Genomic DNA, 72,089 nt, shown 5'->3' on the forward strand with positions numbered 1-72,089 from the left:
TCACCTATTTTAGTGATTGCCATTGGCTCACTTCAAATTATTGCTATAGTAAAAACAATAATTTATGATAAAATTTGGAGTCCAAAAATTTAGTGTAGCCGGATTTAAATACATTATTCAACTGCAGTAAAGAATGAGTTATGGTTAGATATACAATTCATATTAAATAAAATATTGTTCAAATGAGTAAAAGTATTTTCTAATTATATTTTTTTTTTCTAATTTTGTTGATCTTTGTTACTTGCAAAACTATAGGATATGAGAAATTATGGTTCTTTCTTAATTTAATATAAGTATTTAATTCTAAGTCTTTATATTTAGTTATTTTTGATGGAATATTGGTTCAACGTTAGTTAATCTTTAGACTATAAATTGTTACAAATAATTTTCTTACTTCCCTTTAGTTACAAGTTTTATCATCTTTTAGAAGTTATAAAAGAAAATGCAACCTATTTCGTGCTCTAACTAACCAACAGTTTCAATTCCAATTTATTTTAATTACATTTTCAATTTATTATAACTCAAACACAATTTTTAATATTAATATTTAGGCAATTTTTAAAAATAATTTACTCACTTGAGCAAAAGTATACGCGCCTAAGACTAGTTCTTAAAAAAACAAGAAAGAAAGAAACTCCGTGTAAAGGATGCGTCGGAGGCAGCTATCAACTGCCACGTGTCGCTTAGCTTTATGTAAAGTCGACTTTATATTTTCAGACTCTGTTTGGACCATATAAAAGTATTTCAACATTAAATACCACGTCCCTCATTCACTCCGTCCTCTTTTAGTTTCCATTTCAAAACAGTAGAAGTCAATTCGCCGGCGAAAAAGATGACGAATTACGGCACAATACCGACGTCCTCTTCAGGTCCGGCAAACGTGGAGTACATCTCCAGGGCAAAAGATAGGATAAAGGAAGGATTAGGTACTCGCCGGCCATGGAAGGAGATGTTCAATTTCCACTCCCTAAATCTTCCATCTGGAGTCAACGATGCAATTTCACGAATTAAAACAAATATCTCCTACTTCCAGATGAACTACGCCATCGTAGCGCTAGGAATTGTCTTCTTAAGCCTCCTCTGGCACGCGATCTCGCTTATCGTGTTCCTAGTTCTGATGGCCCTTTGGTTGTTTTTGTATTTTCTCCGTGATGAGCCGTTGGTGGTTTTTGGTCGTCTGATTTCTGATCGTGTTGTTCTGATTGTGCTCTTTGTTTTTACTATCGGTATGCTCCTGCTTACTAATGCGACTTCGAATATTTTAATTTCGCTAGCGGTGGCCGTGGTTGTGGTGTTGATTCATGCTTCGATAAGGAAGACTGATGATTTGTTCATGGATGAAGAAGATGCTGGGTTTTTGAGAGCTCCTCCGTCGTCTTAGTTTTGCTGTGTTATTTTCCCCAATTCAATTGAAGTGTGTGAGCCAATGTAGTTTCTTTTTCTGTTTTTCGTTTTTTAATTTATTTATTTCCGGTAATATCTTCGACTGATTGTTGTATTTTATCACCATAAACTTTGTTTATTCCTCGTTAAATTTGATCATAATTGAATGGTGGTTACCTTGTTGTTATTAGTGTTTTTTTTGTACTTATGCAATGCGTGTTGTGTTTAATTTATTAGTGTCGGCAGAAATAATTTTGGGGATATTGCAAAAACGTGTACTTTCGCGATCCTTCTTGTCCAAATTGGGCATTATTAATTACGTGTAGGAGTACTGTTTTAAAAGGCTTTTTTGGGACTCGCCTCGGGCGGGACACTATTAAAACGCGTTGAGAGTTATGTGTGGGGCTTAGTTCTTTGAGGCTTAGACCCCCAAGCACCCGACGGTGCGCCCTAAACACGCCTAACACCCAACGCTCGGGACTCGCCCAACAGTTCTTATGCAAATCATGTGTTGAATTCACTAATTTGCACTGTTAACTATCAAAATTCTTTAACAAATGAATGACTAAAGTTCTTTTTATCTATACAAATATGAAAATTGTGAATAATTCAAATAACGAAATATATTATTGCATAATTACTAATTGAGAACATCGTGAAGGTGAATATCATTTGAATATTTCTTCTAAAAATAGATAACCAAAATTTATATTGATCTTCATGTCTTAATATGTCTCTCAAAATTATCATAATTTTTTTATTTTAGTGTTTAAAAATAATTTTATATTTACTCATGAAGGAGTAATATTTTAAATTATAGTTGTTGAAAAATTTATTGTGTATTTACTTTTAAAGAGGTAAAATATGCAGTTTAATAATATTTTTTAAGAAATTATAATTTTTAATTGTTTGAAAGTTAAGAGGTTGGAGTTAATTTATATTTCATAGTAACTTTAACAGTATTGTATTATTTATACTTATAAAATATGCTAAATATTTTATTTTATATGAGTTTCTTTAATTCTTTTTAGTTTTCTTGAATTTTTAATGCATCTCTTTATATTTTATTGTGTTATAATGCTATATTATTTATTCATAAATTTAAAAAATTAAAGATCCGTGAGGCTTACGCCCTATGTCTCGAGGCTTTCGCATCGCCCCGTATTAAGTAAAACGCTCCGCCTCACGCCCTCGCCTTTAAAAACACTGGTAGGAGCCATAAATTACTAGTTCTGTCTCATATTATATTATTTGTCATGATTCTCTTGTACACGTTTCTTAAGAAAAATTAATTCGAATGAAATTTTGACTACTTTACCCTTATTTATGTTTTAATATTTAATCTTTTTTTGTTGATATTTGAATAAAGTTATCCATAATTGAGGTGTTTATAGACTTCAATGATAATTATTATTCCGAGTAAAAAAAAAAGATAATCAATATTTTCTTGAATTTCTAAAGTGATGAATAATTTGAAATAACTATTTTAGTAACACAACTGATAATATAAGACGGAGGGAGTACTAATACCTTCTTAAAAAAGAGTCCCATCCAAATTAAACATTCAAAAAGTGTAAAACCTCAAAAAGAAGTATGATAAAGTTTCTTTATGTTTTTCTTGAGGAAGTTTTTTCTTATTTTTCACTTTGCTAAGCATGTAAATTTTCTTGGCAATATAAGTACGTTATTAGAGATAAAATGAGAGAAAATATTACGTATTTCTTTTTTTGGTAAAAATAGGGAAATATTCATATATATTAAGTCATTACAGGGACATTGGACGTCCCATTACAGCTGCTTTGAGTAGATAGTACACATAGGTTTGTAAGACTAGCAAACTTAGTAGACATAAATATGGGGATTGTTCTAGTAGACAACACGCCTTCTTTGTCTGATTGTAAGGTTAAAAATACAGGCGTAGGCGGATAATTTATAATATATATTGTCACTTGATTGCTTCTTAGACCTTTCATTCGCCAAAGCATGCGATGTTTTGTTCCCCTCCCGGAAGCTATGCCGGATGAATCGTATTCCCCGACATCTTCAACTGAAACCTGTAAGAGTCAATTAAATTGTTAAAGATAGGGATTTTTTGATTTAGTAGTTCAATTACCTCGATAGAGTCTGTCTCAATTTTCACCAGAGTTAGTTGGTTGGCTATTACTAGATGTAACTCGTGCTCTAAGGAGCACTTAGCTCGGCATGAGTGTGGTTGAGTGCACAAATCTTTTTGGAGAATCTTATGACCCCTTCCCCATTTGCATTTCTTATAACACCTCCAATACCACCAATCTTGTCTTTAGCGTAGTGGGAACCATCCGTGTTAAGCTTAAAGGATCCTGGAGGTGGAGGGAACCACCAGACTTGGATATTTTTAGTAGGAATGGGAGTGGTGGAAGTCCCTATATAGAACATGTATTTCATATCCCTCGTACACAAAGTTTTAATATCAACAAACATGTTAGTTCCATTAAAGACATTATGGTTCCTGTTTGTCCAAATGCGCCACAGGGCGAAGGAAAAGAAGAAGTCCCAAGGTAGAGGGTAGTTAAGGATGGGAATATTTATGTCCTTAATTAATTGAAGCCAGTGAATATGGTGATGGGGGAGGACAGTGACATTTAACCCAAGGTCCAACCAGAATTTTCGTGTAGTAAGGCACTCAAGAAAAATATGGTGGATAGATTCTGAGGGATGCTTGCAAATAATACAATTAGAGGTTACATTGACACCTATATGATGTAGGTAGTTATTTGTAGGTAGTTTATTATGAGAACAAAGCCATAGAAAGAATTGGATCTTTGGCAATGTATTTAGAGTCCATATCCGTTATAATCATACTCATAGTCAGGCGTGGGATGGAGTAGATTATTAACTGACTTTGTGGAAAAAATGTCATTTGTATTTAAAGACCAGTAGGAGGTATCAACCTTATCCTGACTCAAAGAGATTGCCTTAGTTTGATTGAGAAATTCTTGTGGGATTTCTATATAGATTCTTGACCAATCCCACTGGAGGCCATCCCAAATATTGTATAAACTAAGTCTTTGGTACTTTTGGGTCAAGGGACCTTGAATAATTGAACGGAGGGGTGGTGGATGTGGAATCCATCTAGAGTTCCATAAGTCGATATTAGTTCCAGACCCTGGGTCCCATGCTATAGCTTTAGAGCATATGACATCACCCTTTAAAATACTTCTCCGAATAAAAGAATGGGAGGATGGGTTGCTTTTTGGATAGTATTTTTTAATTAGGGTTTGTGCCCAAAGGGAATTGTGTTGAGAGAAGAGTCTCCAAGCTAGACTTGTTAGAAAAGTCATGTTTTTATCATGAGCTTTTGAATGCCTAAACCACCTTGGTCCTTTGGTAGAGTGACAGTGTCCCAGTTTATATAGTGAATCTTCTTTTTTTGAGGGGTAGTGCCCAATAGAAAATTTCTCTAGATTTTATCAATATTGTGACAAGTTTTTTTAGGAAGAAGGAAGTATTGCATGGCATATGTTGGAATGGTATTGAGAGTAGATTTGATGAGAGTGAGTCGACCCGCTGGAGTTAGGAAGTTTAGTTTCCAGTTAGCGAGTTTACTTTTCATACTGTCTATGATGTATTGGAAATCATGGGGTCTGGGTTTATTATTCAAAATGGAAAAACCAAGATATTTGCCAAAAATATTGGTAGCTTTTATTTTTAAAAGATTTTGAATTAGTTCACGAGGAGTTTCTTGGCAACTCTTTGAAAATATAACCCTAGATTTGATAGGGTTGATTTTTTGCCCAGATAAGGTGCAAAAATGGCTCAGATAGTTATGGATTGACTGAATTGATTTCTGGTTAGCTTTAGCCATAAGGGTAAGATCATTTGCAAAGAACAGATGTGAAAGTTGGGGTCCATTTTTGTTAAGGGTGATGGGATCCCAGAATTGGAGATCAACTTGATGGTTAATATAGGTGGATAGAAGTTCCATGCATAGGATAAAGATATACAGGGACATAGGATCTTCTTGACGAATAACCCTGGAGGGAGAAAAATAGTTGGTTTTGGTACCATTGACGAGGATAGCAATGTTGCTCGTAGCAATGCAGTTTAAAATGAGCTTGGAGATTTTTTGGGGGAATTTAAAAAACTAAAGAGTACGGTTGACAAAGGACCAGTCAACATGGTCAAATAATTTTTTAAGGTATATTTTTATAATAAACTTGCCCTCAGTCCCTCTAGTTTTATTAATATGGTTCATGACTTCCTGGACGAGGATAGCATTATCGCAAGCCCTACGTCCTTTGAGGAAGCTAGTTTGGCAAGGGTCAATAAGGTCAGGCAAGTATAACTTGATGCGATTTGCAATGATTTTTGTAATTATCTTATAGACGGTATTGCAAAGGTCAATGGGTTAGTAATTCTTGAGGTCATTAGCATTATGGAATTTAGGGATAAGACAAAGATATGTATTAGTTATGGAGGCAGGTAATTCCTGGGTATTAAAGACATGTCTACAAAGATTTATTATGAAATTCCCAACTATATTCCAATATTTTTGAAAAAAAAAAGGGTGCAGACCATCTGGTCCCGGAGCTTTAAAAAGTTTATAGGTGAATAGAGCTTGGGTAACCTCACTGTCTAGTAAGAGGTTATCCAAAGGGGAGAGGTCGATATTATGAAAACTCGAAGGAGTAATTTTAATATTTCTCCAGTCAGTACTTAAGTGACTAGTAGTGTAGATTGCTTTAAAATATAATTGCTAGTATAATTAACTAGGCTGCCATGATCAGTGATCCAATTACCATGTTCATCCTTAAAAAAAGATACATTATTCCTTCTTATTCGATTGATAATGGGCAAATGGTAGAACCTAATGTTAGCATCACCATTATTTAACCAATTAAATTCTAGACCTAATTTTTTAAAAGTCCTCTTTCATTCGAAGAATGTTATTGTATTCAGTGGTGAGGATTTTTTCAAGGGACTGGAGAAAAATACTAGTGGTGTAAGCTTGTGAACGTTGAATACCATTTAATCTAGCCAATATTTTATTTTTTCTATGAAATATGTTTCCAAATGTGTCTCTATTCCAGGAGGTAACTTTATGGGTAAAGAATTTAGTTGCCTCAGCAAAATCCTTATGCTGCCAACTTTCTTTAATAATATTCTCAAATTCAGGATGAGAGCTCCAGTAATTTTCTAGATGGAAAGGTTTTATAATAGAATTAGGAGGTTGTCTGATGATATTATTAGTTTTAATAAGAAAGGGGTTATGGTCAGAATAGGTTTTAGGTATATAAGTGATGGATATATTAGATAGTTAACGAGCCAATCTTCATTAGCAAAACAACGGTCTAATCTTTCAAGAATTAAACCATTATTATTCCTACGATGGTTAGACCAAGTATAATGACCTCCTTTAAAACCCAAATCAATTAACTTGCAAAAATTAACGCAAGACCAAAATCTAGTGGAACCTGACCTATTGATCCTTCTACCTCTAAACTTTTCTTCTTGTCTAAGGATATCATTAAAATCCCCGGTGACTAGCCAAGGGCCATTATAACTAGTAAATATATTTTCCAAAGTTTTCTACGATTTACAGCTTTCGTACTAGCATATATGATATTAAATAACCAAGAGGGGTGATTTGGATTTACCTGAATCATGGCATGTAGTTCCTGAGTGTACTGTCTAAGTCGAGTGATAATCACCATGCTAGTAACCCAAAGGAGAACAATTCTTCCTGCTCTTCCTTGAGCAGGGACCTCCATCATGTCATCAAAGTGAAAATCGTCTCTGAGGGTTTCATGATCTTCCATTTTTGTTTCCAACAGGGCGACCATGCATGGGGTATGAGTATAGATGCGGTCCCTAAAATTCCTCCTAAAAGTATCATTGTTTGCCCCCCTTGTGTTCCAAACAATAAAGCTAGTAGTTTTATTCATGGGGATCGTTTGATTGTGGGGATGCATTGAGACTTGGTTCTCCTGCATTGAGAACTGGCTTCCCTCAGAGTTGGGGTTAACAATACCACATATTTCGCGGTAGCTCTGTTCACTGCTGGTCGCAGATCAAATGAGCACTTCATGAGTGCCGTTCGGCAATTGTAAATGAACCTTTTGTCCTCTCTCTCCGGGAACAACATAAGGGTTGTTTCTCTGAGGTTTGAGATTTCGATTAACGAGCTTGTGGGTAGTGTAATGTCCATGATCTCTTCCTCCATCTCTATTTCTTCTTGTTCTTAAGGAGGTGGGATATCCATTTGGTTCTGATTGAGGGGAGGATCCTGGGCTTGCTGGGGTTGCCAAGGAAAGATCAGTGGATTGCCAATGGTCATCTCTAGTGGGGAGAAGAATGGGAGGTTTGGGGTAATATTCATGTTGAGTGGGGGGTTGAAGTGTGGATGGAGGTTCCAATGGTGGTGCATATTGTGATAAAGCACGGGTGCTAGAGTTGGGGCTAGGGGATCTAGCACGTTGGCCATCCACATGTGGTTTAGATAGTTGTCTAGGTCTAATCTCATGCCTTCTGATATTATTTGCGCCACGAAGGTTGGATTCTGAAGAACTATCAGTACCTCCTTGCCTTCTATAATCATGGTGAAGAAGACTGCTTGGCCCTACAACCCTTGCTCGATCCATGACTGCGGTTGCTGAGCAGGGTTGGGAGGATGTGCTACATACACTAGTTGGTGATGAGCTATGTGAGGGGTCATGGGAGGAAAATTCTCCATTGGATTCATTGGAGGTTTGAAGTGGTAGAGAGTTAGATTTCTTGCTAATAGAGGAAAGAGGGGAATTATCATATGAGATGTTGGAGAGGGTATTAATGGAGCCTCATCAAAGACAATAGAATGATGATTGAGAATCTCTGTCGTGAGATTTATTAGAGGATGTATTGGTTAATTCTTGCATGGAGTAGTGTTTATTAGGGGTTAGCGTATCAACTTGCATGTCCATTTATCCATCCGCCATAGCCTGGTCTGTTGGTGAGGAGTTTAGAGGGTTTTGATTGGGTTATTTTTTTGCAACTTGGGGCCTACCTAATAGGTTATTAGAAGATTTTGAAGGACTTGAGAGTAATTCTTTTTCATTAGGTATAGTAGGTGTACACACGTTTATGACACGTGTCGAATTTGTTTGAGAAAGCTGCTTTATTTGTATCGAAGAAGATGGAAAATGCAAAAAGACTGCGTTAAACAATTGGTTTGGCTATTCACCTTCTTCATCAGGTGAGTGGAGTGGATTAAATTTATTGGAAAGAGTGATCTTCTCTTTAATGGAACTTTGTTGCATTATTTTTTTGTTATCAACGACACCCCTTGGGATGCAGATATTAAAAGAGTTTTTATTCAAAGTGTCTTGATAGTTTGTGTCCCTTTTCCCAGGCTGCTGGGTATTTGATTGGGACGAAGTGATGTAGGAATCATTATATTTAGCCTTGAAAGAAAGTTTTTCGGAGGAGAGGTACTTACCTGAATCCGCTGCATAAATTTTTACGTTTATACCTGGACTAGGATTTTCTTGTTGAGTAGCAGTCATGGCTCTATTTTTGCCTTGAACCTGTTGTTTTGCCTCTTTTTCCTGCCAAAGAGCACCGTCTGCCACTCTTCTTCTTGTACGTGATTTATGGTATTGGTTGTTGATCCCATCCTTTGCAGATTTTTCTGGATCATGGCCTTTGATCTCTTGGTATGGGCATCTTGATCTAGTATGGTCTAAACTTCCACATAGTTTGCATAGGAAGCCCTCTCCTTCGTAGATTATTGGTTGCAGATGTGAGCTAATAAGGATTCGTGTTGTGATTGGTTCCTCTAATAGAACTTGGATTCACAACCTAGCATACCGTCCTCTGAGAGTGGCACTTGTACAAGCATCAATTTTCAGCAGTGAACCTATAGAATTCCCAATTTTCCTCAGTAAGGCTTCATCATAAAACTCCGTGGGGAGTTGTGGCAATCGTATCCAAACCGCAGAGACAATTTGTTGTGCATCTGCGGCTACAAAATTTGGCTCCCAATGCTTAATTGATAGAAAATGTCCATTAACAAACCATGGCCCATTTTGGAGGACCTTCCGCATGTTTTCTTCTTGTGTGAACTTTACAATGTAATAGTTATAGCCTAGATTTTTTAGAGGAAATTGTTCCGTAGGTTTTCAAAACTCTTGTATTTTTGCTTTAGGTAGTGGTGAACTATTCTTTTTCCAAAGAGTTTAATAATCAATGAGAATTTCCAAGGATAGTGAAGTCTTTCCTTTTCTTATTCTGTGAGGGGAATTGCTTTGATTTCACCAACATATGAAGATGACTTCTCTTGTGATTGGATAGCTGTTGTAGTATTTGAATCTTGCATTTGTCCATCATCAATAGGATCAAAATCAATTTGTTCTTCATTTGCAAGCAACTTTTCCTTGAAGTTGAGTGGAGGGCTGTTTTGCAGCGTGTTTGGTAGTATTTTTGGTGAGATGTCTGGTGGTTTTGGGGGAATTTGTAATGTTTCCAAGCAATGAGTAAATGTGTTCGTACAGAGCATTTCTTTAGTAGTCAATACTAGAAGGTGATATTTCATAAACAACAAAAGAGGTAAGAGTAATTCTGCTAAAAATATTACGTATTTCAAATATATAGTAACGTAATATTTTTTTATTTGAAATGAACTAATAATAAAATAGTATCACGGGAAAAAGTATTTAAAAATTCATTAATTTTAAAAATCATGTTTTATCTATACTATCATGATCATGTACTAATTTGAATGTTATGACATGAATCATAATTACTATTGATATGTGTCAACTTTTTTATTTTTTTAATGTATATCCAATCACACATTGATACGAAGAGAGTAATTAGGGCTCGTTTGGTATGAGTGACAAGCAATAATTAATCTCGGGACTAAATTTAAGAAGAGTTTCTTTTCATATTTGGTTAGAAGAAAATTGCGGTATAATTAATCACGGGATTAATTATCTTGAGATTGTAGTATTTTTTATCCCAATAGAAAGGTCAAATAACTAATTTTGGGGCAACTAATCTTGGGATAACATCTTTCCAACCAAACGAGCCTCAGTAACTTGTTAATCTGCTATTGTAACTTTAACACCTGCATCGGTTTAATCAGATCAGAACAAGCTGAGAAAAATGGACATGTTGAAATCTAGCCCTAGCCTTATCTCCACTGGTTCTTGAGCTGAGGGTCTATCAGAAATAGTCTCTCTACCTTTATAAGGTAGGGGTAAGGTCTGTGTACACACTACCCTCCCCAAACCCTATTTATGGGAATACACTAGGTCCATTGTTATTGTTGTTGTTGAAATCTAACCCTAGGTTCCGTCATTGGTGAGCTTGAGCAAGAAAGAGTAGAAGAGACGAGAGAAAGAGGCAGAGAAATAAGAAGCAATTTTCTGTTAGCTGCCTTAAACTGAAAATGAGTTGTACATCACCCATTTATCCTAACTAACACAACCGACTTTGTGAAAGAGAAAACTAACAACTAACTTCCTAACTAACCACCTTTTAGAAGCTTACTACATAAATACAGAAATGTACAACTATTTAAAATTCTAATTTCAACACTCCCTCTCAAGTTGAGAATGAAAAAATGTCTTTCATTCCCAACTTGGAGATTAATGTTTCATGTTATTGATGTCCAAGTGCTTTGGTTAGCACATCTGCTGGTTGTTCTTGACTGGCAATATATAATTGATCAGCCCTTCTCGATTTTTTTCGGATGAAATGGCAGTCTATTTCTATGTGTTTTGTCCTCTCATGATACATACGATTTGTAGCAATTTACAATGTTGCTTTATTATCAAAGAACATCTCCATGGGCAACTTTAAATTCACATTTAGCTCTTCCAGTGGACCTTTCAACCACACAAGTTCAGTTACTGTGTGTGCCATGCTTCTGAACTCAGCTTCAGTTGAGCTTCTATATATAGTGTGGTGCTTCTTGGATTTCTAGGATATAATTGAACTTCCAAGCTTAATACAGTATCCAGTAACAGACTTTCTTGACATAGGACATGAGGCCTAGTCTGAATCACAGAATGCTTCTATTTCTTCATTGCTGTCACTTGACATTAACAGCCTCATCCCTAGTTGCTTTTTGATGTACCTTGCTACACGAAGTGCTTCTTCATAGTGGGATTTCTTAGGTACATGCATAAACTGATTTATGTTTTCACTGCATATGAGATATCAAGCCTTATTATTTTTAGATACAAAAGCTTCCCTATGTGCATGTGATAACTCCCACTGTCTTCCAACAACTCATCTCCCTTACTTGTGTTTGTGCAAGTATTAGACTCAGTGCTTGTCAGCTTCAAGTTCTGCTCCATTGGTGTCTCTATAGGTTTAGAACCTGCCAAGCCTGCATCAGATATCATCTTTAATGTATATTTTCTTTAGGTCATAAGGATGCCCTCCTTTGATCTAGCAAACTCTATACCTAAAAATATCTAACTTTTCCAAGTTCTTTCATCTTAAAATATTGATGCAGAGATTCATGTGCAAGTTTAATTTCTTGCAGATCATTTTTTGTAACAAGAAGATCATCTACATAGACCAGAATCAAAACAAACTTGTTATCCACATTTCTAGTAAATAAAGAATAGTCATGCTTGCTTTGCTTAAACTAGACAAAGACAAGGCTTGAGCAGCTTCAAATTCATTGCCTAGATTAGGGCTGTGCACGGATCGGATCGGATTTAGCACATTTCAGATTCTAGAAAATGCAATTCGAATCTGATCTGAATTATATCGGATTTTAAAGTTTGGATCGGATCGGATTTCTAATCGTATTATGCCTCAAAGTTAAACTAATATGTATATTTTCTTTGTAAAAGAGGCAATACATTAAAAAGAATCATATTTATGCAATTATGAGAGTATTATGGTGCCAATATAGTTAAATCTAGCAATTGTAAAGGTAATCACTTGGAGGTTGATGTAAAGGAAATACTGACTATCCGAAATTAAAGTGTAGTATTTATACATGCCCTAATAATTTTGGATTTCAGATCGGATCTGATTAAAATATACCAATCCGAATCCGATCCGAAATCCAAAATTTTAATAAACACAATCCGAAGTCCAATCCAATCCAATCAAAAATCCAAAATTGAATGGATTGGTTCGAATTTCGGATATCTGATCCGAATGAATAGCTCTAGCCTAGATGCCTGCTTGAGGTAGGGATTTAAGTAACCTACAAACCTTATGCTCCCCCTGACTACTAAATCCTTGAAGCAAAGTCATATAAACTACCTCTTCAAGATCTTTATTCAAAAAGGCATTCTGAACATCCATCTAAAATATAGGCTAGTGCTTGAGTCAACTTAGCAACAAGAGAGAATGTATCATGAAAATCCAATCCTTTATGTTGTGTAAAGCCTTTAGCAACCAGTCTGTCCTTGAATCTTTCTATAGTGACATCTGCATTGTACTTTATTTTATACACCTATTTGCACCCAATGGGTATTTTACCAATAGGTTAGTCAACAACAGACCAAGTGTTATTCTGTTCTAGTGCCTCAATTTCAAGTTTCATAGCTTCAACCCATCTGTCATCCTTACTAGATTGATGAAAAAATGATGGTTCAACAACAGTAGAAAAGAAGTAAGGAATGTTCTAAAAGGAGGAGAGATGTGAGTATAGGAAACAAAATATTGGATAGGATGAGATGTAGAAGAAGTGGATGGTAGGGGTGGATGAATATAGTCAGTCAACCAAATTGGTGGCTTACTAGTTCTCCCTGACTTCCTAGGTGGAGGTAAGTCAGGTGAGGCGGGAGAGCCAGGCTTAGCAGAAGTAGTAGGGTCCATAGGAGAAGAAGAGAGCAAGGTATCTGATGGAATTGACACTGCATAAGGAAATAAATTGTTAGTGAATTGAGGACTGTGAGGTTCTGAAGGTGAAGCTGGAAAGTTGGTGATTGGAGATAAAGACAATGAAGTATGTTGTGCTACTGTAGATAAAATTGGTACATGATCAAGTGTTGAAGAATGAGAAAAGACATCAAAAATAACTACATGCATGGGTATTGAGGAATCATGTTGTGATGAAAGAAATTTCTCTTTTGGACATTTGATAGGAAAGATATTTTCCATAAAGATAACACCTCGATTGACAAAGGCTTTCCCAGAGTCAAGGTCATATAGTTTATAGTCTTCTGTGTAGAAACATAACCTAGAAGAACATCTAGAATGAATTTTCGTTGAAATTTGTCACGAGAGCCAAATCTGGTAGTATAACAAAGACATCCTATTGTTCTTAGGTGATCCAGTTTAAGGGAACAACCATGAAAAAACTCATAATAAGTCTTTCCATGTAGGACAGTGCTAGGTAGTCTATTAATGATATAGGTAGCTGCTAGAATACATTCACCCCACAGTTTTAAAAGTAATGCAGCTTGAAACCTAAAGGCTCTGCCTACTTCAAGTAGGTGTCTATATTTCCTTTTTACAATTCCATTTTGTTGGAGAGTATAGACACAACTACTTTGATGGACTATTTATTTGGTTTGAAATATATTAGAACAAAGAGAATTGAAGAACTCACAGCCATTATCAGACCTGAAAATCTTGACAGTAGAAGAAAATTGATTTTCTACCAAATGAAGAAAATTTGCTAGAATCACATAGACATCGCTTTTCAGTCTTAAAAGAAAGGTCCAAGTCATTCTTGAAAAATCATCAACAAGAGTCAAGAAATATTATAACTATTGTAATTATTTACTCTATAAGGACCCCACACATTCATATGAACAAGTTCAAAAGAACATTTAGATCTTGAAATACTAGTAGGAAAAGGCAACCTAGTCTGTTTAGCTAATGGACAAACATGAAAGTTATAAGAACTAGAATTAGACAACAATGTCTTTATTGTAGGTATTTTCTTAAGAACTAAATGAGGAGCATGCCCAAGTCTTTGATGCCACAACATAGTTGAGGAGGTAATATGGTTTGTGGTCATACATGTGGAAGTGAGTGGTGCAGCAGGCTTTGAAGGATTGAGGATGTAGAGTCCATCCTTGAGGCTACCAATATTAGAACTTTTTTGAACAAATCAATCAAAGATAAAAGGGTAAATCTTAGTTGAGTATAATAATCTCTGTAAGCACGTGATTTTTGACCCTCCCCGAGGATTTTCACATTTTTTTTAGCATAAATATGTAATTGGGTCTAATATAGTCATTTTAACTATTTTGCTTTATTTCGTTGCAAAAAGAAAAATCACAAAAATATATATATAAATTTTAGTTTATGTATTTCTCATAAACTTGAAAAATACAAAAAATTGTACTTTATTTTGGTACTTTATATAAATTCGAAAATTACAAAAAAAAATATAATTCTATTAATGTTTTGTAGTCGTTTTAATTTTGGAAAAATACAAAAAATATTACTTTATATTTTGTCTTAATTAAAAAACGAAAATTACAAAAAAATAGTTTTATTAATATTTTATAGTCATTTTAACTTTGAAAAAATACAAAAATGTTACTTTATATTTTATCTTTATATTAAAAACGAAAATTAAAAATAAAATAAAAATAGTTTTATTAATATTTTGTAGCTATTTTAAATCTTGAAAAATATTTTTTTTTTTAAAAAAGATATAGTTTTGTTTAAATACTAGTCTTATTTTTGGTAGTTATTTTGCTTACATAGGACTAGTTAAGCAACGTGTTCCTATTTCTCGGGTCCGGGCAAAAGAATAATTTTCGGGTTCAAACTACCCGGTTTTAGGCCTAATTTTCGGACCTAGCCCATAATAAATCGAGTCCAGGACACATGGGGAACCCCACCACGCGTGGGGGACACAAACCTTGAACCCCACCACGCGTGGGGCTCATTTTTCTGGGCATTGTGTATCAAATACACGGACAAGGCCAAAGCATGGAGGACTTCCATTTTTTTTAAAAACCACGTACTGTAGATCATCTTCTTCCTGCGAAGAAGAAAACCAAGAACCCGAGCAAAAAAATCAACCACCCACCTCCATCTACACTACCCAAACCGTCCGCAACCCCCCCAGCTCCGTCGTCGTCGATCACTGTCCACTGTTCCTCCGTCTTCTTCCTAAAAGAAGAAGAACAAAAACAAGCAAAACCCTACTGTGAAAATCAAACCAGTCCGTCGACCACCAAACCCCCAGCTCGACCCAACACCATGTCCAAACCCTACTGCTGCCACCCTCGTCGTCACTGTCCAACAAACAACCAGCGAACACCATCACAAACGACGCCCAGCTACTCCGAACGACCACCATCGTCGTTACCACCTCCGAACTTCCCCACCACCGTGAAACCACCATAACCAAACAGAAACCAGTCGCAAACCACCCCCCAACGCACCAGCCCCGTCGTCGCTGCCCTTCGACTGCCGTTGCCCGAAAAAATAGTAGCTTCATCGTCTCCTTTCGAGCAGCAGTTGTGGCTGCGTTTGCTGCGTCGCATCACCCAAACAACCCACAGCCCGTCAAGGTCGTCGAAAGAGAGAAGGTGAGTGTCGAGGTCATTGACAATCTTGGTTCGAGTTGTCGGTTCCGTTGAGGTCGTCGTTGTTCGTCGAGGTCCGTTACGTTGAGGACAAAGTAAGGTCCGCTTCTAATCCTTCTCTTGACATCTTATTCTCCTAAAATTGATGAATGACAGTTGAATAAAGTTATTTTCTTATAAGTGTTGTTACTGTATTCAAATGCTATCTTACTTGTAGTTTGTTGTGATGGATATTCAATATGGTTTAATTCTTAATTATTAGGATAGTCAAGTGTTAAGAATTGTTGGTGCAGGCGAGAAAAATCACTCATATTATAATTATATTTTTGGCAAATAATCTGTTTAAGGCATGCATTTTGGGTATGGAATGATGATTCGAATAAATTAATTTCCGTTTCTGTTTCGTTGTGATTTGTAAAGTAACTTGTAGGGAAGAATTTTTTGGAAGATTTTTATTTACGATATGTCTTTTGGGTTTTAACAGTTAAGTCATTCATTCCCTTTTGTAAGGATTTTCCATAACTCATGGCCCTTAATTAAATTTCAACTCTTTAGAAATCGAGGTGTGCTATTGGTTGGATTTTCCGTAGCCCTCGCAAAAAATAAAAAAATGTAGTTGCCATTAGTTTTGCCTTTGTAAATAATAAATGAGACGAGCCTCGAAATAAAAATGCAAATTGCGGGGCCCTCAATAATTAGTCATAATAAATGCTTAGAATTCGGGATGAGCCGTTTAGTGAATTTCACTGCCTTCCCCAAAGATAATAACGCGTTAGCCTCTTTAGACGCGATTTAATTAAACTACTTTCTTAAATGCGGGTGCACATTTATGTGACCCAAATCCAAAGCTCAATGGAATCGAAATATGTCTCTAGTCACGGGCACATTGATTGTGGCGTGGCCCGAGATGCATTTCCATGACGTTGTAAATTCCTTTTAATAATAGAATGAGATGAGCCTCGCCAAATAAAAAATACAAAGTTGCGGGGCCCTCTAAATGTATATATATTAAAACACTTAGAATTCGGGATAGGCCAGTTAGCGAATTTTACGGCCTTCCCCAAAATAACAATACGCTAGTTGCGTTAGGCACGCCGTTAATAATTTAATTTCCTTAAACTCGGGTGCACATTGATGTGACCCAAATCCAAATCTCAACGGAGTCAAAGTGTGTCGACGACCACGGGTACATTGATTGTAACGTGGTTCGAGATACATTTTCACAACGTTGCAATTCTTGATAAAAACAGTAAATGATAAAAGCGGTTAAAAGTTAAATTTTGCACATAAGTTCACACTTGTATAAAATCAGATAATCAAGCCGAATATAACAGTTGAGCGACCGTGCTAGAACCACGGAACTCGGGAATGCCTAACACCTTCTCCCGGGTTAACAGAATTCCTTATCCGGATTTCTGGTACGCAGACTGTAATATAGAGTCATTATTTTCCTCGATTCGGGATTAAAATTGGTGACTTGGGACACCCTAAATCTCCCAAGTGGCGACTCTGAAATAAATAAATAAATCCCGTTTCGATTGTCCTTTAATTGGAAAAACTCCCCTGCGCCCCCTCGGGTGCGGAAAAAGGAGGTGTGACAGCTCTGACGACTCTGCTGGGGAAGATTTCAAGATTTCTCTCTTTCCTCTTTACTCTGAAACACCACATGATCCTGTATGTGTGATCTGGGTACTTTCTCCATTTGGTAAATGGACTAAGTAGATTTCGAATAGGGAACATGCTTAGGACATTATAACAGATCTAAGGATGAAACTATGTGATTTGAAGCACCAGTATCAATGATCCACTTAACTTGGTCAGTAATTGAATTACCTGTCATATTGGCCACATCTGCTGGTATTTTTTCTTTTGCTAGTCCTTTTTTCTTGCTCAACATTCTGAGTATTTGTTGATACTGCTCAGGTGTGAAAATTGGAGTTGTTTCATTGATCATGCCATTTATCATACCAATTTCATCAGTTCCTATGTGGTTAGTTTCTTCCATTATACTCCATTATGTGCCACAGGTGTGTAGTTGTCATTAGCACCTCTTCTTTTTTTGTTGAACTTAAAACCCGATGGATACCCTACTAACTTATAGCAAGTATCAATTGTGTGTCATTTTATCTTACAATAATCACAAAACAGATTTGTGTTCTTTCTAAACTTCACGTTTGAGTTGTTTGCTGACACAAAAGAGCTGCTCTCAATATTCATAGATCCACTTCCCAAAATTCCTCATTGTGTACCATATCCACTACTTAGCCTTTGACTTTCTTCCTGAACTATCATTGAATATGCTTGATCAAGCAAAGGTGTAGGCTGCATCATTAGTATTTGGCTCATTTGAGGAGCATACACGTCATTTAATCCTATTAAAAACTTCATAAGTTTCTGTTGACGAAGAAACTCAACAAATGTCTTAGACTTCTCACAGTCACATGGCTTAGGTATTATTGATTCAAACTCATCCCAAAGGACATTGAGGTTAGAAAAATAAACTGATACACTAAAAATGCCTTGTGTTAGGCAACTGATTTCCCTATTCATATGGTATACTTACTAGCATTAACTTAGTCAAAATGATCTTTAAATGCCTTCCAAACCTTCTGTGCATTTGAAGAGTACACAATTCCTTTTCTTGAGTTCCTTAGCCACAGAACTTTGAATCCACGAATGCACTATGGCATTACAGTGATCCCACTGCCGCAATTGGAAGACATTCTTCTCATACTGCTTTGTAGTGCAAGTTTCATCAACAAATTCAAGTTTATTTCTCACAAGGAGCAACATCTCCATAGATTGTCTCCATTCTAGGTAATTTTCACTTCCAATTAACAATTGAGGGACAAGTGACGTCCCTGGTGTGTTTGAGGGATGAGCATACAGCGGATCATTACAATCGATCTGTTAATTGTTTGCATGTAAAGATCCAGCTGTAATTTGAGGTGAATCAAGCGTCAGTTGAACAGAGGACTGACAGAAAAAATCAGATTTGGGGAAATCAAAGATGAAGAGAAGAAGAGATCAAATAGCAGGTAAAATAGGGGAAAAGCGTAGGAAATTGATTGGATGAAATACTTGTTGCTCAATCGCGAAGAACCGTGGCTCTGATACCATATTAAAATCTAGCCCTAGGTTCCGTCATTAGTGAGCTTGAGCAAGAGAAAGAGGCAGAGAAATGAGAAGCAATTTTGTGTTAGCTTCTTTCAACTGAAAATGAGATGCATCACCTATTTATCCTAACTAACACAATCGAGTTTGTGAAAGAGAAAATTAACAACTAACTTACTAACTAACCACCTTCTAGAAGCGTACTACATAAATATAGAAATGTACAAACTATTTACAACTCTAATTTCAACACGGACATGTCAGAATAAGCGAGGATAATCTCTCTCTCTCTCTCTCTCTCTCTCTCTCTCTCTATATATATATATATATATATATATATATATATATATATATATATATTAAAGCAAGAAAGTTACCATATATAATTGACATTATAGTTAAGCCAAGTGGCAAGCTAATAAATGTCAATAGTATATGGTGACTTTATTCTATATTTGACTATTTTAGTTAAAAACAAATAATATATATATATATTTGAATTAAAAGATAATTTTGAATTTATATATAAAGTTCTAAAATTCGAATTTAAATTAAAAATAAATTTTATCTTTTTTTATCATGTTATCATATGCAATCATGTTAGGAACTTTTGTTATTTTTTCTAATTATTTAAATACTATTTCGCCTCGAGCAAAAAAAAAATACTCCATATAACTATAAAACTCTTTCACATTTAAAATCCTATAAGTATAGTTCTTGAAACAATAGCTAGATTTGAATAATTCTTTTAAAATAAATTTAATATATAGGGTACACGTCTATGTTTATCTAAATAACAAAAAAGAGTTTACAAAACCAAATAAAAGTTTACTTACATATATAATAAAGTAAACATACATGCTGGAGAAAGAAACATTACAAAATCAGTCAACATTAAAAAACAGTTATTTCTTTTTTCTTCTTGAAGAATATTTGTTTGAATAGTCAATTTGCATAAATGGACATCAAACAAATAACAAAATTTTGGCTATACAATTGCTATCATTAATTTCAATTTAGCACATTCAAGGAATTGAAGGGTAGAAGTTGAAGCCCCTTCATTTAGCTGTAGTCAGGCCAATATTGCAAGGATATAATATTTTTTTCGTTGAAGAATATAGTTTTGAATCATTAAATTATGTGAAAGTTTTTTTTTTCAAACTCAACAAGAGAGAAATTGGTTTCTAATTGATAGTTTCTATAACAACTTTTAAGTGTAACAAAGAGTATATATAAAGAAAAAATTGGTATGACGTGATTTTTTTTTAAAATGTAAACAAATTATTTCGAAAAAACTCTTTACTTTTTTAATTTCAAAGATAATAAAAAGATAAGATATTTTTGAACATCAGTAGAGAGTTTTATAATTATTTATAATAGAAGTTATATCATGGATAAACTCAAAAAATTGAAATCTTATAGAATATTTACATAATATCCGGCCATATTTATTGTTTACTTTTTATAGCTAATATAAATAGATATATACCTATAAGTATAACACACGATTATACACATATTATATATGGATTATATATAAATTATATATCATTCAATTTTTTAATTTAAGTGGTCGGATGAGCACCTATTTAGGCTGATTAGATAAAGCCAACAAAAAAAATGAAACAATCTCAACCAAATCGTAAAAATATAATTAAAGTTCATATGTAGACAATATTTTATTAAAACTCATCCTTTTATAGTGAAATAAATTAATTTTTTGTAATAAAAAATATAATGACATAAAAAATAAGATAAAATAAAATAAATATTGAAAAAAAATGTCAGAAAGATCTAAAAGCGAGAAATAAAAGATGACAATAAATTTCTTCTTTTGTTTCATCTTTGTTGAATATAAAAAAATTGAAAGTTAATCTCATCGATTTCAAATATTTTTTTTCCAACTCAAATACATAGATTATAAGATAAAGATATCTTAGAATATTTTTTTAATTTACATTATATATCGTTTTTAAAAATCACTATTACTAACAAACTGATATGATATTCGAATTTGAATTGGAATGCAATTTGAGTAGTTTGCATTGAGGTTAAGCCAAGTATGGTATTAAAAAATAAACTACTTAACAATTTTAAGACAATATATGCAATGTTTTATAATAATAATCAACTAATTTAACATTTAATGATTCAAAGAACAAAATTTTTGTATATATAGGGTATTAAAAATTCAAATTCTGGGGCTAGAGATATCGATAAACCTAAAGTGGAGTCATACTAAAATAAATCCGGCCAAAAAATCATTTAAATTTTAGATAGCTGATTAAAGTAAATTTTAAACTAATGATAATATCTTCACTTGCAGCATTATAAAGATAATCATTATTATAATATATATAAAGTTTTAGAAATTGAAATTTCAAAATAGAAATATTTTTTGAAAGAGAAAATCATACCAAATAAGAGTTCAAATCGTAGTATAAGAGTCACGTCGTAATCAAAGAATCGTGTCAACCTTTGTGCTTTGCCATAAATATGAGTTATTATTTCACTTTGTGGTTATTTTTAGGTTCCAATGACACCTATGAGAATAATGCAAAAATAAAATTATCACTACGAGAATTGAGAAAATGTTAGTCTTTTTTCATGTAATGTTTCTTAATTAATATCTGACGATTATCTATAATTATTTAGAAGGTTTAAATGTTAAGATTATTTACATATAATTCAAATAACTCAGATATTTAACATGGTTAATGTCAAATATCAAAATGGAATAAAAACAATTCACTAACTAAAGAATTTATTATATTTTTAGATAACCAACTAAAATGAGTTTTGAATTAAGAATAATATTTTCAATTACATTATTATAAAAATAATTATTATTGAAAATAATGTTTTAGTAACTGAAATTTTAAGAAAGAAATATTTTTTAAGAGATATTAATAAAAATAGCACGGTATAGCCAGTTTTCGGACTAGTCATTCAAAAATATTCAGCGTTTAAAAATAGCCACTATTTTGCTACAACAGAGACCGGTCCAGCATAATATACTGGAGTTCGGTGCACCTGTGTTTGAACTCCAGCATATTATGCTGGACCGATATACTTTGCTGACTCCAGTATAATATACTGGAGACTGGAGCACCGGTGCTCCAAACTCCAGTATATTATACTGGACAATTATACTTGCTGGAACTCCAGTATATTATGCTGGAGTTCTAGTGTACTTATGCTGGAACTCCATCATATTATGCTGGAGTTCCAGCATACTTATCCTGGAACTCCAGTATAATATGCTGGAGTTCAAGCATACTTATGCTGGAACTCCAGTATAATATACTGGCGTATTTTCCGGATTTTGAATAGTGTTTTCGCTCAGATTTATCTTTATATGAAAAGTGGCTAAATTTCGATTACTTTTGAAACTGAGCTATTTTTGAACGACCAGTTATAAATCTGGCTATTTTTGAATTTCTCCTAAGATATAAACACACTAAATAAGAGTTCAAGTAGTAGTAAAAGAGTTAAATCTTATCCAAAGAGTCATTTATTGTCTCAACATTTGATTGTTTTACCATAAATATGAGTTATTATTTTGCTTCCTGACTATTTTTACGATTCAATGACACCGACAAGAATGGTATTAAAAAAGAAAAATAGGAGAAATGGTTAATTTTTTTATGTAGTTAATATCCAATGATTATCGATATTTACTGAGAAAGTGTAAATTTTAAGATTACTAAAATACAATCCAGATAACTTAAATATTTGACATGATTAATGTATACTAATAGCAGTTGTAATTCAAAACAGTGATTTCTTACTCATGCGATTATACATTTTCTTACTTGTGCCCGTGCTGAAGGAGTTGTACCTGCTATGAAATGCAGGTGAGTAAAGCGTATTTTACCGTGGTAAAAAAAAAAAAGAAGAATCTGAAAACTATAGACGATTGCAATTGCCAGTCGAAGGCCTTTCAATCATCTTCTCTACCGAAACCCGCCGCTGCCGCCGTGAAGATGGCTCACCCTCCGGCGTACGATCCTTACTACGTAACAGCACCAGTGTATGCGTACAGCAAGGAGCAGAACGATATAAAAACACTGTTCGTATCCGGACTTCCCGACGATGTTAAAGCTCGTGAAATTCACAATCTCTTCCGCCGCCGTCTTGGTTTTGAATCTTGTCAGCTTAAGTACACCGGTCGAGGGGATCAGGTATCCTCTCTCTCTCTCTCTCTCTCCTAACTTTCCGCCGAATTTAGATGCTAAGATATTATGAAGCCATTAAGTTCTCCGAGTAAGGAATTTTTGGTCCCCTATGTGAGTAATTGTGCTTAGTTGAAAGCTCAATCACCTGTCCGATTGTCTGCATTCAGCGTTAGTGTTCATTCACACTAGGTAACAACTTGCTTATAAGAAGTTGATTTTTTTAAACTGAAAACAGTAGAATTGGAATTGCAGCTGAAGCAGTTATTCACATGGCGCCGAGTGAAGTTTTATGAAGTTCAGAAACGTCTAGGATTAAATTTTTGAATTTTTGACAGGTTATTTGTTATTACTTAAATTTTGGAGACGGAAAGGTTTTTACTTGTTATTAGAAATAATTAAGGTTTCACTTCCTGAAACTGTACTGATTAGAAATAAAATAGGTACTTGTTATTAGAAATAATCATTCGTCTGCAAAGAATTTGATACGCAATGCAGACAGAAATAGGCAAAGGTCATTTTCACTTTAGCTTCTTCCACATACAAAAGAGACTCTTAGAAGGGGAAAGTAAATAGTTATTTGTTAGTTATTCTGAAGACAGCATGATCTATGTCTAAACTTTATTCTCTTCTGAAGCTTCCGGTTTGAAAATGAAGGAATTGGGAGTGAAAGACAAGATTTTTTTTCATCTATTGTAGTATCCATGCGCCAATCAAAGGTGGAGCTAAGTGGAGGCTAGGGGTTTCACTGAATCCCCTTCGCCATAAAATTATACTGTGCTAATAGGGCAGCAACGAATTAGTTATATATAAATTGTTGATTCTCTTGACATAAGGAAAGGTTCTTGTGTAGTGGTAATTGTAAAGGATGTTTGGAATTTGTTTGTCATGGTTTTAAATCCAAATGTGGCTGTTCTAGTATTTATTTGAGTCCCTTTGCATTCTTGGCTCCGTCACTGGCGCCAATCCGTTTAGATTTACAATTCTACTTCTAATCTTCTTCTCCCATTATGCAGGTTGTTGCTTTTGCTACTTTTATAGATCATCCATCAGCAATGGCAGCCATGCATTCCCTGAATGTGAGATATCTAATCTGAGTATGTCTAGTTATGTTCCACATGCTGTTTGGATTTTGAAAATTACATATAGCTGATTTCAAGACCACCTTATTCCAAGATCTTCTTATTCCATTCTTCTTGTTTTTCTGTTTAAAAGATAAAGGGTCTCAGAAACATTAAACTTATCCAACTATTCCCACCGAGACTTTGGCCTTATTATCTGGACTAGGGGTGGGCATCGGTCGGTTCGGTTCAGTTATGAATATTATCGGTTTAGCATACCGATTATCGGTTTACAAATTTGATAAACCGATAACCGAACCGATAAGATATCGGGTATCGGTTATCGGTTTACCCGATAAGATAACTAAATCTAGAGTTAAGCAAAAAAGAAAAGACAACTCGCCTGAGTTAAGTAAAAAAGAGAAGAATTCACATATAGCATACTAAAGACTTATGCTAGGAGTAACTAGTAAGGTCTATGAAGAATGAAGATGAAGCAACTGAAAAGTGGGGTTGAGAAAGAATAGGAGAGAATGAACTGAAGCCCTAGCATTTGTATATACTTAAGGATAAAGTCATAATTTTATTAATTGTTATTGGGTTATCGGTTAACCCATTAACAAAATTGGCAAATCGAAGCCCGAACCGATAACCCAATAGTAAAAAAATTCTAAACCGTTATCGAACCGTTAATCCAATAACCCGATACCGATAATCCAATAAAAACTTAACGGTTCGGGTTATCGGTTTTACCCGATATATGCCCAGCCCTAATCTGGACGTGTCAATTCATCGTTGATGATTTAATCTGGTGTAGTTTTGTTGTTCCTCTATTTCTAACACTATATGCGCACAGTGTAGATTAAGTGCAAAAGAGAGCAAAAAGTTTTCTTTTTTCTGCTAACCTTCTTTTAATTCTAATTTGAGTTTGTTACTACGTGTACTCTCTCTCTCTCACACACACAAAAAAAAAGAAGCACACAAACAAGAAGATGAGTGGAGGAGGTGGTGGTGGTTTTGTAAACCATACAAGCAGTAGAACTTTGACAGTCAATACCGGAGGTCATTCTATGCTTATTTTTGTTATCTTTTAGTCCGTAATACTCATCTTGAACAAAAGCTGTCAAATTAAAATAAAAACTGAAAACATTCTAATCTACATATTTGGTTGTTTTCTTTGCTTTAAAAATATGGAAATCATTAGACATGAAGATAGCTTTCTGATCGCATATTCATCTAACTTCAAAATTTAAAAACAGATTAATTATCTGGCTCCTCTAATATTTTTACATGAATGTAGCCATCATCCACAGTAACTAGTTTTGCTGATTCCTAATAAATAGCTACCTCTCTCTCTCTCTCTCACATACACATACACATACGCACACGCACACGCACAAAAAAAGCACACAAATAAGAAGATGAGTGGAGGAGGTGGTGGTGGTTTTGTAAACCATACAAGCAGTAGAACTTTGACAGTCAATACCGGAGGTCATTCTATGCTGTCCGTAATACTCATCTTGAACAAAAGCTGTCAAATTAAAATAAAAACTGAAAACATTCTAATCTACATATTTGGTTGTGTTCTTTGCTTTAAAAATATGGAAATCATTAGACATGAAAATTGCTTTCTGATCACATATTCATCTAACTTCAAAATTTAAAAACAGATTAATTATCTGGCTCCTCTAATATTTTTACATGAATGTAGCCATCACCACAGTAACTAGTTTTGCTGATTCCTAATAAATAGCTACCTATCTTGAGGCTCATTTGGACATTCAACTTTTGCTTTGCTATTAGTTTAGTCATTTTGTATCTTTCTGATCCTTTACCATTCCCATTTCCAGGGTGTAGAATTTGATCCTCAAACAGGATCGACTTTGCATATTGAACTGGCGAGATCAAACTCTAGAAGAGTACAAGTTCCAGGTATAAATTTATTGCAATTTTTAATATTCATTAGATATCCATAAACTCTTTGCATCCGATACCATGATATCCAATAAAATGGGAAATTTCTTTTCTAGTTCTTGTTTTCTTATGACTATTGCTTATATTAGCTCATTTAGATGGTTATTCTCAGGAAGAGGACCTTATGTAGTTATTGACAACAGAACCAAGTCCAAAAATGCCAAAGACACATCAAGCAATGAAGGTACTAGCCTTGGTCTTTGCTATATACTTCCAGTGCACACATTAAGATGCCAAAATACATCTGTATTTCGCATATATGTCCAATTTCTCTCAAGTGAGACTCATAACATGTTACCATTGTTTGCTTATTCAGGTGATACTGAATCAGATGATGCTTCCGAGCCTGACAATCCTGATTCTGGCACAAATGATGATCCTTCGGAAGAGAAAAGGTAAAAAATTCTTGATACTCAAACTAAATTTACTTATGAAGGCATGGTTATTTGAGGTCTGTTGCTTTAATGTGTCATGGAAGACTTTTTATTCTCTATTGTGAAACAGTGAGGAGAAAGTGGTAGAGTCTGACCATGCTTTGGCCCCGAAAAGTGTAAGCCTATATATTACCCTCTATCTGTAGCATGTGTTGTACGTTGGACTGTTACATATGCATTGCAAGCAGAGTAGATAAATCTCTGAAAGTGTGCCTTTCAAATTTTGAAAATCAGAATAAATATAATGCAAAAAAAAAAAAAAAAAAAAAAAACAGTATTCTGTACTTCCAAGCAAAAGTTTCGCTATATTTATGCAGCAAGTGCTCTTCAATTAATGCATGGACCAATGTGACTTTTAGCGTCTTTGGATTGGACATTATAGGAACAAAGTGAGAAGACAACAGATGGTGCACAACCATGTTCCACTCTGTTTATCGCCAATCTTGGTCCAAATTGCACTGAGGATGAACTTAAGCAAGTTATTTCTAAGTAAGTTCCTGCAATGGAGGGTGTTCTCTTTCTGTTCTTTCTTCACAACTCAGTGTTCATATGGCTAAAAAATTGGTTCTCTGTACCTAGCTGCAGAATGGCAATATTATACTTGAGACATATTTCTCTCTCATACGTACCATCTCTTGAAGTAACTTGCTAAAGGCTACCTATAATTGACAGTATATGTTGCTTTCCTGTCAGGTATCCTGGATTTAACACCCTCAAGGTGCGTGCAAGAGGCGGGATGCCTGTTGCTTTTGCTGATTTTCAGGTACTCCTCGCAGCTTCTTAGTGTGGCTACAGCAAAACTGTAAATTTTCTCTCAGGTCAAAGACTTAAAAGTGAAACTAATTTACCTAAATAAGAAGCTTATTTTCAGCTGTCGCATTTCGAATTTCTCAGAGACATGCTCATGTATTTGGAATTTTCAATCATTCTAAATCTCTACTGCAGTAATTCGGGAAAAAATCAGAGTTCCCTGTACATACATTACTAACCGCAAAGGGTTTTTACCATAACCATGTTCCCAACAGTTATGGAGGGCATATCAATGTGTTGGAGCATGGGGCACGTGGACTCATGCTCCTCTCTCTATACTATGTATAATATTTCTTAAAAATTTCTTAAATGTAACATGTGTGCACCCAAGCTCAAAGAGTTTTATGATTATCGAGTGCTCCTTTACAAGTAAAGTTAGAGGTTCAAATCTTAATTGGTAGGAACCTAAGCATGTCTAGTGTCCCCTCTTGTGTTTTAATTAAGTATTTTTTCTTTTCTTTCTTGTTTTATTTGGTTTATCCCTTCAAAATCCCAAAATCCAACACATTGAAATCCTTGATCTCCCTTTATCATCACAAAATTTAATATAATTAAAACTAATAACAGTGGATGATGCAGCATGGTTTAATGATTCCAACATTTTTGGTCTGTAGTATTAAGTATATACGTTAAAAACTACTAAAATTGCAAGAAAAAAGTTAATTTTATCCTATAAATTCTAAATGGTATTGGAATTATGGTAAGAACCTAACGGTTGGATCCGTCAAATATAAATTTCAGATTCACCTCTTTGTAATAGTGTACTCATTTTCTTGGAATTCTGAATTCGCCTCTACAATTATGTATTTATGTATTTTACCTTTTAGGGAATTGACCAAGCAACTGAAGTGCTGAATGCTCTTCAAGGATGCACATTACCATCTTCTGATCGGGGTGGCATGCACATAGAGTAATCTTCTCAGTCCTGGTCATGCTCTGCGTGTATATTCTGAGGTTTACATTCTTGTTGTGCTTTTGCTGATATTTTCCTCCTTTCCTATTCAGGTACGCGAGATCCAAAATGAGAAAGCCCTAGATGCCTTCTTATGGTAAACAAGCATTTCAATGGTTACTGACTTAACTGACTACTCTTTTGTGGACTAGCAGTTGCATGCCTTTTGTATTGGCTTTGAGGGCAGAAATGTGAATCGAAGATTTTTGCAGACTTAACTGCCTTGACATATGTTTGTGTTATTTTAGATTTTAGCTATGGATTATTGAACAGGACCGTATAGTTTTTCTAGCAGTATTCTGAGGTTTCTGATTAGTACAAAATGACAACAGGGCATAGGTTATTCAATCTTCTTCCCTGACTGTGGGGGTTGAGAGAACTATAGAATTCTTAACATTTCGTGCATTTTCCTTGTAAGAAATTCACCAATTAATTGTTCTTTCAAGAAACAAATCACATTACTTTGGCATACATAGTATCATCTTTTGGGTTTTCAATTGTGGTTGAGTCGGAGTATAATTGTATCTCTTTTGTTATCTTATTAACAGGAGAAGGAACGAAACAATATAAATGTGTAGGCAAGCTGGCAACAAAGATTGCGACACTAGATTCTTTTTTGCCCATGAAAATAGAGCTCTTTTCTTTGAGCTACACGAATAAACAACTTGGGTATTGAGTACAATGACCAGTTTTTCATTAAATCCTAAAATAGAAAATATGTAGACAGGCCAGCAAATATAAAAACATATAACTATTACGCCTACCTTCTATACAAGATATTTCAAAAAACATGGCTTTCGACAAAAATGCCTGGCTAATAGACCTGATAAACCAGCATATGTATCTTAGTGTTAATATAAAGCAATTTACAGATGGTCCTAATATGCTTTCCTGGATGGATCCCTATCCCAAATATTGGAGGGGCTCCTTTTGTCAAAAGAGAGCTTAGCACTAAAGCCCTCTAATCCATCATTTAACAAGGAACCACTGAACCTTTGGTACTGTTGCAGCGAATCTGACAAAATTCTTCCACTTTAATTTCCAACATCATAAGCAGGTGTTGCTGACAGTTTACCAGATTCCACGATGAGGTCGCCTTCAAGTATCCGCAGTACCTTCACCACAACATCCAAAGAAACGTGAGAATTCCCCAATATACATGGCAAAATATCAAAGCACGAAGATGCAACGGGCAACAAGATTTGGATCCAAGACTTCACTTGATGAGTTCAGCCTTAAGGTTCTTGGAACTTAACTTGCTTCATATATGAAATTATGGGTCCAGAAGTCAATTCTTTTGAAATTTTAGTGATTTTCCACATGAAAATATATGTTGTGTCAAAAATGCTTGTTAAGTTAAACTTGTTGGTTGCATGCTATATCTGCCATTGCATGCATTCATGTTTGTGAAAAATGAAAACACAAGTTGTACCATTACCTGAGACATGCGAGGTCTGGCCTGAGGATCCCGTCGTATGCACAAAGATGCAGCATGCAACATGCAGTATATTTCATGTTCGGAGTAGCAGTTCTCTAGCCGGGGATCTATTAGCTCATCAACTGCACATTCTTCCAATAATGGACGCGCCTAACACAAATTAATTACAATATCAGCTACACATGAAAGGGGAGGACGCTCTCCTTTATCTCCAAATACATATTTCCTCATGTCAGCAGAAAAATGGCTGCAATTAAGATAACTAAATATATACCCATTCTGTGAGACATTGCTGGCCCTTAGGCCTGGTAAGATCCACCGCCTTGCGTCCTGTAACAAGCTCCACCAGTACCACTCCAAATGAGTAAACATCAGCTTTTTCTGTAATCTGGCCACTTTGAGCATACTCCGGCGCCAAGTACCTAAATTCCACAAATTAGCCGATTGATTCATGACATCAAAACAAACCAAACAACTTTCGAGGCCTACCCAAATGTTCCAATTACTCTCGTCTCAACACCTGTGTCACCATCAGGTTGCCACCTAGCTAAACCAAAGTCTCCAACCTGGAAAAGGAAGAGCGAATAAGAAAATGTAATTTGTGCTCAACCGAGATGTGTAGTTGAAATAGTCCAGTATGCAATGATATTTGGAGACTAATAGTATAATCAAATATAATAGAGACTTCATCACATACTTTTCTATTAGTATCAACTTTTTTCCAATGAGTATTCTAATCAGTGCCTTGACAATGCATAAAATGTATACTCATGAGTAATGTGTATCATTAAACTTTTGAGGAGAAAAGAGATTTCCATACTAGTGGTTCGAAGTCATGGGTTATGAGAATGTTGTTGGGTCTCATATCTCGGTGGACAATGCAGCCCACTCTGCATTCTTCATGAAGATAACGTAAACCTCGGGCAGCACCGACAGCAATCTTTTGACGAGCAGACCATTCCAAAGGATCTCTAGTACGACCTGTGAAAACCAGAAAGTAATTTAAATATTAAATAGACAAAAGAATCAACCTTGAAGATGAAGGAACATATCACCAAAACCTCTTCATAAACTTTTTCCATATAAATTTTATTAAGTGCAACTTTATTTCATACGAGATCAACTTAGATTCAGAAAGTGAAAAAGAAAAATCTACCAATTTTGAAATGCTCTGAACATCTAAAAAACATAACTTTGCTGTCAATTAAAATTTGCAAGGTAATCAAATTTGAGAAGCGATGCAAATACATCTTCACCTTGTTTAATTACAAATTAGTAAAGCAAGAAAGTAAGCTAGAAACTAGATAGAGGTCTATTTACTGATTAAAGAAAATATTGTCACATTCATCGGAGCTGTCAAGGACAGAAGCAAAAAATGTGAGTATCACATACCATATAGATGAGAATCTAAAGATCCATTGCATATATATTCGTATACGAGCAGTCTTCTGCTGTCCTCGATACAGAATCCTATCAACATTACAACATTTCGGTGCTGAGCACAACTGAGCACTTCCACTTCCGAGCAAAACTCTTGATCCCCTTGAGAACTTGCCAATTTGTGTTGCTTAACAGCAACAACCTGACCATCCGGAAGGACTCCTCTATGAACAGATCCGTATCCTCCCTCAGCCAAAAAATTGGCTTGAGAAAATCCTCCTGTTGCAAGCTCCAGTTCAGCGTAAGCGAACCACCTAGGAGGTTTTCCGAATACAGGCGCCTTGTGTTGACAAATTGAGCACAAGGGAGGAGGGCCAAGAGGTGCACTTCTAGATAGCGAAACTGCTTCTCTCACATTACCACTGTACTCCAAATCAGATCTGCAACTCGGGGATCCAAAATCACCTTCATCATCAAGCTTACTAAACTTCCGCAGCAATGCCTTATTTGTGGAATCTTGTGGCCTGTCATGAGTTCTCAACGAGCTCTTCCCTTTGATTTGCGAGAGTTCAGAATGTGAAGTGATCATATCCACCATCCATGGTTGGAACCTTAAACTTGATGACGCAGATAAATTTTCACTCTCACTCTCTGAACTCGATTCATCTACATCTTGATCTTCCTTAGCAGCCGACAAATCTGCTTTCTTCATATCCCTATTTACTTCAGCGACAAAAAATGGTGAAGTTCCAGGATCAGAGCTTGAAACGGATGAAGTACCAGCTTCAGTTGTACTGAACATCTCTGGGCTACTTGTTGGAGTTACTAGTGGACCTCGAGAGGAATCCAACGAATCCTTTTTGTTCGATTCTTTTCCACATGTTTGAGTTTGCTCAGAAGATAACGTGCCTATCACATCAGGTTCCTTTTTAGGTGAGCCAACTAAATTTAAGCGGAGAACTTTTGGTTGAGATCGCTTCATGACTACAATATTGCACTGCAACTCTTCCATACAGCGTTTCTTCTCGTGCTTGAGATGTCTAGAGAAATTCAGACAATAATAAGCAAGCAAATTTAATAAAGCTTGAAAATATAACATCACTGTAACAAGGCATCAGACTCTAAAAACTTGCTAAACATTACTTGTCCAAAACGACCCAACTAGCTTGAGTCTTCTTTGCCTCTGCAGCCACAGCTCCATGTGGTGAACCAGAAACAATTTTAATCTTGACATTTATCTGGAGGAAAACAGGAAGAACCAAATGTTTAGTACCAAATGTTGTAATGATGTCTCAACAGTGGAGATAAAGAATTTGTATGCCTTGCCTTGTTGGGATCATAAACATCATGGAGCTGAAGGATCATCTGGGAGCAATAATCTGTTATGTCGGATTTGTGCTCGGAACTACTTCCAGAGTGCAACTTCCAGTGGCCACTGGCACAATCTCCAGCAAACCTAGGGAAACCCCATAGCTTCCTACCTACAAAATATTGCAAAACTCTTACAAAAAGGTACTTTTCACAAGACATTTTTTTGTGCTAGCACAAAAACATCATCAAATGAAAACAACAATATAACAAGTGGACAAAGTTAATAAATGAAAAACCCCATCAGAAAGCAGTAAAGCAAAAACATGAAACAGAATAAGTATCAATGAAATAATTAGTATTGCGTGAAGTAATTCCCACTCTTAGAATTGCCAGTGGAAGCTTATCTATGAAAATTTTCAGGAAAAGAGAATACATTGGTGATACCCTTAAAAAATTTAAGGTTCACTCAAACAAGAATACCATAATGTCAACGATAAGCGAGCAGAAACAATTAACAAGCCAAAAAGTCTCTCGTATAACAGAAGTACTAACCAACAATTCAACTAGCAATTACAGAAGTAAGCAGCTAGAGAATTGCAAGCTGCACTGAATGATAATTTTTAGGACACCATAAAAGAACAAAGAAAATAGAAATTACCAGAGCTTTGTGAAGGTACAACCACAAGAAGCGTAATGCAATCCCCAGGCTGAACAACATGAGTCAAAGCCCACACAAGAGCTGTTTTGGGTATTTCCTTAGAAGCCTTAACAGCCACCATCATTTTCTCAGCAGCATCACAACTCATATCCTGTTTTCCTTTCTTCATCTCTTTACTCATCACAACACTATAGTGGTTCTTTTTTTAACTTTGTACTCAAATCAACAGAGACATGACACTATTTCTCTTTACCAAGATACCGGATCTTAGAACCCACATGGAATTCATGTCTGCTACAAACAATAAGAAGAAAACAATATAAGCATTCATTATTGTACTAAACTGACCCACCAAAAAGTTGTGACCTTTATGCATATACACACCAAAATAGCCCCTATTCTATCACAGTGTTTCTTAACCCTATAGGCCTTGTCAATTTCTCAAGAAACTTTAGCTAAAAGAAAGAAGATTCACCCTTCTTTTTTTCCAAATTTAGAAGCAAAAATAACTCAAAAGTGTATAAACACCAAAACTTGAACACATGATTTTTCTGCAAAAATACAATGCAAAGGACAGAGATATTGTCCCACAAACACTACAGTCAAAAGGGTTACCAAATAAAGTGTTCTTTTATATGCTGCTTTTTCAGATCACAAGAGTCAAAAATTTGTGCTAAAAGCCTCAGCTGAAAGAAATGAGCTGTTTCCCCTGATGAGGAGAACTATTGAAACGCTGACCCTATTTTTCCCCTTTATGTTTAAAAATGGAATACAACAACGCAAGAAAACCGTGGAATTCAGAATCTAATAATGGAATAGGAACAGTACTTGTAACAGTTTTCCTCTGCCACTTAATATCACAAAATGCAAAAGCATCCCAAATGTCCAAAATGCTAAAAGACGACGACCCAAAATCGTTGAAATGACACAAGAGTTGAAGTTTTCAGTGACCTGTAGCTGATAATAAAAGTGAAGCAAAAACCCAAAAGCACTCAGATCGTAGAATGAACCTCCCCCAACCTACAAAATCCCAATATCAATACAAAAAAGTCGAGAGCAGTAAACGAACAGTACTTTTACGGATAGTTCATCAATTGATTTTGGGGCCAAAGGATATTGATGTTGAAGATACAATGTGATGGGTCTTAGCTGTCTGTAATGTATACATACATATATCTTTGTCACTCATTAAATTTTTTGCTGTGTTTTCAACATCAAAAAACAGCTAAAAAACACAACATTCTGCCCAAAACTGAAACTATGTAACAAAAATTCGACTCAAGAAAATAATAATAATGACCTGAAAGAGCTGAATCGGAGAAACTGGACAATGAATGAAAGGGATTTTTCAAAGTTGACCCACACCCTTAAATCAATAACTTCTGCTAATGAATGAATGAGCTGTGCTTTTCCAATATCAATGTGTTTTTTTTCAGCAGTGATTCTGTTTAACAGTCTCTTTTAGGCTTTAGAAACATTGTTTTTTACACAGAAATATAGATACCAAGAAATGATCAGGTAAAGAAGACAGCTAATATCTTTACTCTCTCTCTCTCTCTGGTAGCTCTTTCTTCTTTTATGTTAAAGTTTTTCTGCAGATTTTTTACTGTGTCGAACACAATCAATTCAAATATTCAATTGTGCTCAGAGATTTTTTTATTCACGAAAATGCCCTCGTTTCTTTCTAAAAATGTCGACTTTGACCTTACATTTTCGAAGTTTTTCTTTTTTTCCTTTTTACTTATGATAAACAATTGTTTTATTTTTATTAATAAGTTAATTTACTTGCATTGATTTCAGAGATGTGCATAGAGAAAGTAGTAAACGCATTATGAAAATTTAATTTACTGATATAGAGTCACGTTTTTTGTTGTGTGCTTCTTGCAATTTTTTTAATTATTTAAGTTTTTGAAATTTTAAACATAAAGTGTTCGCTTGAAATCACTTTATTGTAGTTCGTCAAATCAATTATGATTACTTTGTTAAAGTAATGAAGTGAAACATTTTTTTAATACAGAATCAATTGGAGTACAATAAAATATCCTCGTTCCATATAATTCCCTTCCTTTGCAAGCCAACCAAGAAAAAACATATGTTATAGAATATATAGCAAATAAGTTATTGCAAACATTTGCATACAACAACAAACATAACTAGCATATTCTCATATAATTGGGTCTAGAAATGATAGTGTGTATGCATACCTTGCTCTTACCTTGTGGAGGTAGAGACATTGTTTCCAATAGACACTTGATACTACAATAATAACAAAACAAAAAAAAGCAGGTATTCAAAGAAACTTAATACCAACCAAATGTGAGAGTACGTACTAATACTACCGATACGAATAATCTAGACTACCTAACCTACTATCATAATCCTCGACCTCCACACCTTCCTATCAAGGGTCATGTCATCGATCAGCTATAGTTGCGACATGTCACGCCTAATCACCTCACCCCAACTCTTCTTCGGCATACTTCTACCTCTAATAAGGCCCTTCAATGTCAACCTCTCACACCTCCTTACCGTGGCATTTGTGCTTCTCCTCCTCACATGTCCAAACCATATAAGTCGTGCTTCCCGCATCTTCTCCTTAATAGGGGCCACACCCACTTTATCCTGAATAACTTCATTTCTAATCATATCTAACCTGGTGTGCCTGTTCATCTATCTCAATATCCTCATTTCTGCTACCTTCATCTTCTAGATGTGGGAGCTCTTGACTGGCCAACACTCAACCTCATACAATATAGCCGATCTGACCACCGCTCTATAAAACATACCTTTAAGTTTTGGTAGTACCTTCTTGTCTGTGATGACTCTAAAGGTCTTCACTTGTTTTAGAAATACATTCTACATTCCGAGGCCTTAAAAACCTCTTTCGGCATCACCTTGATTTGCGTGCACAGTCCGGACGCGTAGCTGGAAAGCCATTATGTGAAAATCTGTGAAAAATGATGAATTTTGACTTTAAAATGGATTTAAGTTGACTTCGACCAATATTTTGGGTAAACGGACCTGAACATAGGAAAATATGGGACTTAGGCGTATGCCCGGAATCGAATTCAGAGGTTCCAAGCCCGAGAAATGAATTTTTAAAGAAAATTATTTTCAGGAATTATTTATGAGTTTTGGAAATGAAACGTGTTCAAAACTTGATGGTATTATGCCCGTATTTTGGTTCTGGAGCCCGGTACAGGTCTTATATGTGATTTAAGATGAGTCTGTTAAATTTGGTAAGAAACGGAAGTCGCTTGAGGTGATTCGGACCCGTAGTTGTGAAAATTGATACTTTGAAAGTTTTGAGATTTTTCTTGGATTTCTATGCTAAATTCGTTGTTTAAGAGGTTATTTTGGCGATTTGATCGCACGGATAAGTTCATATGATATTTTTGAGTTAGTATGCATGTTTGGTTTGGAGACCTGAGGGCTCGGGTGAGTTCCGGATGAGTTTCGGAAGGTTTTGAACTTGGGAAAAAATTGCAGGTTTTTGTTGTCTCAGTGCACAGAGGTTTTGTTCTTCGTGTTCGCGTGGTTCCACTTGCGAACGCGTAAGGCAATTTTCTCACGTGCCAGTTTACTCTTCGCGAACGCGGAGCTTGGGACATGAGCGCGAGGCTATGGGGGGAGTACCTTTCGCGAACGCGTCCAGGCACTCGCGAACGCGTAAGGCTAATGGCCTTGGCGGAGGGGTTCACATTTGTTCTACGCGAACGCGACCATCTGACCGCGAACGCGAAGGCTCTAGGAGCTGAAGCTCCGCGAACGCGAGCCAACGAACGCGAACATGAAGATCAGCTAGGCCTGACCCATCGCGAATGCGATAGGCCTATCGCGAACGCGATAAAGTCCTGCCCAGTGATTTTCAAAAAGTAACAGAACACTTGGGATTAAACCAAAATTTCATAACTTCTTCTTCCAAACTCCAAATTGGGCGATTTTTGAAAGAGAAATTCACCACAAATCCATAGGTATGTAATCTCAGACTCATTTTCTTCAATTTTCATTAACACCCATTAGATTTCTAGGCCTAAATCATGTTCTTAAATGTAGAAAATTAGGGATTTGGGTAGAGTTAGAGCTTTTTGTATAATTGGGATTTAGACCTCGTTTTAGGGTCGGATTTTGGAACTAATTACATATTCGGGCTCGTGGGTGAATGGTGATCGGATTTTGGTCCGAACCTCGTATTTTGACCAAGCAGGCCCGGTGTCAATTTTTGACTTTTTGGGAAGAACGATAAGAAATCTATAATTAAGCATTGGAATTGTATTGTTTAGCGTTTATTGATGTTATTAAGTTGATTATGTCTAGATACAACCGATTTGGAACCAAATTCAAAAGAAAAAGCGGTGTTTGAGGTTTGAGTTGGCTGTAAAAGTTCGAGGTAAGTGTTTGGTCTAACCTTAACTTGAGGGATAGGAGTCGGGTCTTATTTGCTACGTGTTATTTGTGGAGTACGACGTATAGGTATGGTGACGAGTATCTATACGTTGGTGTCAAGCATGCCGTGAGTCTTGTATTGTAATTGTTATGACTCTGTTGTGGTTTATTGAGCTTCAAATGAGGATTTTCATAATTGTTCCCCAACCGGGATGTTGTTATCATTATTGTTCCCTTGTCGGGATGTTATTATCATTATTGTTCTCTTGTCGAGATGTAATTGTCATATTATTATTTCATTGCCGGGATGTTTGTTTTGATATTATTATTCCCTTTTCGGGACCCTTTTGATTGGTGTTGATAAGAGAAATGGGAGCGGGTTGCACGCCTGCAACGGTAATATATGAAATGGGAGTGGGTTGCGCGCCTGCAACGGTAATATGTGAAATGGGAACGGGTTGCGCGCCTGCAACGGTAATATGTGAAATGGGCGCGGGTTGCACGCCTGCAACGGTAATATGTGAAATGGGAGCGGGTTGCACGCTTGCAACGGTATCATATGAAATGAGAGCGGGTTGCACGCCTGCAACGGTATTATATGTGTACATGTTTCTTCTATTTCCTTATTTTTGTTGGTGATTGATTTATGGCATTCCTTATGTTCCTCTATTGTCGTTCTGTTGTTACCTGTTACTCCCCGCAGCATGTTTCCCCTGCCCAATTTTAATTGTAATTATCTGCTTCTATTTTTCGCTGTATATGATTTAACTGCACAAGTTTATTTGGTAGTCTGGTCCTAGCCTCGTCACTATTTCGCCGAGGTTAGGTTAGGCACTTACCAGCACATGGGGTCGGTTGTGTTGATACTACACTCTACACTGTGTGCAGATACTGGTACCGGAGCGTTTGGACCGTAGTGAGGTTGTTGCCTTCCGTCCAACAAGCGATCCGAGGTAGTCATGCAGACGTCCGCGGGCCTTGGCGTCTCCTCTTATCCTTTTTCTTGCTGTTTTTATCTATTCAGAGACAAACTTTGTATTTCATTCAGATCTTGTTTATAGTATTCTTAGACAGTCTATGAAACTGTGACTCCAGTTCTGGGCAGTCTTATTTAAATAGTTGTATTGGATACGCTTAGTAGTTTTATTGTTTAATGTTTTACTTCCGCTGATTGTAAATTCCGATGTCTACACGTTATTGTTTCATAACTGTTAAAGGATATAAAAATGGGTAAAAAAGGTAATTTGTTCAAACAATCGGCTTGTCTAGCCCACATTAGTAGGTGCCATCACAACTCCCCGAGGGCGGAAAATCCGGATCGTGATATTGTCACACAAAATACCAGAAGCAAGTCTCAATTTCATCCATCCCGACCCAATACGATGTGTGATATCTTCATCAATCTCCTCATCATTGTATAATAGATCCAAGGTACTTAAAACTTCCCTCCTAGGGATGACTTGTAAATCCAGTCTTATCTCCCTTCCCACTCCATGTTTAGCATCACTAAACTTACGCTCCAAGTATTCCGTCTTGGTTCTGCTTAGCTTGAAACCTTTAGACTCCAGGGTCTGTCTCCACATCTCTAACCTCGTGTCTCGTCAATCAAAACAATGTCATCTGCAAATAACATGCACCACGGTACCTCCCCTTGGATGTGGCGAGTCAGTACTTCCATCGCCAAGGCAAACAAAAAAGGGTTGAGTGTCGACCCCTAATGCAATCCCTCATGATCTAAAATGGTCTGAGATCCCTCTCACTGTCCTCACACAGGTCTTTGCTCTATCATACATGTCTTTAATCATCCTAATGTAGGCCACAGGTACCCCTCTAGCCTCCAAACATCTCCATAAAATCTCACTCAGGACTTTATCATAAGCCTTTTCTAAGTCGATGATCACCATATGGAAGTTCCTCTCTTCTCCCTATATTGTTCCATCAATTTTCTAACAAGGTGAATGTCTTCTGTAGTCGAACGCCCCTATATTGCAAACATTTGCATTTGATAAGATAATTGAGCTGATTTCACTTTTAATTCAGATGTTTATAATTGTCATCGGTTTATAGAAAATATATTATTCGTTGTTTAGCTCCTGTTTGGCCAATAACTTTTTTTTCAGAAGTATTTTGAAAATATTTTTTGGTTAAAAAAGTAACTATCTTTTGGGCAATTTCTCAAGATGCATTTTTCACGTTTCAATAAATGGCTTTGATTAGTTTTTCAAATTTATCAAGTTTCTACTCATAAAATTATAATTTTTTTTCAAGTAAAATACATGTTCAAACGCAATTCTAACTTCCAAAAAATATATTTTCTTGACGTATATTTAAATTAGTGGAAAAGTAATCTTTAAATTCTAAATAATTGAATTATAAAAAAGACTCCATTTAACCGTAAAAGCTCTTTCTCTAATACTATTAGTGTAAATTTTCACACGATAGGTGAGATCAATTTCCCTGCGCCTTTACCTTTTCTACTTTCTGATTCTCATATACCCTTCTGTTCACCTTTACTGGGCATGTTTTGACTTTTTATGCCCCTTAAAAAATAATAATAAATGGAGTGCACAATTTACCATGATACTCATATTAATTGATGCATATTTTATTGGATTTGAGAAAATGATTTGAAATGAGTAATAAATATTGCGGGTTTAACAGGAAAAAAAATGAATATACATGAACATCTAATTTTATGCGTAAAGTGTCAAGTAAAAATGAACATCTAATTTTAATATACATGCCAATAAAAGTGAACGGAAGGAATATAATTATATTACAAGATTACCTCGTATGAGCCAAAAAAAATTTGAGTTTTGAAATCATGCAGCGCCCAAGTAAAAATGAAAGAAAATTTGAGATTTTGGGATTGAAGGGTGTCGATATGCTAAGCTACTACACTCCAAAATTCATGTCCCAAATTACTGCTACATTTTTTGTAGCCTATAGTTAATATACTTGTCCCTTCGGAAAATTTTATTTTGTATTTTAGTTGTATGAGGCAATTTTTTTGTCTCACAGTTTTGTGGACCCAAATTTTTGTAGACCCAGAAGTGTAAGATTAAGGTCCACAAATTTGTGAGACAAAAAAAAGTGTATGAGACACAAAATAAAACTTCTTTGTCCCTTCTATTTATTTTCGTTTTCTGTTTTGGCACGAAATTCACCAAAAGTTTCTACTAGTACTTATTATACTCCCTCAGTTTATTTTACTTGTTCAGGTTTCTAAAATTAGATTTTCATTTTTATTTGTCACTTTTCATATATTAAGAAAAGATAATTTTTTCTGTTACATCCACAATATTAATTATTCACTTCAAATTATTTTTTCAAATCCATTAAAAATATATATAAATTAATATGTGTATCATGGTAAATTATACATTTTACTTATTATTTTTTAAAAAATATGTAAAATATATAGGGAACAAATAAAAGTGAACAAGTACTGTACTAAGTTTATTGTATATTTGTATTTTGAATGAGCTGAAGATTTGCTACGAGACCCCACAAAGAGAATGGAAGGTGTCATTGCAGTATTTAACTTGTCTTTTTCATTCATATAATATAAATTTTGTCTCTTTTTTCTTGGGAATCATAAACTTTTGCCAGTAATTATGATGCTACAGTGAACTTTATAATTTTTTATATAAATATTATAAAGTGAATAGAGACAATTTCAGCGACTCAAAGCAAATTTTAAATTTAGGAGGGAATTTGATACAAAAATCCAAGATTTAAAACAAAAGGGAAAAGAGATAGAGATAGAAAAGAATATGGGATATAAAAAAGGAAAGAGATAAATTATGGATATTAAAACATCTTACTTTTATACTTTATGCTTAATCTTTCTATAGAATTTGTTTAAAATAATTTTAATGATTGTCCAAATTATTGGTTGGACAATGTACGCACCCAAACAAAACTAGCTAGACGGATTTTGGCATTTTATAGCTTTGTTCTCATGCTTTTTTAATTAATATATATTTTTATAAAAAGTTGGCAGCAATATTGACAATATTATATATTGGTGATCATACATATATGATGATCAACTTTATTTGAATAATCGCATCAATGATGAGATGTAGCAAAGGCCACACCAATCTTATGTGAAGTGATTTGTTGAGAACAAAAACTAAAAGTACTCATATGATTAACGTTTTATTTACTTGCTTTCAGATTTAAAAAAAGGCCGACTTTTGTCTGTTTTTTTGGCTTAGTTTTAAGAAATACTCTATCTGTTTTATTTTATGTTATCATGTTTGCTAAGCATGAGTATAAAAAAGAACAGAAAAAATTGACATTTGTGATCTTAAGAACAAAATTACTTTTCGCGACAGGATGTGCCCTCTTTACCAATTTGTTATGAAGTAAAGAAAAACAATCTTTTAATTTTGGTTGGTTGTTCCGTCGAAAAGATGATAGTATCATGTTATCCCAAAAGCTTAAGATTGAGTTTTTGTCCTTTTTTTTTTTTTTTTTTTATTTTTATTTTTCACTTTATTTCCGGTACTTACATTGGTATTGTAGTAAATCCGAACTCTGAAAAGTTAACATTATGTGGTGAAGCCACTTCATAAGCGACTTCATACAAAGTTCAAATTCGAAATCTCTAATTAAGGATGTATGAGTGTTTACCCCTCAACCTCAATAATGGCCAAAAGTAGCAAGAAATATGTTTACCCTTAAAATCGGATAACAATTGAATTTATAAGTGGTTTTAAGAATACATAGATTAAGTTGACATAAAGAGATAGATTGAATTATAAGTAGAGAAAATAATAATAAAGCAAATTCAAACCGTGTGACTTGAACAGTTATAGCCTTGAGAAATAGATCTCACTCGAACTGAATTTGATCCAAATAATGTCACATACAGAAGAACAGTAGGTTGCAAAAAGAAAATAGTATTATAATTGTTTGACTCAAAAGATATCATAACATTTTTGAATAAATCAATCAAAGAAAATAAAGGGGTAAATCTTAGCTAAGTATAATAATCTCTAGAACAAAAGATACACAAGGAGAATACAGAGGATAAGATTTCTTTATCTTGTCAAGATGAACCCTTAAACAATAATGACATCAATCGTTTATGTAAGCAAGTGTTATAGCAGATGTTATAAGTTAGGAAAATGCCCGGAGAGCTTACAAGGTTCTTTTTCGCACCCTATATAAGGGACAAACCCCTTCTAAGCCGTAAAAGACAAATCATAGGGAACATTCGAAAGAATATTCCTAATGTCTCTAATGGGCCTAACTGTAACACGCGTTCTTTTGGAGAAATTTGATCCTACGAGGCGTTACGGCTTGGCCAATAATGGGTGGTCAGCGTGCTCAGCGAGACACCAGGTAGTGTATTTTATCGGGAAATGACATCATCTCTATGTGCGTCATCATTATGCACTTTTTGAGACAGGGCTTGATGGCTTGTGATCACTGCCGACTCGACACTACACTATGATAGGAAGAGCGGGTCGCAATAGCTTTTACCCGAATAGAGGTCTGGGATCGAATTTCCCAGGGAGCTAGTAGTGGAGTTATATTTTCTGTCTAGCCTAGAGTTTTTGTATTTATAACCACTATTATAAAACTAAGGATTAAAGCTAAATTATGCTAGGAGAATATTACTAAGTTGTAATTAATGGGAAGAAGAGCTCTAGGGTCGTAGCATCCCCTAGGTGGCTAATTGACGGGTAGATGTTACTAAGGATAGATTGACGTATTTGGGGATTATGCTGAAACCATTGCACAATTGCACCCACTCTCACACCTCTCGGTAGAGAGAGTGATTTTTCTCAATTGACTCTCTCGAGACCAATTGGATAGGCCAATGAGACCAAGCAACTAGGGTTCAAGTAGGGTGATTACGCTCTCGAGATTTAACCCATTAATTGGGACATTTCTGATGGGTCCACCCCAATTTCTTGTTGAGTCAATTTTGGGGTCATAGACTCTCTTTCTCAAGAAGAGTTAAACCCACTAAGCTTGAATCAACGTTTGCAACCACCAATTCTTGTATAAAAACATAAAATCAATCAAAATAGCAAACACCCAATATCAATCTAACCCTAGATGGCAACACCCATCAATTACTCACACTAGGGTTGAGCCACAACCCTGGCTAATGTGTTTAACTACACATAAATAAAGAAGAAACTAAAGAAATGGATGAAGAACTAAACATATTAATTAATTACTAAGAAGAAACTACAATAATCTATTGTTAATGGGAAGCAAAATATGCCAAAAAATGGCTACAACACCAAGCGCAACTTTCGTCTCCAGTTCCCAGATAAAACTGTTACCTAATAATAGTAAAATGTTCTATTTATACTAGGCTGGAAAAACTGGACAAAATTACTCCTGCGGGGTTAGTGCGGGCCGCACAAAACAGACCGCACAAAACGGACCGCGACCGCACTGGCTCTTGGACTTCAACTGTTTGATAACTTGAACTGGGGGACGCGGACCGCGTGGAAGTGTATCGCGGCTGCGATGGCAACTGGCGCGGTCCGCGCGATCAAAGTGCCCTTCTTTGAACCTTATGAATGCGGACCGCACAAAGTAGGAGTGCGACCGCGAAGCTTCACCACGGACCGCGAAAATCCAACTGTGGCCGCGTGACTTTATGCCTGAATATGTCATGTCTCTGAACCTCCTAGTGCGGTTGCAGTCACTGTTACGCGGTCCGCACTAGGCCCTTTCTTCTTCAATTATCTTGGTCTTTGATACTTGAGCAGGTTTATCTCCTTTTTGAGCCGATCTTTGACATTTCGTCACTTTGTCGATCAAACCTACAATGAAGCACAACTTATGAGCATTTTGGGACTATTTTGTATCAATTTATACTCAAAGCATAAGCAAGTAGGGGCATAAACACGTAAAAATCCTAAGTTATCAGCTTGTCGCTTCAATTTTGGTGCCACTCTGCGGCCTTCCGCTTTGATTCTGGCTCCACCCAATCCTATATATAGGTGTAGGGTTTGTTTTTTCAAAAACTCTTGGTCATTTCATTTCTGATTACCATTTCTCATCCCTCCCGAGTTTGTTCTAACAACCTTCTTCTTCTTCTCCCACTCTTCGCTCACAACCTTTTCTGTTGTTCTAACACCTTTTTCATCGAAAACATGCCAAGATCACATTTATATCGTGAGGGGGTTTCTGAGGGTTCCCATTGTCTATGGCTCCCCCCTCAGGCGGTGAGGATATGATGGTAGAAAAAGGGGATAACCTTCCTACTGTGGAGGAGTTGCTGTCAAGACACCCCATATCTCGAAGCGACTTCCTCGAAGATCTTCCTCATACTTCTACCCCCGTACTCTCTGAAATGGAACAAGTTCATATTGACGCTCTCCGTGCAAAGTATGGCATACCCGCTCATATTGACATGGTTCCATCCATAAGGGATTTCGTGGAAGTCCATAGACCTGGGTACTGCGCTTTTTACGAGTACCCTTTCGTGATTGGTTATTCTTTCCCCCTCCTTCCATTGGCGGAAGAGTTCTGTAGATTCTATCAAGTTTGCCCGGCACAACTTTCGCCATACACGCTCAAGATACTCCTGCTATTGACAAAGTATGCAGAGTTAGCGGGATGCGAGGTTACTATTTACCACCTTTTGCACCTATTCACGCCCAGCTTCCACAGGGGTTCTATGGTGCATTTGAGGCACCGTGGAACAAAAGGTCTGGTGGTTGGGACCGACGACCGAGCAAGTTGCAAGTTCTTTCCATAAGTACTTCTTTATCAAAATCGAACATATTGTTTCTGATCCCGCCAGGTTCCCGGAGTGGTGGAACGAGACTCGTAAGTATCTCCACTTATTTTAATTTTTCTCTTCCTCTTAATTCATTATAGGGTTTGTTTGTTTCTCGTTTGCGGCTATGGGATGTGCGCCCCGCCCTATTACTGGTATAAGGGATTGGGTAGCCCGTCCGTTGCCCCATGTAGCGGAGACTCGGGATTGGCCCGCCTTCATAAAACGTTATGACCCGAGAGTTTCATCTATTAAATGTTTTCCCCTATATCACTTTGTTGGTTATACATCGTTGTCTATTGATATGACTCTTAATGACGACAGGTCGAGGAGCTTCCAAGTGGAGAGCACCAGTCCCTGCATTCCGACAGGCTGTCACTGCTGCAGGAATGTAGTTTACTTTCCTCAATCAATTCAAATGGAAGGTCCCTCTGGGGATATGGTCGTGAGGGAGGAGGCTTCTTCTGTACTGACCCCTCACCTCTTGGACGAATCCTCTAACGGGGACGAGTCGTTACTTAGAAAAAAAAGCAGAATGGAGCTTGGGAAGGATGTGGACGTGGACGCTGGTAGAAGTAGGGTGTCGCAGACGACACCTGTACCCACATTTATGGTCGGCGCCATCGTAGCGGGGAGGTCTCCTCAAACGGAAGAGATTTACCCAGGGGCCGGCTCCGTGCGCTCCGCTGAGGGTGGCGCGTCTTCCAACGTTGGAGGAGGTCGACGTGTTGAAGGCGAAGGCTCAGGTTTAGATGCCGACCTGGAGGATGTTCGCGAGTTTGTAGGTCATCATTCTCACGTGGAGGTTAGAGTGGAAGGGTCTGATCGTCTTATAGTTGTCCTGGGGGACTACAACCTGTTGTCGAACTGCGATCAAGTGGCATCTATTTTAGCCCCTCTATGTGCTGCCCCTAAGAGCGAGCTGCTTAGAGCGATGGGCAACATGGAGTTGTCTCAAAACATCACCGGCATGGCCTTGCAGGTAAGTGTCTTTATTTTCCTTTTCGTTGTTGGGCTTGCATTGTTATTTTTGACATGTGTTTTTGTCTTAACTTCTTTGTTTTGGTGCTAGACCCTTATCATGGAGACCGAGCGCGAGCGCCAGGAAAGAAAGAGGACATCCATCTATGGGAAGATGTCTTCTAAATATCAGTAGCATTGCGTTAAGCATCGTGCAACGGCCGACATTTATAATTAGGACCCTAATTTTCAATTGTTGAGCAAGGGACTCAAACAGAGGGAGGACCAACTGGCGCGCAAGGTCGAGGAGATGAGGGAGTGAGATGAGAAGCTTATGAAGGATGTCGCCCGCAACAACGAACTTGAGGCCTCCCTTAAGGTGAAGGAGGGTGAGCTTGAGTTAAGTAGGGGGGTGATGGCCAAGAATGCCAACTTGCAAGCGAAGGTGTCCAGTTTGACCATTGAATTGGGTATGAAGGCGGTAGAGACTGCGAGGCTTAAGGGAAAACTGAGTGTCGATGCTGATAGGCTGGCGACTACTATTTCTGGAACAACGGCCTTGGAGAATACCCTTCGTGCTTGTAGGTCGGAGCTGACCGAAGAGAAGGAGGCATTTAAGCTTAAGATAGCGGAGCTTGAGGGGCGTGTTAAGGAGTTGGAGGCGGAGCTATCTGTGTTGAATGGGCAAGTGGCCTCGCTGAGAAGGGAGGATGCGAGTCGACGCTCACAACCTTCTACGCCTCATGCCTCAGGCGATCCGGCCATGCCTCATCGCTTATATGAGTTGTAGGTATATGTTGAGGCCCGACTTGACGTGTACAAGGCTCTTTAGGCTGAAGGGAGGGCATCTAAAGCAGAACTTAAGGGCGTGTGTGCCAAAGCTTGTGCCGCTCGTGAGGTATGCTGGTACGACCCTCTTACACCTAACGGGGATGACATCAACTCTGATGATGTGAACCGTCTTGCTTCTGACTCTTGGTATGAAGAAGCGTATCCAACCAAGGATGATGTGTAACTTTTTGTTTATACTTACTTTTTGCTTTGGGACTTTTGTAGGGCATCTTTGAGCCTGTTGTAAAGATAGGTGTAAGTAACATTTTGAGGTAATGTAGAATTTTTTTCGCCGATTTGGTGATGATCTTTGTAATATCTATGTTATCCAGGGTACTTGTCAAACTATTAAGTCGATTTTACTTTGGGTGAGGTCGAGCCCTTTTTCTTTTGGTAGTGGCTTTAGCCTTTGGGATACTACTTTCGAATTGTCGTCGAAGTGGTATCCTGTCGTAGTTCGAGCGAAGTCGAACTTATATTTTCGTCGATGGCCTTGGCCTATTGGGATGTTACCTTTGAATTGTCGTCGAAGTAAGATCCTGTCATAGTTTGAATGAGGTCGAACTCATATTTTCATCGTGGCCTTAGCCATTGGGATGTTACCTTTGAACTGTCGTCGAAGTAGGATCCCGTCGTAGTTCGAATGAGGTCAAACTCATATTTTTGTTGATGGCCTTGGACATTGGGATGTTACCTTTGAATTGTCGCCGAAGTAGGATCCCGTCGTAGTTCGAATAAGGTCGAACTCATATTTTCGTCGATGGCCTTGGCCATTGGGATGTTACTTTCGAACTAGCGTCGAAGTAGGATCTCGTCGTAGTTTGAATGAGGTCGAACTCATATTTTCGTCGATGGCCCTGGATATTGGGATGTTACCTTCAAACTGTCGTCGAAGTAGGATCCCTTCATAGTATTTTCATCGATGGACTTGGCCATTGGGATGTTACTTTCGAACTGGTGTCGAAGTAGGATCTCGTCATTGTTCGAACTAATATTTTTGTCGATGGCCTTGACCATTGGGTTGTTACCTTCGAACTGTCGTTAAAGTAGGATCCCGTTGTAGTTCGAATGAGGTCGAACTCATATTTTTGTCAATGTCCATGGCCATTGGGATGTTACCTTCAAACTATCATCGAAGTAGGATCCCGTCGTCGAATGAGGTCGAACTAATATTTTTGTCAATGGCCTTGGCCATTGGGATGTTACTTTTGAACTGGTGTCGAAGTAGGATCTCATCATAGTTTGAATGAGGTTGAACTCATATTTTCGTCGATGGCCTTGGCCATTGGGATTTTTGCTCATACATTGGAGGTTTGATCATATTCCCATAGGAAATACATGTCGACTTTATACATACAATGGAGATTTGGTTATATTTTTGTAGGAAACACATGTCAACTTTGTTTATACAATGGAGATTTGATTATATTCTTGTAGGAAATATATGTTGACTTTGTGCATACAATGGAGATTTGATCATCTATATCCGATCCTTTCATTACTCGGGCTGGAGATCATGTCGACAGGCGGGGTAATGAATAATACTTCGGACCTCGAGACATCCCCTATGCTGACTCATTAAAAACCTCACTGAGAAAACCCGATTGGGACAAAACCCGGATGAGGGAAAAAGAGTACGACTTAGGTGGCGCCTCCTTTCAGAAGTGGAAGTATTTGAGATGGGCGACATTCTAATTGTTTTGGAGTTGTTTTCCTTCCATTGTCTCTAATTGGAATGCCCCTTTGTTTGCTGCCACCGTGATTTTGTATGGTCCGTCCCAGTTTGTTCCCAGTTTTCCTTCGTTAGGATCTTTTGTTTCTTGTGTTTTAGCTTTGAGGATGTAGTCTCTGACCTTGAGCGGTCGTACATTTGCCTTGTTGTTATAGTACCTTTCTACTTGTTGCTTTTGGGCTACCATTCTTACGTGGGCCATATCCTTTCATTCTTCGACTTCATCCAGATCTTGTAGCCTACTTTGGTCATTGTTTGGTCCGCTTTCGTAGGAGTATCTCAAGCTAGATTCTCCGACTTCGACGGGTATGACTGCATCAGTCCCGTAGACTATTGAATATGGCGTCTCGTCTGTGCTAGTTTTTGACGTAGTGTGGTATGCCCATAGTACTTCTGGTAGTAGTAGGCTATATCCCTTTGGCGTCCTTGAGCTTTTTTTTTCAATATATTCAGTATCACTTTATTGGAGGATTCGGCTTGGCCATTGTCGACGGGATGATATGGTGTGGGGAGTATTCGCTTGATGTGCCATTTTTCGAAAAGCTCGATTGTTTTCTTTCTGACGAACTGAGGTCCGTTGTCACAGCTGGTTTCTTTGGGGATGCCAAAGTGGCATATTATATTTTTCCATATGAACGCGATAACTTCTTGTTCACGTATTTTGAGTGTATGCACCTGCTTCCACCCATTTAGAAAAATAGTTAGTTAAAACCAAAATGAAGTGTACTTTACCTCACCCTGCCAGGATGGGTCCGACAATATCCATCCCGCACTTTATGAATGGCCATGGCGAAGTGAGGGAATACAGGAGTTCTCATGTTTGGTGTATCATAGGGGTGTACTTTTGACACTGTTCACACTTCCTGACGTAATCCACAACTTGTTTTTTCATGGTAGGCCAGTAGTATCCAGCGCGGATGAGGCATCTGACGAGGGCACGGTTTCCTGTATGGGTGCCACAGTGCCCCTCGTGTACTTCTTCTAGTACTCACTTTGTTTGATTTGGCCCAAGACACTTGGCTAGGGGGTCGTCAAACATTCTCTTGTAAAGATCACAGTTTACGAGGTTGTATCTGGCTGCCTATATTCGAAACTTTTTAGCTTCTTTCTTATCTTGTGGGAGCGTTCCATCCTGGAAATATGTTACAATACGGTTGCACCAGTCCCAAGTTAGGTTTATAGAATATACCTCGACCTGGTCTATTGCGGAATGGAGAAGAGTGACCACATTTTCCTTGTTGATATTTCTGGTGGCTGCCGCTAGCTTGGCAAGACCATCTGCTTCGATATTCTGCGCCCTGGGTATTTTGTCGAGGCGGCATTTATCTAATTCTGGTAGTAGTTTGTGAATTTCTGATTGGTACATTTGTAGTCTATGTTCTTTGATTTGGAAAGTCCCAGTTATTTGGTTCACCACGAGTTGAGAATCACAATGGAGGATGAGTCGTCGAGCGCCATATTTAAGGGCTAATTTCAATCCTGCAATCACAGCTTCATACTCAGCCTCATTGTTAGTCATCTCGGGGCATCATATGGACTGGCAAATTACTTCGCCTGTAGGAACTTCGAGGACGAGTCCCAGTCCCGATGCATTAAATGCCCCGTCGGTGTAGAGGACCTAGAGGTCGAAATATACGGAAGCGCGGAATGCCTCCTGCTCTACTTCAGGCAATATTTTCGCGCTGAAATCGGCGACGAAATCGGCGAGCACCTTCCACTTAATAGCAGTTTGCGGTTGGTTTGTTGTATCGTGCTCGCTTAGCTCTATGGCACATTTGGCGAACCTACCCGATAGTTCAGGTTTGTGTAGGATGCTCCTAAGGGGGAAGGTTGTCACCACTTTTATGGGGTGACGTTGAAAATATGGTCTAAGCTTTCGTGAAGCTACGACTAATGCCAGGGCAAGTTTCTTAAGGTGAGGGTACCTTGTTTAGGCATCAATTAAGGTTTTGTTGATATAGTAAATCGAAGACTGCGTACCTTTGTTTTCGTGAATCAAGACTGCTAGGTACACCAGTAGACATTCACCCAGGTCTGCCTTGACGAGTAGTGGTGGCGAGGACAGGTACGCTTTCAACTTTCTCAAGGCATGACACATTCTGAATTCCACTGTAGTGCGTGGTATTTACTTAGCACATTGAAGAATTTATGACATCTGTCCGACGAACGTGAAATAAACCTCGATAGGGCGGCTATTCGTCCTGTTAATTTATGCACCTGCTTCTTGCTGGTTAATGTCTCCAGTATTTCTTCGATGGCTCTGAACTAATCCGAGTTGACTTCCATACCCTTTTGTGACACCAGAAAACCAAGGAACTTTCCTGAGGTTACCGAGTTGTGATCCTCATTCTTTTTTGACTTCACTAGCATGTCATCTATGTAAACCTCCATGGTTTTACCGAGTTGTTCTTTAAACATCTTGGTGATTAACCTTTGATACGTCGCCCCTGCGTTCTTGAGTCCGAACGACATGACTTTGTAGCAGTACATTCCTCGGTGAGTGATGAAAGTGGTCTTTTCTCGGTCTTCTTCAGCCATTAGAATTTGGTTATAACTAGAATAAGCATCTAAGAAGCTCAGTAGTTCGTGTCCCGCCGTTGCATCAATGAGCTGGTCGACATGTGGTAACAGAAAGGAATCTTTCGGGCATGTTTTGTCCAGATCGGTGAAGTCGACACACATCCGCCATTTACCGTTCTTTTTTTTTTACCATGACCACATTACCGACCCATTGGGGATATTTTGATTCTCGGATGGAACCCTTAGCGAGTAACTTATCAACTTCTTCGCTGACCGCCTCATTGATGGCGGCAATGAACTTTCTCCTCATTTGTCGTACTATCGGGTAAATAGGGTCGACATTTAGCCTGTGTGTGGCACTGTCCCTTGGGATTCCTGGCATATCTGAATGGGAAAAGACAAACAAATCGGCATTGTTAGTTAAGAACTCATGGTACTTACCTGGTTCTGAGAGGTTATGTCCGATATAAGCCTTTTTCGTGCTATCGGTGTTGTCCAGTTGAACGGGGTCGAGGTCTTCCACGGTTGCCTTACAAGCTTCCTTGACATCCGGGTTTTTGATGGCCTCTATTTGTATGTCGAATTTGGTTCCCGATATGGTTTATTTCTATGCTCCCGCACTTGCCCCCTTTAGTTGTTGGGTGTGTGTGCAATCTTGGGCGATTCGGTAACATTCTTGGGTTGTGCGTTGCTAGCCTCGGATGCGGAATATACCCCATGGGGTAGGAAATTTGATTACTTGATAGAATCTTGATAGGACGGCTCGCATGGCGTGTATCCATAGACGCCCTATGACGGCATTGTAGGTTGTTTCCTGGTTCATGACGTGGAACGTTGTTTCCAGGGTAACTCATCCTGCCAGAACGGGTAGCACTATCTCTCTAGAGGTTAGTTCCACTGCATTATTAAAACTCGTTAGTGTTATGCATTACGGTACTATTATATCCTCGAGCCTCATCTGTATGAGGACTCGTGGGTGAATAATACATGCGCCGCTTCCGTCATCCACCATTATTCTCTTTACATCGGTATCCGCAATGTGTAAAGTTATAACCAAAGTATCATAGTGAGGGAAAGACAAACCGTTGGTATCTGACTTGTCGAAGATGATACTATCTTCGAGGTCGTCGTACCGTTTGTAGGCGACTGTCCGTTTGAGTTTGTGTGTGGTGGTGAATTTTGTGTGGTTGATTACTGTATCATCACTGCCGCCAATGATCATTTTTATGGTACGAGCTGGTGACGGTGGTTTTGGAGGTTCTTGAGGATCGCGTCCACGAGCGAAGTTAACCCGTCCTCGATCGCTCAACAGTTCTTTCAGGTGTCCCTGGTTTAGCATTCTTACCACTACCTGTCGTAGACCTATGCAGTCTTCAGTCTTGTGTCCCCTTTCCTGGTGGAATTCTCACAGAACGTTCGATCTCTGGGTGCTCGGATCTGACTTCATCTTTTGCGGCCACTGCACCTTTGTGCCGAGCTTTTCTAGTGCATACACTATTTCCAAAGGAGAAACACAAAAGTTATGAGTAAATAACAATGGAGGCATACCTCTTTCATTTCGGGGTGGTGCGGTGTGTCGAGGCACGGCGTCTGCATGCCGTGGAGGAGGTGGGTTGGATGTTCGGATATAGGGCACCTTTCTCGATTGAAATAGGGTAGTTGGTCCCTTCGGCCATCATTGCAGTGATCTCTCCTTTTTTCGGTTTAAACCAATGTTAGCCTCTGGATTGGGGCGTTTAGGTCATCCTTATCTTCCCTTAGTTCAGCGCAATAGGCATTATGAATTTCTTCCCACGTTGTGGTGGGGGTACTTCATGAGTCTACTTAGCAGCTTTTTGGTTGCTTTTGACCTGTTTCTGTTTAACCCATTTTGGAAAGTTGTTATCGCCATCCCTTTTGACACGTTTCGAGGCTCGTTCTTACCCTATTTAATCGGGCTAGGAAATCCTGAAGTCCTTCGCTTGTCGTCTTCCTGACGGCGAAGATGTCATTTACCCTAGCCTCTACCTTTTTCGCTCCCGCGTGAGCGGTGACGAACTTATCTTCCATTTCTTCGAACGTTCATATCGATCGTGCTGGTAGTTGGGAATACCATGTCAATGCTCCCCCCGTCAGATTTTCATCGAACTTTTTCAGCAGCACCGATGACACCTGTTCTTTCGATAGATCTACCTTTTACTGCAGTAACGTAATGGATTAAGTGATCTTCTGGGTCCATAGTGACATAATATATTTTTAAGTATGGTAGCATTTTGAAGGTTTTCAGAATGGAGTGGGGATCCGCCTCTTCACTATATTTCTGTTCGACGAATCGTCCCACGTCACATTTTGGTAGCAACTTCGGAGGACCCGGTATTTTATCAACCCTTTCCTGATGCTCTTTCATCTGATCGCGGAGTGTTTTGTTCTCATTTTCCATCTTTTCCATTATCTTTATGATGGTTGCGAGTGCATCGTTAGCTGCATCAATGATAGTATAAGTGTTACCTATTCGTGGAGTTTCTGGCTCATCGGCGACAATTGTTGTTTCTGCGAGTATTGTGCCTTAGATATCCCTTTGAACGGGTTTGTCGAGTATGTTGCTCGAGGTGTTTGTCAACCACTCTTCTAATTGCCTTTTCACAGTCGGTGGTGCTTCTCCTACTGCGGATGTTGAGTTTCCTTCTCGTGCGATACAGCCACGCCCTCGGGGGGTGAGATCTGTCCCTCAGGTGTAGTACTTGGCATTGCATTTTCGTTGTCTTCCCTACCGGCTTTATTGAGGGAATTTAGGAGGTTGTTCGTGACACCTACTATTGCCTTTAAACTTGCTTCTCCCTTTCCTACAATTGTTGGCTTTTGCGAGGCTAAGAAGAGATGATTATTTCTTTCAAGGATCTAGACGAAACTAAGATCTCAGCTATAGAAATTCCCACAGATGGCGCCAAATTGTTTGACTCAAAAGATATCGGAACCTTTTTGAATAAATCAATCAAAGAAAATGAAGTGGTAAATCTTAGCTAAGTATAATAATCTCTAGAACAAAAGATACACAAGGAAAATACAGAGGATAAGATGGCGTACACTGCTGCAAAAGTCGTACAGTTTCTTGTTCGCCTGTAGGTTGTCCCTTGCAGGATGTCAGCTATGATGATCTCGTTGTTTGTAGTACTCATCAACGGTCGTGGTTGTTCAAATTTGGACCCATACAATAATGCTTTTGAGATGCGTGCTACAATGTGTATTACAAAGAATCAGACCCCCTTTATATAGTAGGCTAGTCCTAATTTGGGTACAATCCTATAAAAGGCAAGGAGTCTCATGATTTGATAATTAATCGGTTTCTCACTGGGACGTGCCGAGATTCCCGCCATTATATCCGACCGGTTGCGGACATTTTGGCCTTCCATTACTTGGTACAAATGTTTCCTCGAGCTTAATCGGAGTCGAGGTCGGTTCTGGAAGTAGTCATGGGCTCGATGATCTTTGACGATGTATGTTTTGACTTCGTACCATGGTTCGATGGAATCCAGGGTCAATCCTTATTCCATCATGCTTCAGTTTCGATTTGTCACGCAATAGATGAACCCGATCTAGACCGTATACAGATAGTACCCTCATTTTCGTAAAGTAAACGACGAGAAACGATATGAATCCTCGACCTTCGTCTCAATACTTTGCGCCATAAACGACAAAACTGACGAAATATCTCGTCAGTCACATTTTAATGGCATTAAATGTGCGTCAGTTGTTGGTCAGCCATTATAGGTTTTGAACCGTCGTTTGCAAACTATAAATACCTCCTCATTCATTCATTCAAACTTTACTTTCATAGTTTGTATTGTTATTGTTCTTAAAGAATCTCTTCACTCTCTAACTATTGTACCCAGATCTCTTGAGCTTTTTGAAAACCATTAAGTGTAACCTTCCAACTTCCTCTTCTTCATCTTTTTTCAAAAGAAACAATGGCGAAGACTTCTAAGACAGTTCACAAAAAGAAATCGCTTCTTCATCACGGCCCGCTGGCGGCGAACCAACGGCGGAGCCTCCTCTTGAGGCATTTATTCCTGGCGGGTGCTCGATCGGTGTTGATTTAAAGGTTGAAAAACCTTTCTCGATGCCGGGTTGATGCGAGCCGATCTCGAGGTATAGATGTTTGATCACCGATAGTCTCCTCTCCGAGGTCAAGGAGGATTGCAAGTGGGTTGATAAACATGTGGTGGTGCCTGCGCCTGAGGAAGCGATTACTACCCACGTGGATATTTTTTTAAGTGTTTACACTTATTCCTTCACATTGGGCCCCTTGGACCCGGTCATTGTCGCCTTTTGTAAGAGGTGCGAGGTGGCCCTTGGTCAAATCCGCCCTACTTTCTAGAGGATATTAATTCTCCTCCGCTTCTTTGTAAGCAAAATCGAGGGTTATCCCTTCACCCTAGACAATCTTATGCACATGTACAGTCCCCGACTCTATCAAGGGGAATCAATAAAACTTGTCTGTCGGGCCAGTAGGGCCCCATTCTCGAGTATATATGAGGATCGGGACCGAGGATGGTTGGGCCGATTCGTTCAGGTGAAAACCTAGGATTTAATCCTGGCCGAAGACATGCCATTTCCCGAGAAATAGAACATGAAATGTAAGTACAACCTTGCCTTAAAGATTTTGTTAATTATTTTTCCTTTCTCCCCTCTTCTTATTGGAGTTTGTTGTGTAGTCGTTGCTTGAATGTCGGATACAGTTCCTTAACTCAAGGAGTGGGTAGAGGACCTCGTGTAACAAAAACCATATTCCGAGCGTGCGTGGCGCAAACTGTCAAAGGGACGATGGGAGGCCCGTTTCCATGGTAAGTTACCTTTTTCGAGCTAAGAATATTAGATTTTTTTCCTCGTAATTTTAAATTCTTATTCTTTCCATTTTCTTTTACAGGTCTTTGCAGGGATGTTGCTATGAGGCCTCTATCCAGTGATGAGGATGTGTCCGTCGAGCTCCCTGCTCCGAGGCAGGTTGATGATCAGAAAATGAAGAGGGCCCCGATTTCTTCGAGCTCGAAAAAGAAAAGAACAAAAAGAAGCCCGGTGCATAAACCTAAGGGTAGCACCAGTGCTTGGACGCCCTCTTCAGACTCACTCCATCGTTTGAGGGATGAGTCAGAAGAAGAAGAATTGTCCGAGTTGGAGGCTCGTGTGCGATCAGGGCTCGAGGTACAAGGGGCCCCCAAACCGGTGAGAGCTGAAACTGAATTATCTCGACTTGGGAAGGTCGATGAGGGAGCTTAGCCAAAGCTTCTGAACCGAAAGGAGGTGAGGCCTCTTTTCCTCGGGATAGGGAGGCCGATAACAAGATCGTAGCTGATTCTTCTCAGTCAATGGATAGCACTCCAAAGGGCATATCCTAAGATATAGACCTCTCCGATTTGCCATTATTTACTGAGTCTATGACTGTTGATGCTCGGGTGATGAAAGAACGACTAATCAAAGAGCCACAAGGGGTGGTAGACTTCTTTAAAAAGAAATTTGATGGCATATAATCTATCTCTATGGAGGACGTCACCGGGTTGGGTGATATACCAGTGTCGAAGAAGAGTCCATCATCGGGGACGAGTGGACCTGCCTCAATCCCTAAACTTGTCAACCGGTTCCCAACCCCGAGTTTGAATCCTAACCGGAAGCGGTCAATCGTCATATCCATCTCGGAAGATGCCCAGGTTCTTTCTGCCACCGCGGGGGTGGCCAGTTACCTTTGGTGCTTGATGACCGAAGAGGATCAGGCTAAGATGAACGAGGTAGAAGCACCCTGCCTGTTCAATGAAGCTCAACAGGTATTAAATCGGGTAACTTTCGATATTCTTAATAATTTATGGTTTTATACTTAGATTAGTCTATAGGTGATTATAACTTCTTTCTCTGTGTTTGTAGACCACGGTACTCTATAACGAGACATTCCTCCGCCATTAGGAAGAGCTGGACTAGTAGGAGGCCGAGATCTGAGGGCTCATTAAGAAAAAAACACTTACAAACTTCTTAGTGAGCAAAGAGAAGAGGAGGCTAAGGGCCTACGGCTGAGTTAGAGGTGGCTCGGAAAGAGCATGACGACCTGGTCGAGCAGGTAAGAAGCATTTTTGCAGTTAGTGATGATGAATCAGATATGGTGACTAATAATCCAACCCGCAGGTCTAATAGAAGATCGATAAGATCAGGCAGCTCTGTGAAGATGTATATGCAGTAAAGGCTGAGGCTGAAGAATGGAAAAAGAACATGAATTGCCTGGACTCGGAAAAGGAGACCGCTCGGGCCCAACTGACTTCAGCTGAGGTCCAGCTCCGAGGTATAAAGGAAAAGTCTTTGGCGCAGGCCAAGAAGATCGAGGAGCTCCAGTCCTAGTTGAATTCGCCATCTATGATCGATAAAGTCTGGACACAGAGCTTGAAATGGCCAAGTTGGAGGCCAAAGTAATTAAGTCCAATGCCAAGGAGATGTGGCCATTTATAAGGCTGATGCCGAGGCGGCTCAGATTCGAGCAAAAGATATCACCGAACATGCTAAATGGCAATCTCGAAGGGAGGCCCTTTAGGAAATGCATGCTCGGGGTTTCGACCTATCTGCTGAGATTGAGAACGCCAAAGAGCTCGAAGCTGATTCTAAAAGGTTGGCTTATCCCGAGGATGATAATGACTCTGAGGGTTTAAGCGAGTCTGAAGGCGGGGAAGATCCCGAAGGTGAATATGCTGCCTCCGATGAGGACCAGGCCACTTAGGCCTTTGAATGTTTTTGTTTTTTGTTTTTTGCATTCTTGTTGAGGCCGTTGGGCCTTTGTAAAAAAATTCATCGGGTTATTTGGCCCTTGTAAAAAGAATTCTCTATGAATATATACGACTTTCTTTCCCTTTCACGTCTTTCAATTTTTTCCCTTTTGCTTTATTATTTATATTCACAAAGATTTGAATGCCTTAGCACAGAATAATCAGGTTATGTTCAAAGGTTCAAACAAACTTTGCCTTTATTGTTTTAAGATATTTTGGGGGTTCGGTGTTACCAAAAAATTCCTCCCAAAGTAAGTAGCTTAGATTATAGTTCGTCGAGGGTAGCCTTTAGAACTGGTTTATGAATTTTTTTTAAGGCCTTGTTTTTATTACAGGCATCGAATGTCTTCGAGCCGTGTTAATATGGCTATAGCCTTTTAGTTTGGGTGTCACCCAGTGGGGTTGTTTTCCCAATTTATCCCGACTTGCCTAAGATAACAGTCTCCGAGTGGGGATGGTCGTATCATTTAAAATTCGGGGATTGACTAATATGTCCTATACCCCGATGTCTAATAACTTGGACCATTCGAGTTTGTTTTTGGGTGGCAGTCCCTGGGTGAGAGATTGATTGTTCGATCTCAGGTTAAAGCGGCCCTTGGGATCGTTACCTTTAGGGGATCAGAAGTAGGGAATTCCTTAAGAAATGTAAATAAGGAAATTTTAAAAGACAAAATGATTGCAATGAAGGTACTTCTCTTTATTCTTGTGTAAAACAGTTATACATGCGCACATGCTTTATGCTAGGGCTCGAGCAATCTATGCAGGCACGGTTCGTTTGACTATTTGTCCCTTACAATAAATCCTACCTATCGAGACCCTTCCATCACGAAGTAATTTCCTTGCTAAAGTCGATATCCGAGGGTAATTCCCTTAGTGTTCGAGGTTGATCACAGAGGAAAGCCTCAGATATTATTGATGCGATTCTTAACACCGATTCATAACCCGCCTTCTATTCTAAGTTAGCACGATCTACTATTGTCTTGTTAATAACCTTGCCGGAAAATCCATTCGGGACAAAACTAATTTAAGGGAAAAAGAGTGCAACGCGTGCTTTTAGACCTAAAACTTTGTCTTGCTCCTTGTCGGTCACCTGCAAGTGTTAGTTTGAAATATAAATAAAAGAAAATGAATGGGGTCGTAACTTAGCAGTAGTATCGTTTTAGGTGAGTTACATTCCAATTGCTTAGTAGTTGTTCACCGTTCATTGTTCTGAGCATGTAGGATTCTTTTCCAGTAATTTCGATGATATAATACGACCATTCCCAGTTTGGTCCCAACTTTCCCTCACTGGGGTTTTGGGTGTTCATTGTGACCTTTATTAGCACTACGTCCCCGACATTGAAGTATCGAAGTTGTCCCTTCTATTGTAATATATCTCGATCTGTTGTTTTTGGGTAGCCAACCGATTAAGGGCGGCTTCACGCCTTTCATCCAACAGTTCCAAGCTCGTATTTATGGCCTCGTCATTTGATTCCTTTGTTGCATATCAGAATTTGATACTTGGATCTCTGACTTTGACCGGTATTAGAGCTTCGGTGGCGTAAACCAATAAGAATGGAGTGGCCCGGTACTGGACTTCGAGGTCGTACGATATGCCCATAGGACTTCGGGTAGGATTTCTTTCCATTTTCCTTTGGCATTGGTTAACCTTTTATTGAGGTTTTGGAGTAAGGTTTTGTTGGTCAATTCGGCTTGGTCGTTCCCACTAGGGTAATAAGGTATTGATAGGATCCTTTTGATATTGTGATCCTCGAGAAACTTGGTCACGTTGTTGCCGATAAATTGTTTCTCGTTGTCACATATGATTCCGGATAGGAATCTGAACCGACATATGATGTGGTCCCAAATGAAATTGATGACTTCCTTCTCCCGGACCTTCTCGTACATCTGTGCTTCAACTCACTTAGAAAAATAATCAGTCATAAATAATATAAATTGAGCCTTACCGGGTGTCCATGGAAGAGGGCCAACGATGTCCATTCCCCACTTCATGAATGGCCAAAGTGATAAGACCGAATGCAACAGCTCCCCGAATTGGTGGATCATTGGAGCATGCTTTGACATTCATTACATTTTTGTATGAACTTCTTCGCGTCTTTTTTCATGTCGATCCAGTAGTAGCCGGCTTTGATTACCTTTCGAACCAGTGATTGGTGCCTGAATAATTTTCGCAGGTGCCCTCATAGACTTCCCTCAGAACGTACTTTGTATCTCCCGGTATTAGACATATTGCTAGTGGACTATCGAACATTATTCTGAACAAGGTTCCATCTTTGGACAAGCTGAATCGAGCTGCCTTTGTGCGCAAGGTCCTCGATTCTTTTGGATCCGAGGGTAGATTCCCGGTCTTTAAATATTCCACATATTTGTTTATCCAATCTTAAGTCAAGCTTGTGGAGTTTATCTCGGAGTGGACTTCTTCTACTACCGATCTCATAAACTATACGACTGCCCCCGAGTTAAGCTCATCGTCTTCGACTGATGATCCTAAGTTCGTAAGGGAATCGAGCTCGCTATTTTTGATCTCGAGGTACGTGTTATAAAGTCCACTCTTTGAACCGATGTAATGTTACCTACAACTTATCTAGGTACCTTTGCACTTGTTCTTCTCTAACTTCGAACGTTCTATTAACTTGGTTCACCAGGAGGAGGAAGTCACACTTAGCTTTGATCACCTCCGCCCCCAAGATTTTGGCCAGTTCAAGACTTGCAATCATGGCCTCATATTCGGCCTCGTTGTTAGTCAATTTCACAGTTCTAATGGATTGTCTACACTGCATGTGGGCGGCTTCAGTGCGATGCCAAGTCCGGGCCCTTTTTTTTTTACGTTCGAGGCATCATCCAAAAAGAGGGTCCAGATTCCCAAGGACGTCCCTGAGTTTACCAATAACTCACGTTCTACCTCAGGTATTAGGGCCGGTGTAAAGTCGACTACGAAATCTGCTAGAATTTGAGACTTAATGGTTATCCAGGGTCGATACTCATTATCGTACCCGCTTATTTCCACTATCCATTTGGCCAATCGTCCCGAGACTTCAGTCTTATGCATTTTACTTTGCAATGGGTAAGTTCTCACAACACATATTGGATGGCATTGAAAATACGGTTTCAGTTCCCTAAAGTCGCTTAGCAAAGCGAGCACCAATTTTTCTTGGTGAGGGTATCTAGTTTTGGCCTCACCTAGGGTCCTGCTAATGTAATAAATTGGAAATTGTGTATCTTGTTCTTCCCGATCTAGGACTCGACTCACCGCTAAGGGTGCGCATATTTCGGTCAGAACCGAATAAATGACTGAACCAAAATTTTTTTATTTCGGTTTCAGTTATTCGGTTTGTTCGGTCGGATTTAGTTTAAAATTTTAAAATTTTAGTTTTTCGGTTCGGTTTTCGGTTATTAAGTTATTTAGTTCGGTTAACCAAAAAAACTAAATTATTAGCATATAGGTTCTTTAAGTTATATATAGGCTAAGTCCATAGGTAATAAACTAATACTATTAGGTCCAATCTATCAAAGACTCGACCCAATTAAGTAAGTCCATCAACTTCCCAATCTTAAAGACTTTCACTCTATTATAACTTCCATAGCATATATGATAGATACAAGAAGGATTTCACACAGAGTTGTAATTTACACTATGTTTGAATTTTATGATCCATAATAGTGTGCAAAGTTTAGTCTTTTTTTATAAACACAATATTTCCAACAATTTTGAAGTTTTGAAAAAAACAATAAATTCATCGATCCTATTATTATATAGAAGGAGCCCAATATAATACCGAAATTAGAAAAACCAAACTGAACCAAACTTATTTCAGTTCGGTTTCGATTACTACTTTTATAAAACCGAAAACTGAATAACCGAACTGAATTTCTTCAAACCGAATCGAACTGACCGAACGACCACCCCTACTCAGCGCTATCTCTGATACTGCCAAGTACAAGTACAGTTTTTCGTCTGCCCTCAACGTTTGAAGCACTAACAGGTTCGATAGATATCGCTTAAGTTTTTCCAAGGCCTGCTGGCATTCCGGGGTCCACGTGAAGTTGTTTTTCTTTAGTAGTAACAGGAAAAAATGGTGGCTCTTATCGGAGGACCTCGAGATAAGTCGCCCCAGAGCGGAAATGCGCCTGGTTAGCCTTTGTACGGCCTTCACGGTGTCCTCTACCGTGATAACCTCGATAGTTTTGATCTTGTCGGGGTTGATCTCGATTCCTCGATTGGATATCATGAACCCGAGAAATTTTCCTGATCCGACTCCAAAAGCACATTTTTTTCGAATTCAGCTTCATGTTGTACTTCTTCAATGTACTGAAGGTTTCCTTCAAATGCTTTAAATGGTCTCTGCTCGCAGGGACTTAACCAACATATCGTCAATGTAGACTTCCATGGATTTCCCTATTGTTCTTCGAACATCCGGTTTACCAGGCATTGGTAAGCGGCACCGACGTGTTTTTAATCTGAATGGCATTACGTTATAGCAGTATGTGCCATACTATGTGATGAAGGAGGTCTTTTCCTGATCGTCCGATTTCATTCATATTTGGTTGTACCCAGAGTAGGCATTGGGAAAACTGGGGATCTCGTGGCTGGCCGTAGGACTACTACTCATTTGCTAACCATTCCGAGTATTTGACTTCCCGAATGGACCTTATTTTAAGAAGTTTAGTTACCTCGTCCTTGATGAAAGCATGTTTGATCTCGAACTGGGGTCTCCTTTTCTGCCTGACCGAATGGAATTTCGAGTCCAGGATCAGCTTGTGAGTGGTTATCTCTGGTGGGATCCCTGTCATGTCGAGATGGGACCAATCAAAACAATCTATGTTAGCTATGAGAAATTGAACGAGTTTTCTCCTAAGCTAGGAGGTTTACCCCATGCCGAATATACCTTCCGATCAGGTAGATGCTCGATCAACGTGACTTGCTCAAGCTCTTCGACCGTTGATTTTGTAGCATCGGAATCATTGGGTACTATAAAATATCTGGGAACCCCATAATCATTATCTTCATTTGTCCCTTATTTATCCAATTAGGTCGTGGGTGGTGTCGATAATTGCTATTTAGTTTCCTACTTTATGTTCGAACTTGGTTCCTTTGATGTCGTCAGTGTTAATACTGGAATCACTTCTTCGACTTCAAACATTTCTTTTGTGGTCGGTTGTTCCCTGAGGATCATTTTAATCCCTCATGACATTGGGAATTTTAACACCTGGTGAAGGGTCGAGGGCACTACCCTCATGTTGTGGATCCATGGCCTCCCGAATAGGGCATTGTACCTCATGTCCCCTTCGATCACATAAAACTTGATTTTATAGATGGTCCCGACTGCATTTACTCGTAGTCATATTTCTCCTTTGGTAATTTCACAAGCCATGTTGAATCTGTTTAGCACTCGGGTTGCATGCACTATTTGGTCCCGTAGACCAAGTTTTTCTACGACCCTCGATCGAATGATGTTGGCCGAGCTACCTTGAACAATTAATACACGTTTAACTCGAGATTTATTCATGAGTACATATATTACCAGTGCATTATGGGGCTGCATGATTCCTTCTGCGTCCTTGTCGCTGAAAGTCAAAGTTCCTTCTGGTATGTAATCTCGGGTTCATTTCTCGCTTGTGATGGATACTTTGGTGCTCTTTAACATCGGGCCTTGAGGAATATCGACCCCTCCGATTATCATGTGAATGACGTGTTGAGTTTCTTCTTGCTCGGTTTTTTTTATTGGAGTCCCTATTTTAGAAATGATTCTTGGCTCGATCACTCAGGAATTCTCAAAGATGTTTGTCGTTGAATAACCGGGCTACCTCATCTCTCAGCTATCGACAATCCTCTATTTGGTGGCCGTGAGTGCCATGATATTTGCACATCTGGTTTGGATCCCCTTGGGCTGGGTCGGATTATAGAGGTCGAGGCCACTTGGTATCTTTGATGCGTCTGATAGACGATACGATAGCAGCAATATCAATGTTAAACTTATATTCTAACAACCTCGGTACTTTTTTCGGTACGATAGGCCTGTCGAAACCATTCTTGCTCATGAGTCCTTGATTGCTCTACCCTCGGTCATTTCTTCTTTCATTACGTGTGAAACTTCGTCCGGACCCATTGCTTCTTCGATCCTCATTGTACGGCTGATACCGATCCCTGTTCGACCTTGGTTCACGATCAATATCTCACTTGACTCTGTCAATGGGTCTATCAGGATAAACGGACCAGGAGGGAGCCCCCATTTGATCATCTTCGACTCTAATCTTCGATTGATATCGGTTATGCACATCTGCCCAAGTGACAGACGGATATTCTATTAGATTTTGCTTCAGTTGTTGTGAAGCCACCGAATTTCAAACATTCAGTCCTTGGGTAAAGCTTGAATGGCCCAATAATCAGCGACCGGTGGCAAGTCCATCCATTCCCTTTGAAACAAACTCTCTGAGCATTTCATTGTCTTTTTGCCTTACTTTGAAAAGGTCTGATTTTCTGGTTTCGACCTTGATAGCCCTAGCGTGTGATTTCACAAAAGAGTCTGCAAGCATAGCAAATGAGTCATTAGAATTAAGGGGTAAGTTCTGATACCATCTCATGGCTCCCATTGACAAAGTTTCTCCGAATTTGTTCAGTAAGACAGAATCGATCTCATCATCCTCCAAGTCTTTTCCTTTGATGGCGCATATGTATGAAGTGACGTGCTCGTTTGGGTCAGTCGTTCCGTTGTACTTAGGAATCTTGGGCATGCAATTTTTTTAGGGATTGGCTTCGGAGCCACACTCGGAGGGAAATGTTTATGCACAAACTTCTTGGAATCCAAGCCTTTCAATATTGGAGGCGCTCTCAGGATCTTGTCGACCCTAGAATTGTAGGTTTCTACCTTTTTGTTGTTTGCTTCAATTTTCTTTTCCCTTGATTCTATTCGTTTTGTCAGCTCCTCGAGCATTTTTATGATCTCGGGGTTATTACCCGACTCGTTCCTATTCGACCTTTCCGCGACCAGTTCCTCCCTACGAGTGATCTCTCGAGACGGGTCAGGCTCGATCTTGCACGGTACGTGGCTCTAGTTTTGTAACTGAGCTATTGCCCCATGTTGATCCTGCAACATTTTGAAGATCATTCGTAGATTGACCCCGTCTCCTTTATTATTTTGAGTATTCTATGTTGTTGATCGGGCTCCACCACAGATGTTATTCTCGGGGTCAGGGGGTTTGTGTTGATAGCCACATGCCAATTAGCGCCTAACGGGTCCGCAATTGGAATTTTGACGGGATATACGGGCAGTACCTCGTTACGGGGCTCTATGTTATTATTTTCGCCGTGGTGACCGGACTCATCGTCAGTAGGTAGATATGCTAATTGTGAGTTTGACATTTTGAGCTTAAGCCTGAAATCAAAGACACTTCAAAGAACAAGTGAAAAATAGTGTGTTATGGCAATACGTATTAAATAACCACTATTATCCTCAGGCCCACGATGGGCGCCACACTGTTTACCCTCAAAATCGGATAAAAATTAAATTTATTAGTGATTTTAAGGATATGCAGATTAATTTGACACAAAGCGATAGATTGAATTATAAGTAGAGCAAATAATAATAAACAAATTCAAACCGCATGACTTGAGAAATAGATCACACTCGAACTAAATATGATCCAAATAATATCACATACATAAGAACAATAGCTTGCAAAAAATAGTATTACAATGCTTTTGGGATGCGCGTTACAATGTATATTACAAAGAATCAGACCCCCTTTATAGTTGGCTTAGAATATTAGTATCTTCCCTGAACTATGCCCGGTCTTAATTACCCTCCTCAACATGGCCTTTTGAGAGTCATTATCCCCCTAAACACTGATATGGCAAAAATGTGGGTGCACTCACCTGCCACGCGGATTTTTCTGTATATGTGGCGTTTTTTTTAAAATAAAATATATATTTACCTTTTTAAGAATACTACTTTTTAGATAATTTTTTTCGAATACAATTTATAATAAAACTTGGATAGAACTACATTATTTAGGCTAAATATTTTTATTTGGACTAAAATAATAAAGTTTTAGTTAATCTATTTTTTGAATTTGACATGAAAATAAAGATTTATACAATTGAAACAAATAGTCAAGGCATCTAAAAAGTTATAAAAAAATACATAGTTTGAAATTACATATTTTGGCTATAATTGTTTATATAGCTCTATTACGATGCTCTAAAAATATTTTTTTATAGATTTTACCTAAAAAGTAAAAATACACAGTTGAAATAAATAGTTATTGCATCAAAAGAAGAAATAAAAAGGGTGTACAATTGGAAGAAATAAACGAATCACTTGCATTATACTACAATTGTACACTCTTTTTATTTCTTCTTTTGATGCAATGACTATTTATTTTAACTGTGTATTTTTACCTTTTTAGGTAAAATCTGTAAAAAAAATTAAAAATTAGAGCACCGTAATTTAGTGCTATATAAAAAGTTATAGCCAAAATAATTAATTTCAAACTATGTATTTTTTTATAATTTTTAGATGACTTTACTATTTATTTCAATTGTATAAATCTTTATTTTCAGGTCAAATTCAAAAAAGTATTTAACTAAAACTTTATTATTTTTCAAAAAATAAAAATATTTAGCCTGAATAATGTAGTTCTATCCAAGTTTTATTATAAAGTATATTCGAAAAAAATTATCTAAAAAAGTAATATTCTTAAAAAGGTAAAAATATATTTTATTTTTCAAAAAAATGCCACATAAAGAGAAAAATCCGCGTGACAGTCGATTGCACCCACATTTTTTGTCACATGAGTGTCTAGGGGAGTAATGACTCTCAAAAGGCCAAGTTGAGGGAGGTAATTAAGACCGGACATAGTTCGGGGAGGATACTAATAATTTGAGCCAAGTTTAGGAGTGGTTTAAGGTATTTTGCCTAGTTTATATAGTAGTGGAGTCCTGCTTTAGGTACAATCCTATAAAAGGCAAGTAATCTCATGATTTGCTAATTAATCAGTTTCTCATTGATAGGTGCCAAGATTCCGGTCGGTTGCGGATATTTCGGTCTTTCGTTATTTGGTACGATAATGTTTCCTCGGGCTTAATTGGAGTCGGGGTCGGTTCTGGAAGTCGTCATGGGCTCGATGATCTTTGACGACGTATGTTTTGACTTCGTACCTTGGTTCGATGGAATCTGGGGTCAATCCTCAATCCATCGTGCTTTAGTTCTGATTTGTCACGCAATAGATGAACTCGGTCTCGATCGTATACAAAATCTATCATAGGTGATACAATAAGAATACAGCTGGCAAGAAAATGCATTACATCAGATTATATTGAGCTGTATATTTTCTTTTAATTTGAAACTTTATAAAATTTCATTAGTGGATTAAGGTAGGTAAAAAATTAATTTTGAATCAATAATTTTAAAAGTGTAATGAATTTTGGCTCACCTCTTTGTAATATAATGAATAAATAATTCATCTTGTTAGGATCTGGATCTTTGAAATTTTGAATAACTAGGAAAAAATCTAAAAACAAGTGTGGGACAAAGATGTCTATGGGACAGGAGTACACGAGTAGAGTAGAGGTTGCCCCTTCTCGTACCCAATTGTTGCCAAAAGCCACATGCCTCAGGTTTAAATTCAAATAACGCTTCCCATCTTTTTACTTTTCCCAGATTAGCACGGGTCCAGTACAAGGATCTGGATTCGAATTCGGAGCACCACAAGATAGTCTTTTTCTCTTCGTTTACTTTTATGTTCTTTAATTCTTATTTTTAAATGTTATTAAATTATCTCATATTTACTTTTAATTTTAATGAGCTCCACTCTATAATTTGACTGAAGAATTTTTTTAAACATAGTTTAACGTAGATGTAGGATATTTTTGGGTACGATTGACCTATCAGAAAAGGAAATAAAGTAAAAAATTCATCTTTTACCGCTATACATTTAATTCAAAACGAAATATCTTTATCTTTTTCCCTAAAGATAAAAAATTCACAATTGAAAAATCTAGTGAATTGGATCAAGAAGCAAATTCTTTTGAAAGTATTTTATCATCTCATCAACACTATAGCTCCATGAAAGTCGTAGACAAATACAAATAGAATTTTACCGGCAAATATATAAATAACTCAGAAAAATAAAATAAAGGATAACATTAAGGTATTCCTTTCGGCCCATAATATGTGATATTTTGGCCTTTTTATTAATGTTCAAAATAAGTGTCATTTTACCTAATCAAGATGAATTGCCTTTAGTTTTTCAAATTTGCCCTTATTTACATATTTCAATGTATAATTTTAATTAAGGATAATTTAGTCAAATATGTAAATTTTAATTAAGGGTAAGCTAGTCAAAATACTTATTTATTTTCTAGGAGTTAGTATTTGAGTAATGGATGTGCAAAAGACAAAAAAATTACTCCTTCCGGTCCACAATAAGTGATCAATTTTTTTTTTATTTTGATCCAAAATAAGTGTCCGTTTATATAATAAAAAAAATTAATTTATTTTTTTAAAATTATCATTATGTACGTATCCCTAAAAATCATTTATTCCTCACATTTGAGAAGGAAAGAAAGTGCTACTATAACTATGCTGTAATATTTAATTAAGGTTAGTTTAATTGCACTAAATATTTTTGTCTAGAATTTAGTATTTTCTTAATTGGTGTGCCCAAGATAAATTTGTCTGGATCGGAGGGAGTATTTATTAGGGGTGGGAGAGAGTATTAAATATTGTTAAATTTGAGCATTTTTCCTTGATTTTTTAATAAATTTAATTTGTACACTTGCTGTATTTTTTTCCGGACCTATTTTGTAAGGTTTTATCGCTCTCAACTTTACTGTACTGTACAGTGTGTACAGTCAACAGAAGCTTAATCCTGACAAGTTGACACGTGATGGGACGGAGCAGAATGAGACGTAACACGCCGTTATCCCGTCTCCGTCAATCCCAACTTCACAGTAGCTACATGTAGCGATTCCAATTCCCAACGCAAAAATGACGCCGTTTTCGAGTCAAAACTGTCAGCTAACGTCTCGCCGTTTCACTGACTAATATCTTTATTGTCACGTCACAAGGCTACCCTCATTAATACGCTACTGTAACCTGACGGCGACTCGACGGCGTTTTCTTTGACGCCTCCTGACATCGTCGTTGTCAGTTTTGGGCGCCACTTTTAACGGATCCTGTCTCACTTCATTTTTATTTTTTTATTTTTTATTTTACGACAAGTTCTAGAAATTAATAATTTCTGGAGCCAACTTTTCTTCTGCAGTTCCGATTTTGTTTTTGTAAGACTAAAGTCACTAAACTAGAAACGGTAGGTATATAAGTGAGACAAAAGATTTCTGGATTTTTCGAATCGGACAAAATTTTAGTGACACGAAGTTTCTTAATAGAATTGCTATTTAGCTTATTTAACTGTTAATCAATTTCTTTTATTAATAATAATAGGCCAACTAGCATGCGTTTCGAAAGGGTAATTTTTGTTTTTATCTGCTGATCATGAGACAAAATATTTTGTACCCATTGGGACAAGAATCCTCATTTCCCTTGGATAGGGCAACATTAATATAGTTCCACGCTCATTTCCTCTCATATTTTCTTTAGATCATTGCATATTCAAAAGTTACTAATCTGACTAATTATTCACCCCATCTCAAATTACCTGTTATAATTTTTAAAAATAATTATCTTAAATTATTTATTATAATTTTTTTCTTATTTTACCCTTAATAGTAGTTGTTCTTGAAAATGTAAATGAAACATAAGTAGAATAAATATTTAATGAACAAAAATTATATCTTAAGACATAAATAAGGGTAAAATAGTCAATATTCCTTTATAAATTATTGTTTCTTAAGGATTGTGTAAAAGAGAAACACGACAGATAATTTGGAATAGAAAGAGTAGTTCGTATTGGGCATGCCAATTAATGAGATAAAGCGTTCTCGAGAAATTTTTAATTAGTAAAGTTTGAATTCAAAATATTTGATTAAAAGTTGACGTATATTCACCGCCTCACCATATTCTAAAGTGATCTTTTATATTCATTTTGGTGTGAATAAGGGCGGCCCGATGAATTTTGTGACCTAAAGCCAAACTTCATCAGGGGCCTTAATTTTTTTTAAAATTTTATTTATTTATTTATTTATTTATTTATTTGAAGTCTAATTTTCTAGTTTTTCTTAGATACAAAGCTATTAAAAAAATTCTATTAATCAATAACTCCTAATAAGTATTGCTCAGTTGACAATATAGCTAACTAATCCATTTAACCTTTCTTGAAACATTGTTGGTCTTATTTTATCATTTTTAATTTTGAAAAGAACTTTTTGAATTCCAATACCTAGCATCCCGTGATAACCTAGGATTAGTAGTGATTGGGTTGATGTGGTATTTAGGAACATAGAGATATCTTTCCCAAAATTAATAAATAAAATGAACCAATTCGCTAAAACAAGAAGAAAACGCGAGAGTTCCCAAGATTTTTACTTCTTTCTACTGAAGCAACGATAACAAGAGTTATCAACATTATTCCATAAGCAATATCGGCATTTGGAGAAGAATCAAATCCTTTTATTTGATTAAGTGTATTAATTATACTGCTACCTTCTAATTGTACGATTTTCTTTAATACTTTTTATTCAGAAATTATATCTAAACCATCAATATCGAATTGATTATTATATATTAAGGAACATTCAATATTAAGGCAATATTTTTTCAGCTTTCCATCATATAATGATCTTAGTTTTTACCACTAAATAGAAAATCAAAAATATTTTCATATACTTCGAATTGTTCAAATCTATTTTGAAGTGAAAAAATAGCCCTGCCTACTATGTATTAAAATAATCCATAGGTAACGCAGGAGTCATCTCTATTTTTCTCCCGGAAAATCTTTAGAATTCTCATTGTTTAGCTTTCAATTTGCCTCTGACCATGAAATGAAGTGCGAATAACCCGTCTCTAAAGGACTCTTCGAAAGATTTTGAGATTTCATTATTAACATTCTCATCCAATGCTACTTCCTATATATCACATGTTTCTTACGAAATTCGGGTTCGATATTCATTTGAAGTGCAGTTTATTTGGCAGAAATCATAGCAGTTGCAAATCCTTCTTCTCTATATTTTTAAAAAAAAATAAAATAAAATATTTTCACTTCCCATAACATTTTTAAACTTATACATAGCATATTAGGTGTAACAAAAAATGGGGGCCCCAGCAAATATGAGGCCTAAAACAGTTGCTTGACCTGCTTTATGGAAGGGCCGGCCCCGGGTGTGAATTACCTCTGCCACTCAAATCGTGTGACCTTAGGTTACGAGTTTGAACCGTGAAATCAGTTATCAATACTTTCATTAGGATAAGATGTCTACATCACACCCTAAAAGTACGACCTTTCCTCGAACCTTAAATGCGAGATGCTTTGCGCACCAGGCTGCCATACTTAAATCCGAGCTCCAAAAAGGAATTATTGGAGCTTCAATAATAGAGAGTTGATATAATCAAGGTTAGCTGGATTATTAACATTTAATTTAAATCATAGGGATTGAAGATGGAATAAAAAATCCTAAATATCAAGGGGCATTGGGCCTACCAACTGCAATGGTGGGCCTTTCTTGTGTCCCTGAAACCATGGGCCATAGTGTGTGGTCCAATGCTACCGGGTTTAAATTACGATGACGCTCCCTACGTTGATACCAACGTACTACTCTCTGCCAACTCCTCTTTTACCTTTTCTTGTTCTTATTTTTTACTGCAGTATAGTGGTGACAAAATGAATAAAAGAAAATAGTTATTTATTCATATTATTTATTTAAATATGGTTTAGATAATAATTTTTTTTTAAAACGGATCAAATATAGATAAGACCTATAATTTCCACTTAGAAAATGGATAACTACTAGATAACTAATGGATTTAACTTTTACATTTGTAAAGCTTCAAATT

The 72,089-nt window shown here is 37.5% G+C and overlaps 3 protein-coding genes across 12 annotated transcripts; 2 read left to right on the plus strand and 1 right to left on the minus strand.

The window, feature by feature from the left end:
- Positions 1 to 727: 727 nt before the first annotated feature.
- LOC107792305 (PRA1 family protein F2-like) lies at positions 728 to 1,570 on the plus strand. The gene has a single exon (XM_016614510.1). The coding sequence runs from the start codon at positions 833 to 835 to the stop codon at positions 1,379 to 1,381; it is 549 nt and encodes a 182-aa protein (XP_016469996.1). The 5' UTR covers positions 728 to 832; the 3' UTR covers positions 1,382 to 1,570.
- A 21,248-nt stretch (positions 1,571 to 22,818) lies between these two features.
- On the plus strand, positions 22,819 to 28,857 carry LOC107818002 (uncharacterized). 4 transcript variants are annotated; one of them, XM_016643907.2, is made up of 10 exons: positions 22,820 to 23,164; positions 24,172 to 24,234; positions 26,067 to 26,148; positions 26,303 to 26,374; positions 26,507 to 26,585; positions 26,695 to 26,740; positions 27,007 to 27,113; positions 27,318 to 27,387; positions 28,262 to 28,362; positions 28,440 to 28,857. In XM_016643907.2, exons 1-9 carry the CDS (start codon positions 22,832 to 22,834, stop codon positions 28,346 to 28,348), a joined length of 939 nt encoding a protein of 312 aa, XP_016499393.1. In that variant the 5' UTR covers positions 22,820 to 22,831; the 3' UTR covers positions 28,349 to 28,362; positions 28,440 to 28,857. The 4 variants fall into 4 exon arrangements, 2 of the variants coding, with proteins under 2 accessions (XP_016499393.1, XP_016499392.1); XM_016643906.2 differs by having other exon boundaries at positions 22,822 to 23,164; positions 28,262 to 28,344; XR_001655326.2 differs by lacking the exon at positions 26,695 to 26,740 and having other exon boundaries at positions 22,819 to 23,164.
- Positions 28,858 to 29,058: 201 nt separating this feature from the next.
- On the minus strand, positions 29,059 to 34,778 carry LOC107818001 (inactive protein kinase SELMODRAFT_444075). Of its 7 annotated transcripts, none has more exons than XM_016643901.2 (10): positions 34,474 to 34,778; positions 33,174 to 33,464; positions 32,531 to 32,685; positions 32,348 to 32,442; positions 31,217 to 32,244; positions 30,645 to 30,805; positions 30,314 to 30,390; positions 30,099 to 30,246; positions 29,825 to 29,974; positions 29,059 to 29,501 (listed from the first exon to the last, which is right to left on the minus strand). In XM_016643901.2, exons 2-10 carry the CDS (start codon positions 33,352 to 33,354, stop codon positions 29,421 to 29,423), a joined length of 2,076 nt encoding a protein of 691 aa, XP_016499387.2. In that variant the 5' UTR covers positions 33,355 to 33,464; positions 34,474 to 34,778; the 3' UTR covers positions 29,059 to 29,420. The 7 variants fall into 7 exon arrangements, with proteins under 7 accessions (XP_016499387.2, XP_016499389.2, XP_075112298.1 ...); XM_016643903.2 differs by having other exon boundaries at positions 33,174 to 33,467; positions 34,474 to 34,768; XM_075256197.1 differs by lacking the exon at positions 34,474 to 34,778 and adding an exon at positions 34,248 to 34,394.
- Between the last annotated feature and the right edge of the window lie 37,311 nt (positions 34,779 to 72,089).

This window comes from Nicotiana tabacum, chromosome 6, assembly GCF_000715075.1.
Source record: "Nicotiana tabacum cultivar K326 chromosome 6, ASM71507v2, whole genome shotgun sequence".
Classification (NCBI taxonomy): domain Eukaryota; kingdom Viridiplantae; phylum Streptophyta; class Magnoliopsida; order Solanales; family Solanaceae; genus Nicotiana; species Nicotiana tabacum.

Coding starts and splice junctions, on each gene's coding strand:
- LOC107792305 (XM_016614510.1), top strand. CDS start 833: ATGACGAATTACGGCACAATACCGACGTCCTCTTCAGGTCCGGCAAAC.
- LOC107818002 (XM_016643906.2), top strand. CDS start 22,832: ATGCAGGTGAGTAAAGCGTATTTTACCGTGGTAAAAAAAAAAAAGAAG. Junction 26,586..26,694: donor GATCCTTCGGAAGAGAAAAG/GTAAAAAATTCT, acceptor ATTGTGAAACAG/TGAGGAGAAAGTGGTAGAGT. Junction 28,345..28,439: donor CGGGGTGGCATGCACATAGA/GTAATCTTCTCA, acceptor TTTCCTATTCAG/GTACGCGAGATCCAAAATGA.
- LOC107818001 (XM_016643901.2), bottom strand. CDS start 33,354: ATGAGTAAAGAGATGAAGAAAGGAAAACAGGATATGAGTTGTGATGCT. Junction 32,686..33,173: donor TGTACCTTCACAAAGCTCTG/GTAATTTCTATT, acceptor AATATTTTGTAG/GTAGGAAGCTATGGGGTTTC. Junction 30,247..30,313: donor AGAGTAATTGGAACATTTGG/GTAGGCCTCGAA, acceptor TGTGGAATTTAG/GTACTTGGCGCCGGAGTATG.